Source organism: Ambystoma mexicanum, chromosome 2p, assembly GCF_040938575.1.
Source record: "Ambystoma mexicanum isolate Mex_15411 chromosome 2p, UKY_AmexF1_1, whole genome shotgun sequence".
Lineage (NCBI taxonomy): Eukaryota > Metazoa > Chordata > Amphibia > Caudata > Ambystomatidae > Ambystoma > Ambystoma mexicanum.
The window spans coordinates 876,478,235-876,550,323 of NC_090923.1; positions in this window are offsets into that span (position 1 = coordinate 876,478,235).

A 72,089-nucleotide genomic window follows, 5' to 3' on the forward strand; every position below is an offset into this window, starting at 1 on the left:
ACTAGCACCCAATGTTAAAAGAATGAAAGGAAGGTTGTTTATATTTGGTTGATGCCATTTGGGCAATTTGGAAGAAAATGTAGTAGTCACCACTGGGATCTCCAATGAAGACTCGCTGTTGAGTGGAGGAGTTGATTTCTTAATATTTTTTTAATATGTTTTATTGACATTTAAATATATTGAAACAGTAACAAACCCCACCCTGAACACCCTCCCCCACCTCCCCTGACCTGACCCCTCCATTCCCCCCAGATTGTTGCGATGCATATAGTTTGAAGTTGTCCGAGAGTCAACCGCAGGGCCAATGTCTATAGAACATCCAGAATTCAGATTCTTTGGGGACACCATTGTTCACAGAAGTCTTTGTGCAAAAAAGTCTAATATCAGATCCCAGTCATCCTTACATTTTACATAGTCACCGTGAATGGTGTAGGTAACCCCTTCTAGCTCTGTATAGTGCAAGAATTTTGCTACCCATTCTTGCTCTGTGGGGATCGTTGCCTGTTCCCATTTTTGCGCTATTAGAGATATGGCTGTCACGCTCAGAACCATGTAGGCCTTCTTCTGGGATTTGGTCATGAGTGTGTACAGACCATTGCCCAGCCCCAGTAGGGCCTCCTCACACTCTCTTCATATCTGAGAGCCAAAGATATCCTACATTGCCCCATTAACTGCCTCTCAAAAAGGTTTCAATATTGGACAGGTCCACCAGACGTGAGTCCATGTGCCTACCTCATTGCAGCCCCTCCAGCATGTCTGGGGCACAGAGGGGTAGATTTTATGCAGTTTCTCCGTGGTTAAATGCCACTGTACCAGCATCCTAATCCATATTTCCCAGATCTGTATCCCCCTCATTAGCTTGGGAATCCTCTGCCACACTTCCCGCCATTGTTCCTCAGAGATTGGGAGGGGTAGTATGTCCGCCCATTGATTCATGTAGGTGAATGACTTGACCTCTTCCCTGTCCATCACATCCCCTGCTCGCAGGCAGCAGCATCTTCCCACCGGGCGAATGCCCCTTTCTCCAACCCTGGGGTGAATTGTGGGTTGCGAAATAAAAGTGTAAATGGGGACGGGTAAAATTTCATGCCCGCTCTCTGAACCGCTGCATCCAACGTGTCGTCAACCAGAGCTGTTATCTGGCTTCCGTACATGTTCGGGGGTCTATCCGCTTTTGGGTACCACAGGACTTCATCAATGATCTACCAACCACTGCCGTATCCATCCTTCGCCAGATCCTGATCTTGTCTTTGCATTGTTATCTGAATATGAAGCAGAATAGAGGCTATAAGGCCTACTTAGATTTTGTAAATTCCAAACATGAAAGAACTTTGTATGCCAAGTTCCGAATAGGTACTTTAGCAATGACTGATCTTTGTAATAAGTGGGATCATTCTGTGTCAGCAACTAGTCCTCTGTGTGAATGCACATGTGAGTAATTAAATCACTTCTTGTTAATCCCAGCCACTAAAGGTCCTAGGAACCGCTATTTAAAGCCACTACCTGACAATATGATGGTCATTTGAATGCAATCCCGGGTGTGAAAACAAAGCAAAAGAGAAGATCGGTGACGCCATGAAAAGCACATCTGACGCACCTAGGGAAGAAGCAAGAGGTTGAAGATTATGGACATTCTATAGGCTCCAAAGAGGAGGTGTCAAATATGAGCAACATTTTGGGCTTGAGATGAAGATGCTCATGCTACAGAAATAATGAAGAAGATATCAAGTCATTTTACAATGGTACAGATGCAGTAACGCAAGTAGACAAAGTATTCTTAAGGCTGGCTACGTAGTGAATAGATTGCTGTGATGCGCCAACATACATGCATACGAATGTATGGACTATGGATGATTCCACAATGCACTTTAGCAGAGCTGGACCCCGTGAAAAGAAAGGTGGAAAGCAATTGAATTGCAAAGGTGGATTGAAGAAAGGCTTGGCTGGCCCAGCAATAGGAAGTCAAGGCCACAGTGAGAACTGAATGTTCGTGCAGTGGTTACAGAACGTGTGAAAAGGACAAAACTCTTGTCTTAGGTGAGGAGCGAGAACGTCACAGGTTCATCATTTAATAGTATTTTAAAATGCAGAAAGACTCTATAACACGATCTGCAGTCACGTGGATGGATGAAAATAGATACTGGGACGAGCTGTATCGAAACCAAGCGACAGAGTATGCCTATACTACCTCTTATTCTAAAGTGCAGTGAACATTTCCAAGGCCAAGATTAAAGCCTTTATTGACCGTCAGAAGGCAATAGTGATGCTAGATGACCGGCTAATTGGTGAGAAGCTATGGTTATGACCAGACCAGTCGACCAGCACCTGGATGCCAGCCTGCGTGCTGCTTGCATGTGTGGAATATTACAGAGTGGTATGAGGGTGCCAACCAATTATAGAGGGCCACGTAATAGAGAGCCATATAGTTTGTATAACCAATGGGACGTCATGTATTTGATAACGTTCATAGAAACTTAGGGCTTAGTTGCCCACCTGATGTTAGAGACCCAGTCATCCTCCCTGACAAGTATGCAACATATACCTAGATGTTTCCGTTAAGCCAATCACTTGCCTAAGTAGGTTTTGTAGTTTGCCACGAAGATTGACGTCAATGATGACAAGTTTTTAGTATGTAAGTTACGATTTTTAGGAAATGCATTGAGTGAGAAGATCTAGCAAGTGTGTTGATGTTTGTTGTAATTCAATGTTTTAGATAATTGATATTAAAACAGACGTAATTTGCCAATTTCCTGAGTCAGTTTGATTATTGATGTTTGAGTATATTTTGCATCTCCATCCAGCTCAAGGTACTATAACCTCGTCTTAAAGGGCTTGTGTTGGGTACACAAGTTCAAAGCACTGTCACTTTGTTCTGTTTCTAGTGATATACCTGTGGTATATTCAACAAATAAATATCTTGTGTGGGCATGGAGATTGAGAAGAAACAAACTACGTTGACTGTATTTGGAGATAAACTGTTGCATTATGATGCCCATTGCAGAGGTGTGCCCCCTGCGTAGGATTTCTGATTAGTATCTGCGGTGGCCATATGTTTCGGATATAGAGGGGCTTTTGTCTACTTAAATAGTGCTGCTTGAAGATTTTGGAATGCATTTATGACTGTAACAATGCAAGAAAATGCTATATAATTTTATGATTGCTTGCATTTTAATCTTTTAATATTTATATGTAGGATAGTATTTTATGTCATTGTGCTTTTTTATAACATTGCATGTCGAAAGAAAGCTTTTTATGAATTAATGTACTCTCCCTGAGCTTACCTGTGTTTCCCTGCTTTTTTGGCATTTGTCGATTTTCTTCTCTTTTCTTCTAGCCCGCTGACCGGCAGCGCATACCGTGAACAGCTTCGTTCCCACTTGGCCTCCTTCTGTGTTTGGCAGCTCCAGCTGCCTCTGACAGGGTAACGGCAAACTTCTCCCAGCTTAGCTTTGCTGCATGCCGTATCCGTTAGTCTTTGTGCTGCATTCTGCACTTCACTTGTCTCCGGTGTCTCAAACAGCGTCAGAACAAGTTGGATGCAGTTGCAGGCTCTGTTGCTCTCTCCTTCCGCTTGCTCAGCTGTGCGCATTTTACATATCCCGGTCTTACTTAGCATTTTCCAATTACTGGAATGTATTGATATTGATATTTTATTTCTAACGTGCTCACACACAGGTGTTAGTCTGCCGTGTCTGGTCATCCTCACTACTCCATCCCTCCTTCTTGTCTCAGCACCAGAAATGGGGGAAGAGGTGCACAATGTTGTTGGTTAGAAAAACCTGGGAATTTAGTATCTACACCACAGTAAGGCATACAGGAGTGTGGTATAGGTCATTGGGTGTTACTATTAGTTACCACTGAAAGGTTGTTTAAGTCTAGTATTCTCTGGAGTTTATCTTCCCCTACGTGGTCCTGCCACAGACAGTCACCCCCAGGGTCAGTGTCAGGTAGCTTCTGCCTTTCCCTGGCCACACAAAGGAAACTTCCCTCTCGAGAACCAGTGGCGATATTGCTAGATTTGTCACAGACCCCAGGTGTTCAGAAAACTATCAGAAAAAATGTTTATGTTAAACAGACCAATCAAAGCTCATTTGCTGTAGAGACGTCTGGACAACATATGGATCAGTGTGGAATTAAAAAGGCAATTATCTAAGGCAAAACAGATGCTATCATTAGCCAAGGTCCAAACCGTTACAAATAAACAAATTAATGTGAAACCATGAAGTGTTCAAAGATAGCCTACCAGCACTGTTGTTACCGGACCGGCAGACTCCGAGTCTGCGGGCTGCTGCCGTTCAGCCCGCCAGACATGACCTGGCAGGCAGAACGACAGCTACCCGCAGACTTTCACGGAAGTGCTTACGTCATCCCCATTCCCATTTGAGTCCTATGGGACTCAAATGGGAATGGGGATTAACAATTTTCCGGCGCCTGACTTCCAAGAACACTGGGGTCGTAATCCCCCAGTGTTTCTGTGAAGCCAAGCACCGGAAAAATTCACAAATCTAGCGGCAGCCTGCCGGTTTTACCGGCACAGCTACCGCCAGACTTGTAATGAGGCGATCTGATCTGTTTGCTTGCCATGTGTTGTTGCAATTAATAACAAACTATGAGTGGCACAGCTGGCCAAAGAGTGACATGGAGGTTAACTGAAGATAACAGATACTAAGAATAGTAAGCCCAAAGCTACTCCAGGGGGCAAATGGCTATTCAAAGTGAACTCTAATGCAACATCTATGTTTGTGTATCCTATGTCTCACGAGAAGCAAGAAATAGCGAATAGGTAGAGAAAATGAAACTGAATCTTAGTTTATTGCTTTGCTAATACATTTAAGGTGAGTTTAAATCTGCTTGCAATATTGAACTACCTAAAATGACATATCTCAGCCTCCAAATGTACTAAAGTAAAAATAAACATATGTGCTTGATTCTGACTACATGGTGCATCCATACATATGGAGATTACTGGCACATTAAGGGAAGTTCGAAAAGGCCAGATTGTGCTTTCATTTAGAAGACTTTTTACACAAGTGAGTGGCTAAAGCAAATATGTGCTGCAAATCCCTGATAACTTTAAGGCAGAACTTCAAAGGAAATGTAGTTGAAAGATTTTGAAAATTCAGACTGAGAGAAAGATACATAGATACATAAAAAGACAAGGAACAAAGCAAATAAGATGAATGATCCAGTTGTCAGACCAGTCAAAATATACATACATGACATATTCAAAGTGAATGTATTGAGATAATGCGATTCTGACTATTCCCGCAAAGATGATGAAATACAGTGAGAAAAATCAAGATTAGAAAGCTAATCAATAAGCAAGATGTTGTTATGTCTGTTGTTATTGTTATTGTTATTGTTATTTTGCATTTATATAGCGCCTTATATACCATTGGTATGGTCTGAAGGTGCTGGTAGGTTGAACGCCCTTGGGAACCGAAGTTCATATCAGTAGAGAGAGTAGAGAGAGTCAAAAGGTGCGTGTGAGCACCAGGTATGTGTACAGCTCGAGCAGTATCAGTGTAATAGCTGCTTTCTAGCGGTAGGTGTGGTGGTTGAGAGGTCAGGAGTATGTGTTCGTTCTGGCAGGATCAATCCAGATCGGATGTGGCTGCGTTAGGCCTGAGGAGAACGCCTCGCTGGGGGGTGTGTAGCCAGCAGTGATTATTTAGAATGATGTGGAGTGAGCAGCGAATGTTGATATGAGAACAGTTATACCGAATGGTGTCATAGTATCTCTGTGTTCTAGTTGAGTGGTGATGTAAGGAGAGAGTAAGCGTGTTGGTGAGATATGATGGGTTTCATGCCCTTTCAGAGACTTCTAATTCACAGGGAGGCTATTGGGGACACTTCTCAAATCAACTTTTACGGAGAGGCTATTGGGCACATTTCTAAATTTGACTTTTCACAGAGAGGCTATTGAGCACAATTCTGAATGCAACATTTCACAGCTATTGGGTGCACTTCTGAATTCAACTTTCTAAATGTACTTCTAAATTCAACTTTTCACAGAGAAGCTATTGGCTACACTTCTAAATGCAACTTTCTAAATGTACTTCTAAATTCTACTTTTCACAGAGAGGCTATTGGGCACTCTTCTAAATTCTACTTTTCACAGAGAGGCTATTGGGTACACTTCTGAATTCCACTTTTCACAGAGAGGCTATTGGGCACACTTCTAAATTCAACTTTCCACAGAGAAGCTATTGGGTACACTTCTAAATGCAACTTTCTAAATGTACTTCTAAATTCAACTTTTCACAGAGGGGCTATTGGCACACTTCTAAATTCTACTTTTCACCGAGAGGCTATTGGGTACACTTCTGAATTCAACTTTTCCCGGAGAGGCTATTGGGTACACTTCTATATTCTACTTTCCACAGAGAGGCTATTGGGCACACTTCTAAATTCAACTTTTCACAGAGAGGCTATTGAGCACAATTCTAAATGCAACATTTCACAGCTATTGGGTGCACTTCTGAATTCAACTTTCTAAATGTACTTCTAAATTCTACTTTTCACAGAGAGGCTATTGGGCACACTTCTAAATTCAACTTTCCATAGAGAAGCTATTGGGTACACTTCTAAATGCAACTTTCTAAATGTACTTCTAGATTCCACTTTTCACAGAGAGGCTATTGGGCACACTTCTAAATTCCACTTTTCACAGAGAGGCTATTGGACACACTTCTGAATTCCACTTTTCACAGAGAGGCTATTGGGCACACTTCTATATTCTACTTTTCACAGAGAGGCTATTGGGCACACTTCTAAATTCAACTTTCCATAGAGAAGCTATTGGGTACACTTCTAAATGCAACTTTCTAAATGTACTTCTAAATTCAACTTTTCACAGAGAGGCTATTGGGCACACTTCTAAATTCTACTTTTCAGAGAGGCTATTGGGCACACTTCTAAAATCAACTTTTCCCAGAGAGGCTATTGGGCACACTTCTATATTCTACTTTCCACAGAGAGGCTATTGGGCACACGTGTGAATTCCACTTTTCACAGAGAGGCTATTGGGCACTCTTCTAAATTCTACTTTTCACAGAGAGGCTATTGGGTACACTTGTGAATTCCACTTTTCACAGAGAGGCTATTGGGCATTCTTCTAAATTCTACTTTTCACAGAGAGGCTATTGGGTACACTTGTGAATTCCACTTTTCACAGAGAGGCTATTGGGCATTCTTCTAAATTCTACTTTTCACAGAGAGGCTATTGGGTACACTTGTGAATTCCACTTTTCACAGAGAGGCTATTGGGCACACTCCTAAATTCAACTTTTCACAGAGAGGCTATTGGGCACATTTCTAAATTCAACTTTCCACAGAGAAGCTATTGGGTACACTTCTAAATGCAACTTTCTAAATGTACTTCTAAATTCAACTTTCCACAGAGAAGCTATTGGGTACACTTCTAAATGCAACTTTCTAAATGTACTTCTAAATTCCACTTTTCACAGAGAGGCTATTGGGCATTCTTCTAAATTCTACTTTTCACAGAGAGGCTATTGGGCACATTTCTAAATTCAACTTTCCACAGAGAAGCTATTGGGTACACTTCTAAATGCAACTTTCTAAATGTACTTCTAAATTTTACTTTTCACAGAGATGCTATTGGGTACACTTGTGAATTCCACTTTTCACAGAGAGGCTATTGGGCATTCTTCTAAATTCTACTTTTCACACAGAGGCTATTGGGTACACTTGTGAATTCCACTTTTCACAGAGAGGCTATTGGGCATTCTTCTAAATTCTACTTTTCACAAAGAGGCTATTGGGCACACTTCTAAATTCAACGTTTCACAGAGAGGCTATTGGGCACATTTCTAAATTCAACTTTCCACAGAGAAGCTATTGGGTACACTTCTAAATGCAACTTTCTAAATGTACTTCTAAATTCTACTTTTCACAGAGAGGCTATTGGCCGCATTTCTAGATGCAACTTTTCATAGAGAGGCTATTAGAGATGCCATCTAAGTGCGGCATATGCTAACAATCACATTTCTGCTTAGATGTGGCGCAGGCTAATCAGTGTGGTTCATCAGTGTGGTTCTCTAGGGCAATGGTGCTGGTTCACATTAGACTGCAGGCCATTGAAAGGTAAGTGAGAGTGGCAGGAGCTTTCTGTAGTAGAGTAATTGCTCTACTCCCCACCCAAGCCAGCACTTACAGTTTTGTCGGTGTCTGGTGGCTTCCTTGGCTTCCTCTGCGGACACCTGCTGACACTTCCTGGAGCCGCCCTTAGGCGCTGGGGCTGCCGGGCAGAGGGCTGCCATGGGAGGACCAGTGATGAAGGGCTCACGGCCCAATCAGAGCGGGGATGGGCGGGTTGGGAGGCGGGAGGGGAGCGGGAAACAGGAAGAGGGTGCGGGGTGGGAGAGGGACGCTCGGAGGGCCTGGGGGCCCAGTTGGCTCCCAGAAATCGGCGGCATGCCCGGATGGGCTTCCTTACCTCGCGTCGGCTGCCTGCAGTGAATGCAGGGGCCGGTGCGAGGAGGGACGCTAGACCCTTTCAGCTGGGGCTCACGGCCCAATCAGAGCGGGGATGGGCGGGTTGGGAGGCGGGAGGGGAGCGGGAAACAGGAAGAGGGTGCGGGGTGGGAGAGGGACGCTCGGAGGGCCTGGGGGCCCAGTTGGCTCCCAGAAATCGGCGGCATGCCCGGATGGGCTTCCTTACCTCGCGTCGGCTGCCTGCAGTGAGGAATCTGAGGGAGTCCTCACTTCATTCCCCAATATATCCTCCTCCCAGATGGCCAGGGAAAGGCTGTCGCTATTGGATCCTGAAGCTGAGGGTGGATATGCAAGTGAGTATCACCTGAGTGGAGGAGACTTGGGGAGTTGCGATGAGGCACCCTTGGGTGAGACACGGTATCCCCCATTTCCCTTTTCCGATGAACCCAATATCCCCAAGGACCACATGGGTTATTACTAGTCTCTTCCCTATCTTTTCCATAAATCATCTCCCTGTGAACATCATTCAGGTACTGGGATGAGGAAGGGACACACCAGATCTAAACAACCTCTATCTAGTGATTCCTACACACACAAACACCACTTAGGTACTGAGATGAAGAGGCCACCATTAACACAGAAGACAGGCTAGAAGAAGAGACATGAGCAGTCTAGTTGTTGGACTCATTATCGTGGAGCAGGGATCTTTAAAAATGGCTCAGCTGAGACACTGGGAGCCACCTCTGCTTCTTCTCTCATACCAGTCTGTCTGGCAGGAATTCAGGAATGGTGTGCCGCCAATGATCTCTGCCTTAATACCAGTAAGAATGAGATTCTCCTCATTGGGACACCCGCTCCCTCCTTTCCTCTCTCTCTCTGGCCGCCCACTCTGGGACCTCTTCCTGCTCTTTCCTGTGAGGTCAAGAAGCTTGGTGTCATCTTTGACTCCACCCGCTTCTTCTCTCCTCACACCTCTGATGTCTCTAAGAAGTCAAACTATCAGCTGCACCTCCTCAGAGGTATTCTTCCTTTTCTCATTTTTGGATCTGTGTGATTTTACCGGGGGTAAATAACCTGCAACGGAAATGACTGCATGGGAAATGTACGCAATACAAAAATGTCTGTACATTTGCCATGCGGTCATCGATTATAAAACAACCCCAAATACATACAAACACACACCCCCACCCACACCCAAACACACCCCCAACCACTACTTACCTTTCATTCTGATGCGATGTGTCCCTGCGGCACTGGTTCCCTTTCACTTCCGTGATCGGGAACCGGCGCTGCAGGGTTCTTTTCTTTTTGGACAGCTGCAGGGGTTTCCCCCGCAACCCCGCTCACTATACTGTTTAGTATAGTGAGCGGGGTGTTGCAGGGGACACCCCCACAGCGCCCCGGCTTTTTTTCATGTTCTTTTTTTTGGTGGGTGTGCTGCGGGGGTGTCCCCTGCAACCCCCACTCAATATACTGTATAGTGTAGTGAGCAGGGTGTTGCAGGGGACTCCCCTGCAGCCCCTAGACTTTTTTTTTCGGTTGGGTGAGCTGCAGGGGTGTCCCCCGCAAACCCTGCTCACTGTACTGTATATATCTTTTTGTGAAGTGTGTTTAGGTCTTTTGGTGAGGGGGTCCCCAGCAAACCCCGCTCACTATTCTGCATAGTATAGTGAGCGGGGTTTACGGGTGACACCGCTGCATCCATCCGGAGCATTTTTTTTTATTCTTTTTTTTTCACCGACCTCACCAAAAGACCTAAACACACATCACAAAAAGTTCAAACTTTGCGTGGTGTGTGTTTTAGGTCTTTTGGCGAGGTCGGTAATTTTGGGTTAGGTAATTTTGGCCTATTCCTCACTTTTCCCCAGAAGCTCACTGTCTCCAGAGCTCTGGTGCTCCCTAGGCTGGACTATTGCAACAGCCTCTTTTTAAATCTTCCTGCCTCTACTCTTCGACCTTTACAACTTATCCAGAACAGGAATGTGAGACTTGTCCTTTGCCTCAAGCCCAGGGATCGTATCTCTTCAGCTCTGAAATCTCTTCACTGGCTCCCCAATGGCTGCAAAGATCAACTTCAAGACCCTCTGCATCCTCCACAAGGCTCTCTGTGGCCTGGGACTGCTCTACCTCCAACTTTCTCTTCCAGAACATCTTCCTTCTTGAGCTCTCGGCTCATCCACCTCCAACTCTCTGAGTGTCAGACGCTTCTCAAAGCAGAGAGTTGGGGGCAGATCTATCTCCTCGGCTGGGGCCTCCCTCTGGTATAGTCTCCCTGCCTCTCTCAAACTTGAGCAGAACCACCTTCGATTCCGGAAGCAACTCAAGACCTTCCTTTTCGCTTCCACGTTCTCTTTTCCTCTCTCCTGCTGATGAACCTGACTGCTCCGCGCACTACTCACCTGGTCACCCTCTGAACTCGGGCCTGGGCTCCTGCATGTCCGGTTGCCCTCGCACTGCCTCTGGGCTCCCCAGCTCTTAAGGGTCTGTATCTGCAACCCTACAGTCCCTTCTCTCTGGACTTATGAGCCACCCACTGGCTCCGCTTGTGAGTTAACTGCACTTTCCCTTCCCCTCCCCCTGGCACTTCTCCCCTTCCCTCTTCCCCGCACTTGCATGATCTGAATGACACAAGGCCTAGCAAGATAGTTATTTTGTCTTCCCTTTGTTTCCCCTCCTTGTCTTGTCGCGCCTAGAAACACTTGTGTACAGCATGTCATATCATATCATATAGGGAACGTGATCCGGTGCAACGAGCAAGAGGGGCTCGTTGGCAGTCTGAGGCATAGTGGAGAACTCAGTCGGCATGGAGCGAAGGCGCCAGGAGTGTTGGAGAGGCTCCCGAAATGCTCACAGGTGCAGGACCACTGACTGTTGTTGACTGAAGCTGTAAGCAGTGGGAAAGCAAGGAAGCCGTGGAAGATGCTGTATGCCAGCACAAGCTGAATGCGAGCGGAGATGATAATCTGGAAAACCAGAGAAAGTGGAAAGCAGACCGTGAGAAGGCCGGTGGGTCCACCTGGGTGAAAAGGGGGCCCCAGACATGGCGGGTGGGCAGCTTAATGCAAGCGCTGTTTATTTTTGAATAGTTGAATTGAATATAAGGAAACCAATGAGAAAAACGAATATGCACACGTAATGAGTGTGATGAGAAGCCGCAAAAGCAAATATCTCCAAGAGTCCAGAATAAGTGGGTTAAATAAGCAAGCATTGCCAAGAGCCAAGAATAATTGTGAAAAATAATTTTAATACTAATCAAGCCTGTACGCAAGAGTAACCTGGGAAAAGGGCGCCATGTGCTATAATCAAGAAGTCTGAAACTGAGAATAGGTTTCCTAGCACAAGAGTGTACTGGGAAACTAATGATGAATGGTGCAAAAGAATTATAACCATAGGTGAGTCTCCCAGCCGGAAAATGTACTGGGAAGCCTATGCTGGTTTGGCAAGTGAAAGCTATTACATACATGAATAATGATAAAACCAGTGATAATAAAGCTTCAAGGGCACTTGAAAGGACATTAAGTCACGCCTCACTGTGAAGCTGAAATTGTGGCAAGATGCATATGAAACAGAGCCAAGAAAGGTGTGTCGGTTGCGTGACCTGTAATGGGTCGACCGTGTGGTCTGACAACTGCGCTTAGACCGAATACACCCACCTAAGGAAAAGCCACTTTGTGACTGTTGTGATTAAGTAATTGAAGAAACTCTTTGTGAACTGAAATTGAAGAACTTAACTTTCGAAATAGGAACATTCAATATCTCAAGGAATTTGTTATTTTTGGAACATTGAATATCCCAAGGAATTGGTTTAATTTGAAACATTGGAAGACTTGAAAGCTTGGGGAAGGGAACCCCTCTTTAGATAACGTGAACAGTTTGAACATTGGGGAAGAGAAACCCCTTTTCCACCTAAGAGCTGGAAGAAGTCCTGAACTTTTATTTTGAACACTTCTCAGGGAGTGCTGCAGGAGTGATTTGGTGTCTAATTGACTGCTGCTCATTGAAATGCTGAGAAACGCACAGACTTTCTGCTGTGCCTACACTTTCTGGGATGAGCCTGTATATAACCCCCACACTCTCGCGGAGCGAAGCAGAGTGCTGCAGGAGTGTTTTGGTGTTTGGGTGTGAGGGGTAAGGTAATCACAGGCCTGCGGTCCCCCTCGCAGAGCATCTGTGAACAGCTTTTGTCCATCTGCAAAGTGAGCTGAGTGTTCGGCAACCGACCCTGCTTTGAGTGCTCCGTAACTGTGAAGTATCTCTGCTGGCTTAATGCGGTAAGTGCTCGATAAGCCAATAACTTTTCTTCTGAACGAGTCACCTGATAACTCATTGGCAGAGTTGAGGCTGCACACAGTAAACACAGTCTATACGGCCGAGACAGTGTGGCAGCTCACTTAAGAATCATCTGGGGGTGCTATCCTGGTAAGAGTTGGTATGAGTCGGTGGGCCCTGGGACTTTCTTCTTGCCCCGACATCCTTTGCTCTACTTGCTCTTTAGTCCCTTGTGTGAACCCTGACTGCACACATTTGTACTTTTCGCGATGCGGGCTACTGCTGTACTCCGTTGGCCTTTGTCAAGTCAATTTGCCCCGCGGCAGTGTGGCATTGATATTTTGGACCTATTACAATGTCATAGCCTGCGGCTATCGGTTCATGAATGGACATTTGCTTGATATGTGTTTTAATTCGGCCTGACAGTGTACGTTATAACACAATACTACTGCAGGAGTATGCGGGAGTGTGGCGTTGCTCTTTTAGCCCCTCTGCAATGCCATAGCCTTCGTTTCTCGCATGCACTGCTGGATTGTCCTTCTCGGTGGCACTGGGGTTTGAGCTGGAACTTTTGAAACGACCTGAGCAGGAGTGTGATGTTCTTATTATCTTAGCTACGCAATGCCATAGCCTGCCGATTTTCTTAAGGCTGCCTCTTATCTGGAATCGAAACAGCGTTGGAGTGTTGTAGGAGACGCTATTGCTCACCAGATTTTGATCCAGCTCTGCCAGTTCTCTTAATTTTTAAGAACTTTTAAAGAACTGTTGTTGAATTCTCAAATTAATCGTCTTTTTTTTACTCCAATGCATCAAATAGTGTGTTTTTATTCATGATTGATTGTTTACCATTTTATCCAAAGTGTGTGTTTGTATTTAATAAGGGGCGCTTATTTTATATAATTTACTCTTGTATCAGATATTGCGCTTCTTATCTATGATAGTTTGTTGTTTATTCTTATCATTGCATGTGTTTGTGTTGTTTAAATAATCTCTTAAATAGCTGCCGTCATTTTATGTTTTTATCAGCTTTTTACCATGGTTTTTAGGTGGAATCATATATCGTGTTTTTAAGGGTTATCGTCGGTTCATATTTTGTCTGTTCTTGTCTCTTGTGAATGCACCCTGAACTATTGGCAGCTTGTAGCACTTGTAGCACTTTTTTGCATAGTTTGCACATCTTGAATTTTTCCACACCCCATTCTTTATTGAGATTCCCTAATGTAGGGTAGTCAATAAGGATCGTGACTCTGTTGCATTTTAGGCGGTATTCTTTGTATTTTGCACAAAGCCTCGCCTTTGCCCTTCTTCTTTGATTGCCTAGATTGAAGGAATCAATTGGGATTGGCACATGTGAAAGAGGGCTAAGTGTTAGTCATCGCTGGTGTTAAAATGCAGAAGGGTTTTAGTAACCAAATAGTTACCCTTGATTCCTCTCCTCCCAATTTACTGGCGCTGCCGGGGAATGCCAGGCAGGATTTTAAAGGACAAAGTGTGAGAAAAACAAAATTGACCTCAGAGGGGCCTGGGAATACAATGGTTGGTACATTTGTCACTGGCACTCTCTTAGAACTCCCCTTGGAAACTATGAATGAGGGATTTAATCAGGAATCAATTGACCAGCCCGGTGGGAATTTGCGTGAGACCCACGCCTCTAGTGGGAACCGTAGTGATCTAATCGGCTTGAAAACTCCTAATCGGCCTTGCACTCAGAAAGTAACCTTGGCAAACCAAACATTCATTCAGTTCCTGATAGCAGGGAACAAATCAGATTCCTACTTTGGTAAAAAGGTAGGCACTAGCATGGAGAAAAAATCAATTGCTCCAACTATAGCCATGGCATTTATTGACCATTCATTAATGACCAATGGGAATTGCAGGGCTGATTTTAGGGATTTGCTGAATTAGAGATGGAAGGAACAGAGGAAGTCGGGTTGGGAGGGTAACCCTATGAGTGTGATTCAGCAGACCTATGATGCATCTTTGCGTAATTCACCAACTGCTTTGACCAATCTCATTGAAAAGAAATGATACGATGGTGGAAAACTCTATTCAATCCCCTTGGGCAGAGCCCTCAAATTCATTGGGGGATCACCCTTTGAGAGAGGTTGACGAACACATTTGCTTAACCCATCCAACGGTTTCAGATTTGATATGGTACTGAGTTTGTTTGTCAACCTGTACAATAATAGTTAGCATGAACACAAAGAACATAGTCTGTTATTGTTGCAGCTTGATGGCAAAGTTGAGAATGTTAGTAGAAGTAATCTCCCTACTCTCTCGATCCCTTGGCCTAACAGTGATGCTCCGTGCCAATTTTAAGGGAGGAAAGGTTATCTCCTCCGAAGAGGGCAGTTTCCTTGGAGCCTATTGTAATTAGTGATGACTCAATTAAGGTAACTGGTATTGACACTGCCGTCTGTAGATCGACACTGAGTAACTCAAAAGACAGCGAACCTTATTATAAGGCTGGTGGCTGCGGTATGAACGGTGCTGGTAAGGCACCGGCATTGTTCATACCGGGCCGCTGTATTATGAGTACTGCTCGCAGGTTCCTGACAGCCCGCCACGTCTTACCTGGCGGGCTGTGCATGCTGGCGAGCATAACTCGTAATGCCGCTAGAACCGTTATGGGGCAGAATGGGAATCGGGAGCCCGGCATTACCGCCTCCCACGAATGGGCAATTACCGGCCCACTCATCTCATAATGGGCCGGTTATTGCCCAATCGTGGGAGGTGGTGCTGGTAGCGATCATGGCAGTAGCTAACGCCATGCTCGTAATGAGGCCCAGTATCTTAAAACATAAGGTCCCTTTAGAATCGGAGGCAGAAGTTTTACCATTCTGTAAACCTCTGGAGGTGGCATCGTTTGCTGAAACTCTGAGGGAGAAGCAAAATAGGGGAAAGGTAATTGGGCTTGGGACACAAAACAATGCTCCATTTTGTTTTAAGGCCAAAAAGGTGTGGAATAGGAAGTTATTGAGGAAAAATAATTTGGTGCCTACTGGCAATCTTGCCCAAGTTGGGCCAATTCTGCATAATTCAAGACCTACCCAGGCCGGCAATAAACAAAAACAAAAACAATGTACTATTCAGACACCTCCAGTGGTCAACGAACTGGTTCGGAAAGGGTTGGGAAAGTTTAAATGTGTATTGTCCCCCCCTAAGTCTCTCTTACATGGGGTGAAACAAGTTCCAATTGACAACTCGATTGCAAAAGCTGTTTTACAAACTAGTGAAGTCTCTTCTAGACTGGCTGTGGTTAGAGGTACTAACTTGAATTTGAGTTTGTCATCAGATATTCGTACTAGGAATTTGAATAACCTCCTATCCATTACTAAGAAGTTTAATATAGTGCCCTCCAGAAATTGTACAACTCAAACTGAGCCCATATTAGCGGGTGATTTGAGTAAAAGGGATCCAGGGGTCTATTCTTACCATGCACCTCTTATGAGTGGCAATGAAGGACAGCTTGGGAAGCAAGATCAAGCAGATGTGAAGAGGGGAATGACATTTAATATCTTGGATTTGTCAAAGAAGAGTAGGATTGCGGAAGTACAGGGAGGTTTATTGTCAAATCTTGTCAGTATGAACTCTGATACCTTTGGGATTAATACTACTTCCATGACTAATACCTCCTCTAACGGCTATATGCCCGCCATTCAGTCAGAAGGTAGATCTCAATTGTGTGAAATGGATCTTAACTTGGATCAGCGGGTAAACATTTCGGACTTAGCGACTACACGATTAGTAACCATAGCTGATGGCGGACATAAACTCATCCAGGGTGCTCTCAATACTAACTGGGAGGAGTGGAGTCAGCATAAACAACAATGCTCTCGGAATCTACCTCAGAGTTTATATCCACGCTTGCACTCAGGGGTTGGATTGTTATTAAATAAATAATTTAGATGCAATCCACGGATCCAGGAGGATGAGCACATAGGGGCTCAGAACTTGAAAGCCTATAGTGTAATAAGACAAGCTAAAGAGGGTGAGGGAAAATGGAGAATGATGGGCACCAAGGAGAGGCTGATGAAAACGACTAGGGTTTGGCCCAAGGATCTGGATTGTGGGCAACTGATTAGGCAATTCAAATTGTGTCCGTCCTGTTCCTTGGGCCCTGAGATCCAGGTCTGTTTAAATAGGGGAAATGTCCTCACCATTTTTGCTGAAATTCCAACTCTTAGTCTAGTTTCATCCACCAACATAGTTCGGGTAGAATTTCCAAACCGGGTTAACACTAATCGCTGTCATCTTTACTTTGCATCAAACCTGGTTAAAGAACTAGTTCTATCAGAAGCGACTAATCTGAAAGAATTTGGCTTCGATCTACAACTCGAAAGAGTGGAGGAAGAGGAGGTTATTAATATGTTAGGGGTTGGGAGCCTCCAAGTCTCTTTTAATCCTGCAATCTAGGGCTTAAAATTGGCTCAATTGCTAGGTTCACAAGTGGAGGTGGAGGACTGTAATTGGGCCTTAGTCACATCCGCTTTGTGGAAAACAGCACGACCATAGCAGCATGAAAATTAGAAACGGTAACTGCGACCAGTTAGGTTTGAAAGTTGTTTCTTGAAACTCCAGAGGAAGCCAACATTTGTTTAGTAATATTGATGCAATACAAACCCTGAGATTGGGCAACATAATTTTGATTCAAGAGACATGGCTGTTGCAAACTCCGATTTTGGACGGCTATCATATGCTTACTCAATTGGCAAGGCCCAGAAATTGGAGTACGGTCTCGGGGGGGCCTGCTGACGGAAGTGGGCTCTACTCTGAGAATGAGGATGTCTGTGATTCCCAATCTCCCGTTTGGGGTGATGGCCATGAAATGTACTTCTTTCAATGGCTTAACTAATATGTTGATCATTAATATTTACTGACATCGTGGAGTGGCTAATCTGCAAGATTTTCTTTTGGTTATTTCTGATTGTATTACTACTTTGGCTAACTCTTAACCTGATGGAAGGATTCTTGTGGGGTTGATATTAATTCAAAATGTATAATTCCTGAAAAACTAGATGGCAATTGGGATGTGATTGGGGAGAGCTTACCTAATGAGCCTAAAATCCAAAATGGGCTGAGGTGGTGGTCAACCATGGAGGTGCTGGGTTTGAGCTTAATTAATACCATGTGTTATAATCAAGACAAACTTGTTTACGGTAATGATTCAGCCTTTATATATTGCAACAAAATGGAACGTAGAATCTCCTACCTGAACCTGGACGAATGGCTGAATCCTTTCTGATCTGGTGTTGGAGGTTAAGGGTGAAGTGTGGAGTATAAATCGGTTTCCCTGCAGATTATAGGAATCCCCCTGGAAACCCCTCCGGAGCCCAGTTTAAACACTTGGCCTCCGAATGGGATAACAGGGAAACCCTCACGGGGGACAAAACCCTGGGAAGAGCTGCTGGGGAGCGTTGTCTTAGCGAGACGGGCAGGAAGGGACTGGAGCTCCGTCTCGAATTCTTGATGTTTCTTTACTTGCTGTTTTGATGCTGAAGAGATATAGGAATAGAGACACGGGAATCAGTTTCAGGATGAAAAGAGAAAAAGGACACAGCCAGGAGAAATAATGTAACGAGAGGATTGAAATTACCACAAGAACCTCTAGACAGAAACATCTAGTATCAGGGAAAAGAAGAGTCTGTGTGTTCTCAATACTCTAGAGGAAACACAAGATTTAGAAGGGATATAGGTTGAAGGAGGATAAACAGAAAAAGAAGATATGTCCCTTACGTGACAGCATTCAACTGTCTGAGGCAAAGAAACGTCGGGCGATCGGGAACTGCCTTTTCGAGTGTAAAGGACTGCACTGTAATAATAAGCACAATACATAAACCGTGCAAAAATACAACGGATGGTAGCAAAGAAAAGGACTAGATGGGGAGTCTACCTGCCAAGGGAGCGTGAGACGAAACCGGGATAAGTCGCGAACCAAGGGGGCGTGGCTTGGAAGTTTCGGTTTCGAGAGCCTCGGACTGATTGTTTGCTGAAGGCTGCGATTAAACCGAAGAAAGAACAAAACGGAGGTAAGGATGGATAAGTGAATGTAAAGGAATGGGAACAAGGATAGATCGTAGAGCAGGATCGCTAAACTCACTAAGAGTTTGGGTACTCCTAAGAGAGTAGCAACGCGCTGGTCCTCAGGAACTCCCGGTTGATATACCGAAGAGGAAGTGACTTCCGGATCCTGCGTTGCTCGAAGAGGAGGAACAACTAGACCGTTGCTGGGTCTTCTGTCACACCCCGGCACGGCCATCTTGGAGAAAGTAAAAACGGGGTGATTCGTCTTCACGATCATCATAGTATGCCCCCTTTTAGGTCCAGACCCTCCCGGCTTGTCTGGGTGTCTGTGATGGAATTGCTTTAAGAGGCGAGGTGCATGTAGCGAGTTTTCAGGTTCCCACGTTCGATCTGAGGGAGAATATCCCTTCCAATCAACCAAGTACTGTAGATGACCTCGGTGAATGCGAGAGTCACAGATTCCTTTCTACCTCGAACTCAGGTCCTGATGAGACCAGAATTGGAGGAGGGCGAGTTGTTACAGTTGGATGAAATGAGCTTCGATTGTCTGGTTTCAGTTGAGACACATGAAAGACAGGGTGAATACGCGACCAAGTGTTAGGGAGAATAAGTCTGAAGGCCGCACTGCCAATGGGAGTAGCCACCCGGAATGGACCGAAATACCTAGGTGAGAGGTTGGATGGAACAAGATGTCTAGGAAGATACCGTGAGGATAACCACACCCAGTCTCCTGTTTTGATACTAGGTGCTGGGGTACGAGAGCGATCAGCAAACATCTTCATTTTCTCCTGGGTCTGCAACAAGGTGTCTTTTGCCATCTTGTGGCCTTGCCGGATTTGATCCATTAAATGATAGACGTCGGGAAATTTGTGTTCCAACCTTTTTAATGTAGGAAATGATGAAGGACTGAATCCATAGGAGCAGAAAAAAGGAGAGGTGTGAATGGCGGAGTGGTAGGAGTTGTTATAGGCGTATTCTGCCAATGTAAGTAGGTCTTTCCAATTATCCTGAGCCGCAGAAATGTAATTTCTAAGGTATCCTTCCAGAGTCTGATTGAGTCGTTCTGTCTGCCCATTGGACTGGGGGTGATAACCAGAACTGAGAGCTCGGGAAATCCCGAGATGCAGACATATGTGTTTCCAGTAGAGAGATGTATATTGAGTCCCACGATCAGATATGATTGTTTCTGGTAAGCCATGTAATGAAAAAATGTGATTGATAAAGACTCGCGCCATCAGGGCCGCCGAAGGAACCCCAGCAAGGGGAACAAAGTGAGCCATTTTTGTGAATTAATCTATCACCACCATAATAGTTGAACATCCTTTTGAAGGTGGAAGATCAACAATGAAATCTGTTGAGATTATCTGCCAAGGACGGGATGGTAGAGGCATCTTCACCAATAACCCTAACAGGGGTTTTCGGGGTGATTTATTTTGCAGGCAGACAGGACAGGACCAAATGTACTTCTTTATGTCCTCCCGTAGTGTGGGCCACCAGAACCAACGCGAAACCATTTCTAGTGTGGAAGTGATTCCACAATGTCCTGCCACCTTGGACTTGTGACACATATCCAACACCTCCTTCTGAACGGAGGTCGTAGGAATGAATGCTCGATGATCATAAAAATAACATCCATCTTCCTTGACCAATGCTGGTTGTGTAAATGGTGGTAGTCCAGATGTTCCTACTGATTTGGATTGAGACCTCAGTCGAGATAGGAAATCGGGAACGGTATGTAGACCTAAAGCCCTTCTGGGAAATATTGGTTCTGATCTAAAGGAATCATTGGGGAGTTGATCTTTGCGAGATAGAGCATCAGCGATAAGGTTATCTTTCCCAGGTATGAAAGTGAAAGTAATTCTGAATGGAGAGAAGAAATGAGCCCACCGGGCCTGGCGACTGTTACAAGTCTGGGCATACTGTAGAATACGAAGATTGTGATGGGCTGTTCGTACTTCAACTGGGTACTTAGCTCCAAGTAATAGATGACGCCACTCTTCAAAAGCCCATTTGATGGCTAACAATTCCTTCTCTAACACAGTATAGTTTAGTTCTGCAGGTGCCAATGTCTTAGATAAGTATGCCACGGGATGTTCTTGCTCGTAATCATCAGTTTGAAGAGGAACAGCTCCTAAAGCATATTGTGATGCATCAGTCTCTATGACAAATTTACGATTTTGATCAGGTGTTAGCAGGATAGGAGTAGATGTGACTAGGTCTTTGAGCCTCCTAAAGACTTGGTCAGTCTCCTCAGACCATGAAAAAGACATACCTTTTTTTAAAAGGTTATTCAAAGGTTGGGTCAGGCTAGAAAATCCTGGGATAAACCGCCGGTAGGAATTGGCAAAGCCAATAAACCGATGGATATCTTTCCCCGAGATAGGAACGGGCCAATTCTGTATAGCAGAAATCTTTTCAGGATCCATAGCTATACCCTTGGAAGATAGGACGTAATCTAGGTAGGTAACCTGAGGTTGGTGAAAAGAGCATTTTTCCAATTTACAAAAAAGGTGATTCTGATGAAGACGATGGAGAACCTCTTCCACATGGCTGACGTGATCCTGTAAGGAGTAGGAGAAGATCAAAATATCATCCAGGTATACTATTACGTTATGTAAGAGTAAATCAGCGAAGAGGTGGTCCATGAAACGCTGAAATATAGCTGGAGCGTTTGAGAGTCTGAAAGGCATTACCCGGTATTTGTAATGACCAAATGGCGTCCGGAATGCAGTCTTCCATTCGTCTCCTGCTTTTATTCTTATCAGATGATATGCTCCCTTGAGGTCCAATTTGGTGTATATATTAGCCCCCTTAACTGCCTCCAGAATATCTGGTATAAGGGGCATTGGATATTTATCCGGTATGGTGATCTTATTGATGCCCGGGAAATCTATGCAGGGGCGAAGTTCAGTTGAGTTTCGTTTGGATACAAAGAATAGGGAAGCGGCTGAAGGTAACATAGATTCGGTGATTAAACCATTCATAAGGTTTACCCTGAGATATTCACGCAACACATCCTTCTCCGTATTAGATAGAATATACATTCGGCCAAAAGGTAGTGGCTGGTCAGGTATCAGCTCGATTGCACAATCATGCCGCCTATGGGGTGGTAACAGGGAGTACTCTGAGGAGGAAAATACTTCTCGGTATTGGTGGTAAATGCTGGGAAGACCTGTGATTAGGTTGAGTGTTGTAACCCCCTGAGCTTTTGGAGAGGCAGAATCAGTATCTAACTGAACCTTCTGTTGACTCTTTATGCAATGGTTCAGACAAAATTCAGACCCCAAAAAGAAGGACCCTGCTGTCCAGTTGATGAAGGGGTTATGTTTCCTGAGCCATGGTAGACCCAAAATAATCGGGTGATGGGCTGCCCGGATGATGTCTAACACTATGATTTCTTGGTGGGCAGAGATAGACATCAGTATGGGACCGGTGTGGTCAGTGATGGGTCCTGAGGTCAAAGGACTCCCATCTACACTTTCCATGGGAATGGATTCTGTCTTGCAAGACCGTGGAATACCGTGAGAAGAAGCCCAGTGATTGTCAATGAAATTCCCGGCAGCGCCACTATCAATAAGAACCGGAATATCATGTAGGATTTGATCCCCAAAGGCTAGAGATACCTTGAGCACCACCATGGTATTATCCGAGGGATTAGTACACGTAGATGAGTGGATAATTTGTGAGTAACCTTGTTCTATTTTAGGATCCCGAACCGTGGTTCCCCTTACGGCCGGGCGCTGGCGTTTCCCGATCTCCTTGGTGGTGTAATTGGGCACTCCTGTACGGTGTGGGTATTGGAACCACAATACATGCATAAACCAAGGGATTTCCTTCGATTCCGTTCTTCGGGAGAAAGGGGTCCCCTGACCGTAGCACCCAGTTGCATAGGTTCCTCAGCTGGGGGAACTCGTGGAGAGGAAGGAAGGCTGGAACTAGAAGAAAAACGAGGTAATCGTACTTTCCTTTTTTTCACACATGCGTTCCTTCATCCGATAGTCAATTTGAAGGACCAAAGCGATGAACTCAGTCAGGGATGTAGGGCGTGGGACCCTGGATACTTCATCCTTTAATTCTTTTGACAACCCTCTCCTAAAGATCGTTACCTGAGCGTCATCAGACCAAGTAGTTTCGCTGGCCATCTGTTTAAACTTGGTTATGTAGGCCAGTATGTCTAAGTTCCCCTGCTTCAAGTCCAGTAAGTGTTCCTGGGAAGCCACTCGGATTTCTTGTCGGCCAAACATCGTACGTATACTATTAAAGAAGGCCGTATAGGAGTCTAATATGGGATTGTTGCTGGTGATTAGAGGTGTAACCCAGGCTAATGCTGGACCGGTCATTTGGGATACCATGTAACCCACACGGTCCCTATCAGTATGAAAAAAAGCATTTTTGAATGCAAATTGTACGGTACAGGAATCTAAGAATTCCTTTACCTTGTGTGGATTCCCATCGAAGGGGTCCTGGAGGGAGCTCAGAACAGTGAGGAATACGAGAGGCAGCAGCATGTTGTGCTACTTGTTGTGCCACTTGCTGAGCTACCTGTTGTGCAGTCTGTTGTGCTGCCTGTTGTTGATTTTGCCTCAGGGCAGCATTCTCCTGCTGGAGTTGCTGAACCTCAGTGGTTAAGGATTGAACTGCGGCAATTAACTGTTGGATCTGCTGTTGCTGTTGAGGATCCATTTTGAGGGATTCCTAGGCTCCTTGCTGCAATAGCTAAAGGCAGTAAGCTTCTGAACTTTTCGGGCATTGCTAACTGTTATAATCAAGACAAACTTGTTTTCGGTAATGATTCAGCCTTTATATATTGCAACAAAATGGAACGTAGAATCTCCTACCTGAACCTGGACGAATGGCTGAATCCTTTCTGATCTGGTATTGGAGGTTAAGGGTGAAGTGTGGAGTATAAATCGGTTTCCCTGCAGATTATAGGAATCCCCCTGGAAACCCCTCTGGAGCCCAGTTTAAACACTTGGCCGCCGGAGGGATAACAGGGAAACCCTCACGGGGGAAAAAACCCTGGGAAGAGCTGCTGGGGAGCGTTGTCTTAGCGAGACGGGCAGGAAGGGACTGGAGCTCCGTCTCGAATTCTTGATGTTTCTTTACTTGCTGTTTTGATGCTGAAGAGATATAGGAATAGAGACACGGGAATCAGTTTCAGGATGAAAAGAGAAAAAGGACACAGCCAGGAGAAATAATGTAACGAGAGGATCGAAATTACCATAAGAACCTCTAGACAGAAACGTCTAGTATCAGGGAAAAGAAGAGTCTGTGTGTTCTCAATACTTTAGAGGAAACACAAGATTTAGAAGGGATACAGGTTGAAGGAGGATAAACAGAAAAAGAAGATATGTCCCTTACGTGACAGCATTCAACTGTCTGAGGCAAAGAAACGTCGGGCGATCGGGAACTGCCTTTTCGAGTGTAAAGGACTGCACTGTAATAACAAGCACAATACATAAACCGTGCAAAAATACAACGGATGGTAGCAAAGAAAAGGACTAGATGGGGAGTCTACCTGCCAAGGGAGCGTGAGAGGAAACCGAGCTAAGTCGCGAACCAAGGGGGCCTGGCTTGGAAGTTTCGGTTTCGAGAGCCTCGGACTGATTGTTTGCTGAAGGCTGCGAGTAGACAGAAGAAAGAACAAAACGGAGGTAAGGATGGATAAGTGAATGTAAAAGAATGGGAACAAGGATAGATCGTAGAGCAGGATCGCTAAACTCACTAAGCGTTTGGGTACTCCTAAGAGAGTAGCAACGCGCTGGTCCTCAGGAACTCCCGGTTGATATACCGAAGAGGAAGTGACTTCCGGATCCTGCGTTGCTCGAAGAGGAGGAACAACTAGACCGTTGCTGGGTCTTCTGTCACACCCTGGCGCGGCCATCTTGGAGAAAGTAAAAACGGGGTGATTCGTCTTCACGATCATCACACCATGTCAGTAGGGAACGGTAATGATACGTCTACTTGGAGATGAGGAGAACTCTTCTCAACCCTGGATTATACATTTGTGGATGCGGTTTTAAGTAGCTGCTATGTGAGTATCGTAGTTCAACACAATAATTGGAGTGACCATGCAATTCTTACTGCCGAATATAACTCGCGGATAGAAAAGCAGTCATGTCCACTTTGGAGAATGTTGAAGTAACTTGTTCTGGGAATATAATTCAGTGGTCTGAACAGAATATTACAATTTTGAATGAAGAGCTGGATGGTGTTATTAGAGGTACTCCCCTAGAATGGAAGTTGAGGTTATTTAATTCTCAGTGCTTCGATGATTTTATGGGAGAATTGATTCATCGTGTTAAAAAGAATTGCACATTTTCCAGCAGGGTAAGGGGGAAAACAACGCATGTTTATAACTCCACCGTGGTAGAAGAAAAGAGGAAGCTGCATCAAGATATTAGGGCTTTGAAAGTGGTTAGTAAGGGGAATATTAATTTTGGTCCCGATTTGCAGTTATTAAAACAAAAATATGAACATTTCTGTAAATCCATAAAAGTTACTATGTTGCAGTTGGATGCGGAATGCATGCTTTGCACTTTTTTATTTTTTATTTTTATTTTAACTCGCACAGGTACATAGCATTTACAATCATACCGAAATTATAAATTTTATGTAGCATTATTGCAACTTCAAGGTCCATTGTACATTGTTATAACACAATTGTATCTTCTTCCTCATCAGCACTGTTTGCAAGATATTGTTTGTATCTGTCCCAAATATCTCTGGGGTGATTTGCAGCATGCATTAATTCAATATATATTTCCTCGTTGTCGTTCGCCCAAAGCATATCTCTATCCCAGTCGCTTTTGGTAGGTGGGTCACTGCTTTTCCACCTCATAAGTATAGACCTTTTCGCTAATAGTAGGCCAATATTTTGCAGTTTACGCCACATGGGGTTCATCTTCCCCGTGGCTCCCAGAAGACACACCGTTGGTGTCCTTTCAATGGGATGGTCTGCCATTACATCCAGTGCATCACATATAGCTGTCCAGTATTCAGTTAAGTGTATACACAACCAGAACATGTGTAAAGTGTCCTCCTCTTCACTCCTGCATCTGGGGCATTTGCCGTCCGCTGTTGCGTATATACGTTTCAATTTAGCTGGCGTGTAGTGGACCCTGTGTATACTTTTATAGTGCATCAGCTTATAACGTGCATTACAGGATATGTGTTTGGTTAGCCTGCAAATTTGTATCCACTGCTTATCAGTCATTGGATACCCCAGATCTAACTCCCACATCCCTTTGGCTCTGTGGGCTGTTGGCATTCAGGTTGTCATAATGAGCTTGTAGAGTGTTGAAGCAGACGTTTTAACCGTTGCTGCAGTGAACATATAGCTCATACTTAGGTGTATCTCTGGTTATGCTGGGAATGCTTTCCACACCTTCGCAATGGCAGATCTCGTACGTAGGTAGTACCTTTTCTATCTTGGCTTACTTCCCATCTTCCCCTTAATTATTTCCCATGTAATAAATTCCTTGTCAGGGAAGTGGTTTCCGATTTTATTGATACCCTTGGCTCCCCAGTGTGTGGTGATCACTGAATCTAATGTAGGTGATATGTAGTGGGCCCCCCCATAATGGCATATTCGGATTGCACAATGTTTCTGTTCCTTGTGTTTCAGCAATCTTGGCCCAAGCTGTGCACGTCACCAATGCCGGGTCTGTGGTGTTGTAACGTTTGGGGTGTGTCGCCGCAACTTTACGTAGGAGTTCAATCGGTTCTTGGGCCTGCATGGTATTTGCTGTGTGCTGCGGGTTGAGATAAGCGGTCGCCCATTGTGACGCATAGTGTGCTTGCGCTGCCAGATAATAGATTTTGAAATCTGGTGGTGTTATTCCCCCCTGGGAGTATTGGTCAGAGAGTACCCGCCAGCTCACTCTTGACTGTCCGTTCCACACCAGTGAATTGCAAGCGCTCTTAATCTTAGAAAAGAATGCTCTTCCCAGCCATACCGGAACAGTACTGAACAAATAAAACAGTTTTGGGAGGATAATCATTTTGATGAGAGCTAGCTTGCCCATCATCAATATTGATAGGGATCTCCATCTTTCCATTTTAACACAGAGGGCATCTGCTAACATTTCGTAGTTCAGTGCGCAGGATAGTTGCGCTGTTCTGGCTACATACACACCTAGGTATTTCATATGAATGGGGCTCTAGATCAGTCCATGGAGCTCGGATGGTTGGCAGTTGCGTCAGTAAGGGGGAATATTTCTGATTTAGTGGTGTTCAATTTAAGGCTGGAGTATTCTCCAAATGTTTTAACTGCCTCCAGAACCCTATCTAAGTTGCGCTCAGGGTTCTTCAGATATAACAGAATATCATCAGCATATAGTGTGATGATCTCCACCCTACACATGAACTGCAGCCTGAGTTTGCTGTATCTGGCCCTCAATAGGTCTGCTTGTGGTTCTATTACTAATGCGAACAAAAGGGGGGACAATGGGCACCCCTGACGTGTGCCTCCCAGCAGTTCGAGCACTGCAGAGTGGTTGCCATTGATGCTTATTCAAGCGTGAGGGTGAGTGTACAACACCTTGACCCACTTTATAAAATGATCTCCAAACCCATAATTGTGCAGAACAGAAATGGCCAGTAGACTGTATCAAAAGCCTTTTGCTTGTCTAATGCAAGTGCAACCCCTGTAACTGTTTCGGTGTTGATGCCAGTATGTTATAACAGCGTCAAATGTTTGTTGCTGTAGACCTACCAGGTATGAATACCAGGTATGAATACTGCTTGGTCTTCATGGACCATTTGTGGCATGAATGGTGTTAATTGCGTGGCAAGGATCTTGACAAAGATCTTGGCATCAGTATTTATCAAGGAAAGCGGTTGATAAAAGCCACATTCTTCAGGGGGTTTCCCCGGCTTTAGAAGTAGTGTGATGATAGCTTCCCTGGTTATCTCTGGGAGCTCACCTTTTTCTAGGGCTTCTAGCCAGACAGCGTGTAGCCTGGGGACAAGGACCCAGCAAATTCATTGTAGAACTCTGCTCCCAGGCCATCAGAGCCTGGGGCTTTGCCATTGGGCAGGGCTTTAATGGTGTCTGCTCTCTCAGTTGGAGTGATTGGGGCTTCCAGGGCGTCATTGGCTGTAGGAGATAGGAGTGTCGTTGTTATGCTGGCGAGGTACTGGTCTATATCGGGTTCAGTGACTGTGCTTTGGGGGAGTACAGGAGCCTGTAAAAATCGTACAATGTTTTCCCTATATCTGCCTGTTCTGTTACCATTTCACCATCGGGTCGTGTTATGCAAGGAATGCACGTGGGCCCGCGTTCGCTCCTCACCATGCTGGCTAAGAGCCGGCCTGGGTGCTCCTGTTCTCCGCATCACCTTGCAGCTGTGGGTCTGTCAAAGTAGCGGACCTCGCAGTCCGCGCTGTCCTGTATTCTTCTGCCTGGGTTTTAATGGCCAATCCTAACTGAGGGGATGGGTGCCTAGCATATTGCTCTTGTAAGCTAACTATTTCCCCTTCGCGCCTTTTCACTTCTCTGTGGATTTCTTTTAATACTCCAAATTCTGTAGACATTGCGACACCTCTTGTACACAACTTGAAGGCCTGCCATAACACTGCCTGGCTTGTCAGAGTGCCCTCGTTATGTTCGAAGTATTCTTCAATGTGTTGAGTTAGTGCAGTTTTATATACCTGGCCTGCCAATTCTGCGGATTTGAATCTCCATGGTGGCCTATGTAGTGTCATCTCCAGGATTTGCATCGTTATTTGGATAGGGGTTTGATCAGCCAGCGTTCTAGGATGTATCCGTGCTTCGGTCACCCGGCCTAGCATTCTGTGGGATAGCAGCCAGACATCTATTCTGGAGTGCATATCATGCACCGAGGAGTAAAACGTGTATCCCCGTTTTGTGCCATTTAGGGAGCGCCACGTTTCCCGTAGACCCAGGTCAGTCATATGAGTGAGTATCTTACGAGCGGCGTTAGTGAGTGTTCTTGGTTGATCTGACATGTGGTCTAGGTGTGTGTCGAGAATGGTATTAATGTCGCCTCCACAAATCAGAAGGGCTGTGGGGTATTTAGCCACTTTCCCAAATAGCATTGAATAAAACCTGGGGTCGTCTACATTAGGACCGTATATATTCATGAGCAGTACCTGAGCTTGCCATGTCCCAGGACATAGCCGCCTTCTGGGTCACTCTCTGTGTTATGGCATGTGAAGGGAATAGATCTGTGTATCAAAGTCAACACTCCCCGAGCCCTGCTTGAGTATGACGTGTAGTGTCGCTGGGTACTTATATATCAGGGGAGGAAGCCCGGTAAAGCACTGACTTAAACAGGTTAGCAGTGTTTACTTTGTCTATATCCGGGTGGATAGTTGTCAATGTATATAGAGAGACAAAGCTAGTATGCAGATGCTAGAGATTTAAAAACCTTTAGGAGTCATGACGGGGAAGGACCAGGCGCAGTTAAAAAGATAGAAACCAATTTTAATAGTCAGTTATAAAGAATAAAACACATAATTAAATTTGTGGTCCACAGTTTAGTACTTAACATCCAATATAAAACAGGGTACGTAACACACTAGAATAGCAAGTTAAAACAAATTCACAGAAAAAAACATACACAATTGGTACTGGTAAATCAAATAACAGTGTACCAAGTTCACATAGAATTAAATCTATCTTCGATTTAGGTCTCTGTTTTTAGTCCAGAGAATTGTCTCGACATGTTTCTGTTCTCAAAACAAGGGTGTAGAACATTCATCAGGGGAAATTCAATACCACTGGCAGCCATTAGATTTGAGTTGGGGATTGTCTCGATGAGGGCACGGGTGCAGTGGCAAATACTTGCCTTAGTTTCAAAATTAATCGAACTTGTTCCTCACTCCCTGTACAAGTTATTAGGAAAACAACTATCTTCTACAAAGAATAATTGTAACTCCCTTTGATAGTTGGAAGAGAAGTCCCTAGCAATTCTAGATAATTTGGCGATGGACAGAGCTTCTTTGTTGGCTAACCCTGAGAGAGTAAAGAAAGCCCTGTATGATTACGATTGGGTTTGCACAACTGATTCTTTTAATTCATATCCGTCTTTGCACAATTTGGTATTTGACCATAGAAGGTGGGGGCCCCATCAATGATTCTCGCACAGTTTCCTAATAATCATTACAGAATGATTCTTCTGAGATTAAGATGGAATCTTCTATTAAATAAAGAGACCTTGTTGAGAAGAAGAAGAATATCTCAGTTGGAAACCAATTGCAGATTCTGTCATTTGGGCCCGATTGAGACTGCGTGACATTTGGTCTTGGAATGTGAATCTCTAAATGCAAAGTAGGATGAAATATTTCCCCAACACATCTGATCGGATCCATAATGGGAGCTCACTGCATTGTGACTATATTTCGAATATATGTCTGAACATTAACCCTATTTAAGAGGAGGGTCTTGCTGTGGCTGGTTTAATCAAAACTATGAATTTGATTAATCGAATTTGATGAATTAATGAATTTATGTGTTTTTGATCAAGTGTGATGGCAGCATTTTCGATGTAATTTTATGAGAATAATCTCTTGCTTTTTTTTATTTGTTTTTTTTCAGATTGTTTTTATTCTATTTGACATATTACTGTATTAATGGATGTATCTTATGAATTTTTGGAAAGGTTTTCTGTAAACCAAATACAAATAAATAAAATAAAATAAAAAAAAAACACTTCTCATTTGATGCTGACATCCCTATATGTTGTAGACATTTATATGTGAGGGCAAGCACAGGCAGACATTTGCTTTGGATTCCTGACACAGTCTATCATTAGTTTCAGTTAGGTTAGCAAATCCCAACTTAGCTGAGGGACAGTTGGGCCTTCTTCCAACTTCATTTTAAATATAATAAAAGTTTGTATCCCAAACTTCATTCAGTTGTCTCAGTCTACTTCCTGATGCCTTCACACCGTCCACTGCTTCTTTAACCACTTAAATGCAGAGGAAGTGGATTCCCACATCCTAGCGTCACCTGCTTACATTGCATGGTCAGACTGTGGCACAAACTCCTGCTGATGCTATGTGGTTAAATCATTTGGAGTGCAAATGTAAGGGTGAGTGAGGTTGTTGAAGCTGTGTGCTAGAGTATATATCTTCTTGAGTTTTAGCTTTGTTTCACTGGTAAGGTTCATTCCCTCTGGAATGTCAACCTTTGTTTTCTAAAGTTCTCTTTGCTCTTCTGGGATTTTTGGACTTTAGTGTGATGGTGAATAACTATTGTATACTCTGAAACAGTGTTTATGTGCCTTATTGAATTTATTTTTGCATGCATGTTCAATACACATTTATGCACAGTGCAGAGTGTGTTTTAGGGGAGGCATGCTATCACAAGTATGACACTGACACAAAAGATACAATTTGTAAAACCTTTATTAACAACGTGGGGTTTGGAAAAACTCCTACTTTTCGCTATAACTAGGATGGGAGTATCTCGAAGTTCCCACCTGCCCCTCTCTGTCAGGATCAGACCTCTTTAAACAAAAAAAATAGTTCAACGTTGGTCCCTTTATGCCGGTCTCAGACCTTTCACACTTCAACGTTGGTCCCCCTCTGACGGACTCAGACCTTTCACAGTACAATGTTGGTCCTCCTCTGTCGGGCTGATACATTTCACAGTTCAACGTTGGTCCCTCTCTGCCGCACTCAAACCTTTCACAGTTCAACAACACTTGCCAGTGCTCCCCAAGCCTTTTACACTTCGGGTCTCCCTCAGTCGGGCTCAGACCGCTTTTTCGGATGTCGAAGACTTTCGAATGTGTGGGATTCCTTTATGGACCACCGGAGGACCACTTCGACTTATAATTTAATGTTCAGCTTTTCCTCTCCCTTTCTCCCAGGGTTTCACTTTCACTTTTACAATTCATTCATTTTTATCTCCTCAGACAATGCATCTTTCACAGAGACTTTCGAGTGGGCTACTCCTTTTCACCGGACCACTCTCTTACTCAGTATCGCTGATTCCACAGCTGTCTTTATCTTAATGTTCATTAACAGGTCTGCCTTTCCTTGCATCTCATCCACACGCATGCAGCCTTCACTTGCGATATATTGTTGCAAACCTCAATCTTTCTTAGCACACACTGGTCTCTCAGGGTGCTTGCCAACTCACCAGCTCTGTGTGGTTCTCTCTTGCTTTTTCGTTTTCAATTCACGAGTCAAGGTTAGTATCACAGGTTGGCCTCGCCTCCCCAACTCTGCCGTGCACCTGGGAGGGTTGTTGGCATCATTGAAACAGAATGCAGTCTTCAATATTGGGATGTGGCTTTCTCCATATGTCTTTCACTGCCTTGTGGAGGTAACAACCTCCTGTAGGGAACTCTGAGTGTTTTTGACCCATTGCTCTCGTCCCTTGGTCCGTCGCTCTGCTTTAGTAGGTTCGCCTTCGCCCCGGAGGTTCTGCTCGTACTCGTGTTCCACCTTGCTCAAAGTGTGTCTCTAGGTTCCGCCTTGTATCCGTGTGAGGAAGGCTAATTGGTATCAGGTGTATGCACTTGAAGTCAAGTGCCTGACTTTTTATTTGTTTTAATTTTTTATTTGTTCATGATTCCATTATATAATAACAGAACCTTTACAAACACATAATCACATATAAGCGTTACAATATGTACATACCAAAAAGGGAATAAGAACATCGTACAGTAAAATGTAGTAAAAGCTTTTAAAAAAAAGTTAATTATAGAAGTGGACTCTGATAAATTGTACCAATTGTCAGTGTATAAATGAACACAACCAGCAAATAGAATGGGTTTGACAATATGGTACATGATTTCTTGCATGATTACTTACATTAGTAACAACCGGTTAGACGAAGGTTCACAACATGTCCTATGAAAAGATACCCAAGATAAATCGTGACATGGCAGTTCGGAAAAAAAAATGAAAGGCTAATTTGATAATATCTTTAAGCAGTATTGCAGATGTTAGCATAAGTGATTAGTTCCTTTTCTATCAATTTGCAAAACCTTATTAGGACATAAGTCAAAAGTTTGTACGTACCTTGCATCATTCTAGCCCATAGGAATGTTAGACAGTCAATGTAATGAATATTCACAAATTCCATAAGTAAGACAGATCGTGATTGGGTAAAGTGCGGGCAGTATAAGATTAGATGCTTGAGTGTTTCATTGGGTTCGGTACATGAGGGGAATATACATTGATTTCTATCCATTTGTAGGCTGTTCTTATCCCAGTTTGAAATCCTTTCTTTGGTGTAAAACAGATTAAATTTGAACCATAGGTAGATTTTTCTCATGAAATTGCAAGGAAACAGAGTTATATGCTCATATCTAGGTAAACGCTTTTTAGTAAATAGATAGTATTCCTTATACAGCTTGCATTTACCTATTTGTTCGATCGTTGAACACCAATCGAGTTCAAATAATTTTTGTTTGGCATGAGCAGGTCTAATATAGACATCATCCATGGTGATATGGGCCTCGTTCAAGATGGCCTGTATTTTGGCCTGCTATTGGGCTAGGGGAATCGTAGGTTTTTTTTCCATCGTTTTCCTCATGTCAATGAATAATGAGTTTGTCCGAAGATAAATAATTTTTGCATAATTCGTAAGAAGTCGCCATTTCCAACGAATGGATAATGCTATAAGACCTAGCTCATGTCTTAGGACCGCATTGGGCAAAGAAATTGGAAGACACATAGCCCTTTTCAGGGCTGTACCTTGCAATTGATCCAAAGTCGGACCCATTTCATTCAAGCAGATATCCAGCGCATTGTCATGATGCCTACCCCTAATGAGCCAGACCGGGCCCAGCAAACCCAGAGGCAGACATCATGTTCCCGAGGTGAGTCCCAGAGGCCCCAGGTAGGGGCCCTTTGGACTCAGTCCTGGCGCCTATGGCGCCAGGCTCATGTTGAACAACAGTCCAGGCGCCATAGGCGCCAGGCTCATAAAGAATGACTTTGTGTTAAGAAGTGCTTGGTGTGAATTTACCTGATGCAGACCGTGCTGCAACATCCAGGCCACCTAGAGGCCTGAATGGGACTATTTTACCTATGGGACTACTTTACCACACGGGTGTGGCCGGAGGAAGAATACATACCTTAGAGGAAGAATACATACCTGGAACTACTTTGAAGGCTATTTAAGCCACGCCCAAGCAGCAACTCACGCTTCGCGTTGTTCTGCACCTAGCAGCTGGACCCTCACCGTGTCTGCTCCTGCATCCGGACTCCAGCCACGCCTGACAGCATCCTGGAACACCTGTAAAGGGAGAAGAGAGGAGAACAGGAGAAAGAAGAGACATTACCTGCTTAATCCGCATTCCAGAGTCATCTCGCCGACGATCCTAAAGGGAAGACATTCATTTTTAAAAGCACATCGCATAGCTCGCTGCAGCGCAGCATTCCACTCACCTTTACTAGGCGCCTTCTTGCCCATCAGCGACCATCTGGATCTTCCGCCGAAATTCAGCGCCTAAAGGAGAAAAAGACAAGAACAAAGGTGAGCTAGGGAAGAGAATAAGAAAGGCTTAATTTCCACCATAAGACTTACCTGTTGGGTCAATCTCTCTTCTCACTTCGGGTCGGCGCCGTATCTTCGGCATTTCCGAACCCCGGCCCCTAAGGGGAAAAAGACACAAGCATTAGTGCATTAATGCAAGAACACTAGAGGAACCACTCATCAAAAACTCACCAGAATTTTCCTTCGACGGTTCCATTCCCTAACTCGGAATCTTCATTCAGCACCTGAAATAGAGAAAACAGACAATGGTTATTTAAAGCTTGAACTTGCAACAGAATTCTTACGATACCTTACCGGAAAAGTCAAGCGAACTTGAACTCTCACCAATCCGAGATCCAGTGAAGTAACTGGATAACAACGCGCCCCTGCATCAGAAGCAGGATGGAGAGCTCGTCCTTTCAGACCCTAAGGTGAGACTTCATGGGGAATCGCAGAAGGGTTTCGTGGAGGGTGAGAAGGGGAGAGGGAGGCCTACACATTATCCCGCAGATTGTTAATACTCCCTTTTCACACACAGAAGGATATTTCTACGAGCCAGACAAGCCAGATTTGGGGGTCCGGTCCATTCCATCTTCCGAGTCCTGCGCATCACCCTAGAAGAGGCCACAGCAATCCAAACCAGGCCAGCGCCTCCGTGGGAGTCAGGTGAGCGTTACACGCATACAAAATAACACTTTCAATTTTTGACGTTAGAAACTCAATGACAGGAGTTAAAGAAAACTTACAATATTTCGCATTGATTAGGTTTAGCTGTGATGTTAGCGATCTGATCTTATTTTTTAATATGGCTGTCCACATTTTGATGGAATTCTTCTCTGAAAGGTGATAACCTAGATAGATCGTGTCAGTGATGGAGGGGGTGGTAGTGCCCAAGATCTTCCATTGGAACTTGCCAGATTTTCTCCGAATTCCAAATTTCAAAACTGCAGTTTTAGCTGGATTGGGCGTTAAATTATGTGCAGTCGCAAACTGTTCGAATAGTCCTAATTTCAGTTGCAAACCTGCAGGAGTGGGATCGTACAAAATAATGTCATCCGCAAAGGCGATCCATTTTAGGTTCAGAAGGACAATTTTTACAGAGAACAAGTTTTTGTTTACCCAGTCTTTATCAAGGTCTGCCATATATAAATTGAAGAAAGTAGCAGCTAGATTGCACACTTGTTTCAACCCCAATTCAGTACTGATCGATTTTGTTGTTCGGCCTTCAGATGTAATTTTAATTTTATAGGAGGTGTTGGTGTGTAGTGCTATAAACCAATAAATTAGCACCCGCGGAATTCCCATTTGGGTGAGTTTGATCCATAATAAATTCCGTACCACATTGTCGAAGGCCGAAGGCATATCGATGAGAGCAATATAAACTGGATTTGCAGATTTTGTTTGCTCCTGCAATAATGAGTGCTATTATCATCGCATTGAGCGAAGTGCTCATCCCTTTCCTAAATTCTGTTTGGTATTTAGAGTATAGTGCATTAATTTCAATGTTTTTTTCCAAATCATAAAGCAAAAGAGTTGCGAAAAGTTTTGCCTCAGTATCGATAAGGACAAGATGCCGATAATTCTGGGGCAGGGAATGGTCACCTTTCTTATATATAGGTATAATATTAGCCGATAACCAGGAAACAGGCACAGCGCCCAGATTGAGAATGGCCTGAAATTTAACTTTTAGAATCTCGGCCCATTAATCGGGATCTGTTTTATACAGGCAGGGTGGAAAGACATCTGGACCGGCTGATTTAGAATAGTTAAGTTTGGAGATGGCCCATTTCAGATCTGTAGTTGTCCAAATCAGATTCAGCAGGTCCTGGTATGATAGATAGTTGGGAGATAAATTCCGGAATTTGAGAGGAATCTGAAATTTTTGTGTAATATAAATAGTCCAGGCATATTATACAATAGAGTTAGGCATTGATGACAGTACTTGATTCTGGTAGCTCTTAATTGTTCGCTAAATAGTCTGCATATCATGTTCCGATATAGCCCTAATGAGTTTACAATTAGTCTCATTATATCTTAGAATTCTTGTATGTTTTAAGTTCTGTTTGTAAGTGATCAAGATTCAGTTCCGCTGCATTAGATACGTTTCGTGAGGTAGGTCGAGTTTTTTCAGGTGTCTAAGAGCCTTGTTTTTTTCACGTTTCCGTGCCTTGAACAGTGGGTCAAAAGAGTGTGAGTGAGTTGCGATAGGCATATTTTTGCTGAAATGTATTAGAGCTGCATGAATGAGGTCAGAATATATTTTCTGGATTTCATTGGTGGAGGTTCCCTTATTGATATTGCAGGTGGCGATGGCCTGCGTTACATGTTGGACGAAACGCTTGCATAAGCCTTGACTCCATCTGAGAGAAATTAGTGGACGGTCGATTTCTGCTAGGACTATGGAGTGGTCGACTGTCAATAAAGGACAATTAAGTTTCAGCATGCCCAATAATTGAGCATGGTCGCCGTAGATAATCCGCTTGATTGTTAACAGGGATGAAGTTAGGAGCAAGTTATGAGTAGCAAATATGAAATCGATAGTGGAAGACTTTGGAGCTCTTGACCAAGTAGTCCAAGTAGAGTTTTGATTGGGTGCAATAATATCTAAGTCCCAGTCCCTTAGGAAATTCCTCCATGTCACACCTCTTCGCTTGGATATTAAATTAGTTTTAGAGCCCCTTAGCTCCTCATTTGTCCTGCAGTCGCAATTGAAGTCTCCTCCTAGAATTATTTCAACATGTTGGTATTCATGGGTAATGAATTCTAAGCAGTTCTCGACTGAATCGAACATCGCTTCAATTGAAATAAGTGCAGGGTTCCAATAAATCGTAATTACGATAAGTTGATGATATTGGTCTATATTTGTGTTGAGTAATATCGCTATCAAGTTGTTTGTTTTCCAGATATTTTTTTTTTCTTAACTTTATTTATTCGTCTTGACAACACAAATGAGAGAACAACACCAGGTTTAGAAATAAGCATGGCATGATAACAGCTTGTAAATTACACAAGGAGAATTACAGTACAGTGCAAGATCTTATAAAACTCGAGAGGGGCAGTCGACAAAGGGAGTAGCGTGCCCAGGGCTGAACAGGGGACAAATCACAGGGGGGATCTCAGAGGGGATTGGGAGAGAGGAGAAAACTCCGGATCTGAATTGGAGGTGAAGGCAGACATGTATTCGCGAAACCGCCACCAAATGTCCCTTGGTCTCGAATGGGGATGTTGAAGTGCCCCCCTGGCCTCCTCGGTGTCATGTGCCCAGGTGACTGCCCTTAGCCACTGCCCATAGGTGGGAGCGTTGGGCCGAAGCCAGCCTAGTAGTATGCAGCGAACCACCAGCATCATGCAGAGCCCTGCCAATTTCCTTGAGTCACGTTTCAATCTGGGGAAATCATGGAAGAGGCAGCGCATAAGAGAAGGGTCAATGGTATAATCTAGTATGTCTGATATTGTGGAACATATGTCGCGCCAGTATTGTGTCAGGTGAGGGCAGTGCCAAAGCATATGAATGTAGTTGGCTTGATCGGAGCCACATCTGGGGCAAGCATTTGAGAGGTCATGAAACATACAATGCAGTTTAGTAGGTGTGTGGTGATATCTATGCAGCACCTTAAACTGCAGTAGTTTGAACCTAGAATTGTAGGACACTTCCTGGGTGGCGCACACATACGGGACCAGCGTTCATCTGTAACCTCAACTCCTAGATCCTCCTCCCATTCAAGCCTTAGTTTGGTAAAAGAGGGGGCGGCTCAGACCTGTAGCAGGCTATAGAGCCTTGATACCTTCCCTCTGAAGATGTCGGCGGAACAGAGTTCAGCAATTATGGGATCGTCTGGTGGTATTGTGGGAAATTCAGGGTATCTGGCTTTAAGGTTCCTACGGAAGGAAGAGTATTGAAGCCATGCTGATGGTTTACGCTTGAGGGAGAGGGGGATGTCCGACCACTCCAGGAAGTTGCCCTGTTCGTAGACATCAAGAAGCGTCAAGAAGCCTGCAGCGGTCCAACGAGACACCATGGGTTGAGAGATGTATGGAACATCAGGGAAGAAATTCCAGAGCGGGAGGTCACCGTGGAATGGGTGAGGCGTAGCGACCATTGTCCATACTCTAGTGAGTGCCAGTGATGTGCTAACGACAGGGTCTGCTGAGTCGAGAGCGGGCGGGACAGGCTTAAGGATGAGGGAACCTATCATGTGGTCGCTGACTTTCAGTTTTTCAAGTCAGACATGAGGGGGGGGGATCAATGGTTTTAAACCAATGGGAAGCGAATTGGGATTGGGCTACCACCCAGTACCTGAGAAAGTCGGGGGCGCCGAATCCACCCAATTCCTTGGGGGCTGTGAGTGTAGTTAGTTTGTGGCGTACTGCACCAGAGTGCCAGAGAAATGTATTAGTTATGCCGCGTAGTGTCTTGAAGAACTCCTCGCCTGGCCATAGTGGGAGGTTGGTGAATCGGTATAAGAGCTTAGGCAGCACTACCATTTTCAGTATTCCGATTCTACCAGCTAGAGAGACAGGGAGTCTAGTCCAGCTCTTGGTTTTGATGGTCAGGTTAGTTAGGTAATTCTGATAGTTGTCGGTGCGTTGCTTCTCAGTATGTCGGGACACCAATACCCCCATGTACATAAAGTTGGATTGGGACCAAGAGAAACCCTTTAGGTCAGAGGGTGGTTGTGTATTGTCAGTGAGCGGGAATAGGTCCGACTTGGAGCAGTTAACTTTCAGCCCGGATATGTGTCCGAATCGGGCCACGTCTTTAAGGATTGGATCAAGGTTGGTCTCTGGGGAGCGGATGTAAAGAAGGGCATCGTCGGCATATAAGGAGACAATATCAGCCAGTCCCGCCGTGCGCAGGCCCCTGTGGGAATGTGACTGACGCATCATGTCTGCAAACGGTTCCAATGCTATCGCAAATATCAGCGGGGAAAAGGGGCATCCCTGTCGTGTCCCTCTGACTATCTGGAAGAGGGTAGAACATCTGTCCTCAGTGCAGACCCTGGCGACTGGGTTGGTGTAGAGGAGTCTGACCTAGGCCATAAAGTTGGGGCCAAATTTACATTTTACCAGCACACGCCACAGGTACTCCCAAGACACTGAGTCAAAAGCTTTCTGCATGTCCAGTGTGGCTGCCACTGCCTGCGTATTTGGATTAATTCTGCTAATCACATTGAAAAGTCTTCTAAGGTTAAGGAATGTGGACCTACCTAGGACAAAACCTGCCTGGTCGGGGTGAATGATGTGGGGCATTAGTGGAGCCAGCTGATTAGCAAGGAGTTTAGCGTATATTTTAACGTCACAGTTTATTAACGAGAGGGGGCGATATGAGCCGCATTGGGTTGGGGGCTTACCAGATTTGAGGAGGACTGTTATCATGGCCTCTTCCCAGAGAGCAAGTCATTGCGGAGCCAGAATAGATTTGTAACGCTTATAGAAGTCCATGGGGAGGCCGTCTGGGCCCGGGGCCTTCCCTGCCTTAAGTGAGTCAATGGCTTCTGTTAGTTCTTCGGCAGTGAAGGGCCTTTCTAGTGAGGCAAAGGCATCCTTGGATAGAACTGTGAGAGGAAGTTCCTCCAAATAGGAGTCGATTTCCGAGATATGGGGGCCGTTGGCCTTCGAATATAGGGAGGTATAGAATGCCCGAAATTCTGTGTTGATGTCCTGCGGACAGGTAGCAAGTGTTCCGTCGGCCCTTTCTATTGACGGAATGTTGGAGGCTCCGGATTAACCTGGCCAGTACGCGGCCTGGCCTCTCACCTTCCCCATAACGTCTCACTGCACAGGGGCTGTCTAGGAATTTAACCTCCCGCTCTGCCAGGTCACGGAATCTGTCAAGCTCAGAGCCTAGCAGTGCCAGTGTATTGGGGGAGTGGTCTTGGGCATATTGGGATTCAAGGTTGGCTAGGGACGATTCGCTGGCTGCGATATCCTCCCGGATGTTTTTCAGGATGCCGCTCCCTTTAGACATGGCGATACCCCTGGTATAAGCTTTGAATGATTCCCAAAGGACGGTTTGAGAGGATACTGAGCTTGTGTTGACCTCAAGAAACTCCTCAATGGAAGCTTCAAGTTCGGAAGCGAAGGCCTGGTCTAGGAGGGCATGAGGCCTCATTTTCCATTGTCTCGTCCTCTCAAAGTCACGTCCCCAGTTCAGTGAGATGACCACCGGGGAGTGATCCGATAGTGTCCTAGGGAGGATAGCTAGATGGGAGAGGCACCTGATTAATATGTCTGATAAGAGCCATCTGTCTATCCCAGAGTGTGAGTCATGGACTGAGGAGTAAAAGGAATACATGCGAGAATCAGGGTACATTAAGCGCCAGGCGTCTACAACTGCTACTCTGGGGAAAATAGTAAGGATCGTGTAGGCTGCACTTGAGAGCTGGCGAGGTCTGGAACCTGACCTATCTAGGTCAAGGTCAGGGATCGTGTTAAAGTCGCCGCCCCATATGATCGGGATCTGGGGGTAACTTTCTAGGATTGAGGCCAGGTGTAGGTAGAAGTCAGGATCATCAATGTTGGGGCCGTATATATTCAGGATGGCTACCTCTTGATTTTGCAGTTTACCAATACTAAGTGTATATCTCCCAAGGGGATCTATTTGCCAGTAGGAGCAATAGAATTTAAGGCCCTTGTGTATTAGGGTGAGGGTACCACGACTCTGAGTGGAGTAATTTGTGTAATATCTCTGGGGACCCCATTGCTTAGCGAACTTCTCGCATTGTTCAGCGCGAGCATGGGTTTCTTGTAAACACAGGACTTGGACACCATGGCGCTCAGCATAAAGTATATCTGTCGCATCTTTTTGTAGTTGCCTAGCCCCCTGACGTTCCAGCTCATGAAAGTTAAGCTATTAGCCGACATTGGCATGTATGAGTTGTACAGGTGTTAATCTATGGGTTTGGGTTGGTCTATGCCATCTAGGCCTAGAGCTATGTGTTACCTTGGCTATTATTCTGTGTTGTCTTAATATTTCAGATGTGGACTCTCTGGCGGTTGCCAAGACTTTTTGAAAATAACTTCCCTTCTCTCCAACCCCCGCCCACATCCCTCCCCCAACTTGAGGAATGAAACCCCGAACCAACCACAATAACAACAAACATCTCGGCATCAGCGCCTGGGGGCCTGTTAGCTGGCCTAGCGGTGGCACGGCAGACCGGAGAGAGATTAAGGAGATTACCAGTACCGCTGGATTAACTAGTGTGTTTAGCGTCGTTTACGCATGCAGCGGATAGTGGTATAGCGCAAAGGGCTCAACGTAACTTATCACTGTACCCCGTAAGGGTTCGTTATGACCCTGTAGAATTGTGGATGCTATCATGTCCCCAGTGTGATATCAGGGCACAGGAATATCAATTGTGTGCATACCTTACAGCTAGGAAAACATTGAGGTATCGGCGATGGCCAAACACAATACGATCATGTAACTTAGGAGGATTGGAGAACATAGGATCAGCTGAACAGAGGGCATCAAACCAACAACAAAAGTTATTCTTATTAGCAAGGTTGAGTGCGGCCCATCAATGGCATAGGCCGACCAAGAAGTATTCATAACAAATCAGTCCTTTATTGTGGTGACGAGGGCTCACCCAGGGAAGTGCTTGCCAAGGAACTTGGAGGCCTCCTCGGGAATCGTGAAGAAAAAGGTTTTGTTGGAATGTTCAATCCTCAATTTTGCAGGGAACAGCATGGAGTATCTAACCCCCAAGTCCCGGAGCCTCTTTTTCACAGCTCCGAAAGTCTGGCGCTCCCTTTGCACAGCCACAGAATAGTCCGGGTAGAGGTGGACTCTGGCTGCTCCAAGCAGAAGTTCTCCCTTGATCCTGGCCGCACGCAGGAGGGCGTCCCGGTCCCAGAAGTTTAGGACCCTGGCTATGATGGGCCTCGGGGGAGCCCCTGGTTTGGGTTTTGAGGTCAAGGCACGGTGCGCCCTCTCTATAGCGAACTGTCAGGAGAGCTTGGGGGAATCTAGGAGTGTCATGAGATGCGTTCCACGTAGTCTTCCATGGGCTCCATTAAGTTCTCCTCGGGTATTCCGACAATACGTAGGTTGTTTCGTCTCGAGCGAGATTCGAGATCGTCATTTTTTTCTCTACCGCCGACACCCTGCTGGTAAGTGTATAGACCGCAGCGCGGAGAGAGCTCAGGTCATCTTCAGCCGCCCCCACCCTGGTCTCCACCTCTGCGACTCGTCCATCTGTTTTTTCGATATGAGCTTTTATGGAGGAGATGGTCCCATTCATGTCGTCCAGTTAGTTGTGCAGTGTGGTGAAACCGTCGCAGATATATTCTAGCATTTTTTGCGAGTCGTCTGAGGTAGAAGGGGCCGAGGCGGTTGGTGCCTCAGAGACGTCGGGGGGCGGTTTAGATGGCGTTTTAGCAAACATGTTTAGCGAGCTTTGTTTCCTCCCGGCGCCAGCTCCCTTGGTCATGGTGAGGATCGAGTTAGGGGTCCGGGAGCCAAGCCAAAGGGGGTATGGCCGTTCAGAGGGAACGGAGTATTCCAGTGGCAGCTGAAGGCCAGGGGTATCAGAAGCGAGAAGTAGTGTGGATCGTCGGGTTGCCGGACCAGGAACCCTCCAGGACTAGGTTATGTTTCAAGGCTTTCTTTCAGTTTGTATGCGTGTGCCACAGCCGCAGTGCCCAGGCCCCACACCACTCCGGGGCGGCACAGGCCGAAGCACCACCAATGGGCCAGACCCTAGAGCCCGGCAGCAGCAATAGGGTATCCCTTAGGGTGGGGTAGATAAGAGTGTGGCTGCCGATGGTGTGTGTCACCAGGGTCCAGAACTGTGCAGAGCAGGTGGAAGGGATCAGGTTTAGGCCCCGTCTGCGGTCAATGTGTGCATAGCGATCAAAAGGCTCTGCGCCGCTGAAGGTTCCCCCGGCAAGCTCAGCTGGGCCGGGTCACAGGCTATATGGCCCCCCAGCCCCTGCACCAGCCACCCCGGCAGACCCCAACACCATAAGAGGGGGGCCCCAGTTGTAATGGTCCGTTGGTTGTTGTACTCAGGGGTGGGCAGTTCTCAGCACCAGCAGCGGGGAATGCAAAGACGCCACAGGGTCGGGGAGTCTTCACAGAGCTTCAGCCCCTCGGAGGGATAGTTGATAAATGTTGGCAGGGGGGCTCCCGCGGTGGTCCCCCAGAGTGTTGCAGCATCGACAGTGCCTGTACAGTGGGGGCAGGAGGAGACCCACCGGGGCCCGGCCGCAGTAGTGTCGAGGGACATGCTTGTGTGTCAAACAGTGCGGGCCGAAAGTCAGATGATCCCCGCGGGCAGAAGGGGAGGAGGATCAGCGTCGGGCCACAGGCGCAGGAGAGACCAGCCTCCCCGCAGCACCCCTCCAGCCCCCTTACCTTGTTATGTGCACCACCGGTGCTCCTCTGGGGGGGGTGCGGGTGGTCGGAGTTCTGCAGTGGAGGGGCCACGGCAGCTCAGTCTGTGTACGGTGTCCACCCCCGGGCTGGGGGGAGTCAGGAGGCACAGAACTCAGCCCCTGGGCCAACGCAGAGCAAGGGGACTCCGGGGCACCGCAGCCAGGCGGTCTGGGCGCACTGACCAGGCTCAGGAGATCGCCGGGCGAACTTGGCTGGAAGCCCCTCCCCTCAAAGGCTGTCCGCGCCGGGGGGCGGAGTGGAGGAGCAAAGCCGCTCTCACTGGAAGCACGGTGGTGGGGTGGGATAAGCGCCCGCAGCCCCGATGCCTCGGCGGCCACAGCAGCAGTCACAGGGGGGCTCAAGGTCCGATACCCGTAGTGGGTAGGGAGCATGGATTCACGTCACGGCTCCAGAAGTTAGGGATGTATCAGATGTATCTGCAAGTATATATTGCAAAGTAAGTTCTCTCTTGGTCCGGAGCCCATAACTCACATGGCCATCTTGCTCTGGCGCAACAGCGCCCCCCTTTCCAGATAGTTTTTGAGCTGAACATTAGGGCGTTATCCACTGCTATCAAGACGCCTCCAGACGGACGGCCAAAAGAGGATTGCATGGCTGGGGTAGAGTGGATAGTATAGTCAGACAACGTAAGATAATTGGTTTTCATTGTTTCTTGTATCATCAATATAGAAAGGCGATTGTGCAAATCTAATATTGAGTGCCATTTCATAAGATTGAGATGGCCGCCTGAGTTCCAAGACTGGAAGGTGAGATAAGTTTTTGTGGGCGGCTACGATGTTATGGCAGAGTCTTTTGGTTTTAAGATCAAATTGAGCATGGGAGCAAGCCAAGGTAGGGTTTGAGAAATGCCCACTCTGTTCAGTAGTTTGTTGATGATTCCATTTTCATCGTCGTTAAGGTGCACAAGCAAAGTGGGTCGTGTTGATAAGATGGCATCTTGCGGGCAATTGTACTGAATGAAATTCCTTGCTTCCTGTTCATCTTGAATAGAACATAAGGAAAGACCTTTCTCTTTAATTACCTCCCTGTTGAACCATTAGTATTTCAAGGCAGCTTCAGAGGTCAAATAACACACAGCACGATAATTATTTTCTGTAGATAATGATAGTCTGAGAATATCTTCTGATTTGAACATTTGTAATTGCGGAATTCGAGAAAAAAGCGTTAAGAGAAATGCTCGATTAATATGTTTTTTTCCGAGATCTTCGCAATTTCCTTCGAATCCTAGTAGGTGATGCTTTTCCCCATTGGTTTCTTGTTTCCTGTCTGTAGCATGATCTGAAGATTTTGGTTGGGAATCCAAGATATTAGTAGTAGGGAGCGCCATCTTTTCAGAGCAAATCGTATCTGGATTAGTTGATTTATTGACCAAGACAGCTTTCGTGGGTCCTTCGTGAAGTTCTTTTCTCAGGATCTCTAAGATGTCATGGTAGTTTAGCACTGCAGTGCTCTGTGTTTCAGGAATAGTTTTGCACAGAGCAGGACCATGTACTGATATACGATTGTGGTCAACAGGGGGTGCATTGGCATTGGACATCTCCTGAGTACTTAATGGCGCAAAAGTTGATTCGACGAGAGGCAATGCTGTTAAAATACATTCCTTTCCGTTAGCTACTATCGTAGGACGGGGTGTACTAGAGGGATCTATTTTTTAGGAGTAGTTGGCAAGAGGTTTAGTTCATTTAAGCGGACTTCTCTGCATGTTTTTTTCATTGATGCAGCAAATGATTCCAGGAGCGGGGTGTCATCAAGTCGGGTGGTGCGGCTTCTACCACATATTGGAAAATAGTTGGCTAAGTTCGTTTTCGCTCCAATCAATTGTGACGGAGGCTGCTTGTTGGTAGACTTTAAAACCAGTGACTGGGATTTGGCAGTCGCATTGGCTTTTTTTTCCCAGCCTTAAGTGCTGTTGTCTTCTCAGTCAACACTGACTGGTCGATTTCCTGTAGCTCAATATCCAATTCAGCTGGAACGATGCATTTAGCAGATTTTGGCTTATCCATCGGGTTAGGAGTTAATTTCATTTCGCTTGCATTTTGAGGAATGTTAAGGATGGGGTTCGTTGACAGGATTAGGGCTTCTTGGCTTTCTTTTGAGAGTTGTTGAAGGTCAATGTGGTCTTAGTCAGATGTTATTTCGATGTTAGTAGCCGTAGATGGTTTGGCTAACTAATTTTGACGATTAGGACCTTTTGACAATGCATCCTTATGTCTTTTGGCATACCTTTTAGCAACTTTTTGATGTAGTTTTTTTGCTCTCCGAGTCATGAAACCAGTCTTTTCTTCAGTTGCCGGTGGGTCGTTAGCTTCCTGCTTCATTTGTTCAAGTACTTTGAACAGTTCAGTCGGGCTATCAGGACAGTTATTAGACTGACTGGCTTTTGGAGCATATAGCGCTAGGATCGTATTCATTTTTTCAATTGTTGTTTTTAGCTCATTTAGCTCATTTTGGCAAGTGCACATGGGAGGGTTCAATGATAACACTGGAGGAGGTGGAGGAGGCATAGAAGCAGGTTCGAGGCAACATTGCGTGTTTTTATTTCTTGAGATTGGCTGAGACATAGGTTTGAGGTTTAAGCTCAGCTCTTCTTTGAGATTTTTTAATGTTTCAGCTGCCATAATGAATCCTTCAATACGGTCCATTTTTGATGACATATGTAAGAGCATTGCTTTAGTCTCCTTTAGTTCTAGATGGGTCAGATCATGACCTTTGTCCAGGAGATCTAAGATTCGATTAATCACCGGGAAGGTGTTTGGAGAGTATTGCATCGCATCTTCCTTTCGATTTACATCAGCGAGTGGTTGTGATTGGGGAGTTTTGGCATGCATCCCCTCAAATTCGGGATAGTAGGTGACTAGAGACGGAGGGAGCTCTTTGTTAATATCGTCAACAATTTCGATACTCATATCGAAATGCGCTTCTTCACAGGGGTGAATACTACAGGAGTCAAAGTACCAATGGAGCGACACACTGCTTGATCAAGGGCTTCCATTTGCACCATAGTTATTTCAGATTGCTTTTTGTCACTTCCGGGGGCCAAGGGTGATTCGGAACAACTTCTGAAGTCATCAATGGCTTTGCGTACTTCGGGGCTAATATAACAAATTGGTGCAGTAGGCTCAAAGGGTGTAGAAGCTGGAGTATAAGGCGAAGTAAGACAGCTGCCTTGAGCATGAATTTGTGCAGCGTAAAAAGCATTACGGGGCGTGGGCGTGTCTTCTTTGGGTCAGGATGAAACATGAGCTTCTGATGGAACCGGCTAATTGTATGAAATTTTCCCATGGCATATCAAAGAGACAATGCTTGTAGAAGAAAACATGAGAGGGGTAGTCAAATTGCCCTTTGCGCTTCTCAAACCACTAGCCATCTTTGCGATTTTCGTGAAGGTGGTTATTACAACCTAGTTAGTGCTATTTGGGTAGTGACAGGAATTACGCAAACGCGTATCCTAGCAAATGCATCAAGTGGTTGTGAGAGCATGCAAAAGACAACCTTTTATTAGAAATAGAAACACGGCAATAGCATAAACACCAGTAAGTATTATTTTCCCCCCTTTTACCTGGGTGTGAGTTATTTGGGGCCACTAGCTACGAGCTACCAGCTAACAGCGAACAGCGTACTTTAAAGTACTTTGAGGTGCGCGCGCAGGTGCGCTGCACCCGGGTATTTGTAGTTACTGGGAGGGACTGTTGAGTGGCGGGTTCAATAACACCACACCAATCACGGACTCTCTAGGAATCAAAGAGAGAGGGAGACAGTGTTAGCATGGAAACGCACGTTACCATTAAAATGTGCCAATTCAAGCTAATCATTGTATTAACACAGCGTGATAGCGTGATAACGTTTAATGTTTAGAACAGCTTGAACGGAGCCAAAAGCAATCACCTAGGTCAGGCAAGTTCTGTGTCACAGAAAAGTACGTCCTCCTCCAGAAAGCAGTCCTCTGCAGCATGTAATGTCCGTGGAACTTTAAACAATAGTCTTCCCAGCAAACAAACGATTTTCAAACGATTTTCGCAACCTCTGCCACAGCGAACAGCGTACTTTAAAGTACTTCGAGGTGCGCGCGCAGGTGCGCTGCACCCTGGGTATTTGTAGTTACTGGGAGGGACTGTTGAGGGGCGTGTTCAATAACACCACACCAATCACTGACTCTCTAGGTCAGGCAACTTCTGTGTCACAGAAAAGTACGTCCTCCTCCAGAAAGCAGTCCTCTGCAGCATGTAATGTCCGTGGAACTTTAAACAATAGTCTTCCCAGCAAACAAACGATTTTCAAACGATTTTCACAACGTGTGCCACAGCGAACAGCGTACTTTAAAGTACTTCGAAGTGCCTGACTTTTCCTGACCTGAATAGCGGGACAAGTCCAGTAAGTTGTATAAGAGTTAGTATTGTTACTCTCACTCGCCCTCATCCTCGGCCTAGTGTTTGTGCAGAAAGGGGGGGAGTTGGGACATTGGATCCTAAAAAATAGGATCCAGATGCGATGGCCGTGTCCTGGCCACATGGATGACAAGTCCCCGAGAACTATTGGGCGAGACACCGTTTGGTTTCTCACAGTGTGCACCCATCCACATTAAGGGCCTGATTCATGGAAATCTGTGTTGAAATCCTGCAAGGGCCTCGCGCCGTGAAGGGTGCTGCGTGAGCCTGCGTGCAGAAATAAAAATGCACGCCCCTTGTATTCATGGAATACACTGTGTGAAGTAACTGTATTTGCAAGTCGCGCCCGGAACCCCCCTAACACGTGCCCAGGCAAAGCATAAACAGCCAGAACAGCTACCTTTGCGTGCTCCCCCAGGTGCAAATAAACGCACCATTCAAACAGTGTGTGGGTTCCCCCGCAAGCTGGGCTGCAACTCGGGCACCCTGCGCAGGATCCCCCGGAGCTGTTGCTGGCACCCTGACAACATGTGTATGAAAAATCGTTACTCAGTAAAAACTCAGAAAATCTGTGTGCAAACCCCGTAAACTGTACCTGCAGCTTGCTACACTGCGTACGCGCACCCCTAAGTTAGATCGGAACCCCAGTTGTGTACACACAGCCCTATTTCCAACATGCAAACCCATCTCCAGGCTGCGATTCCTATGTGCAAGTGTACTAACGCCTGCCTGTGGGTCGCGTAGAGATACAGGGATTTGCATGGCCATTACTATGCCAAGAGGCTGCCCGGGTGTTTGCATGAATATATGTTGTTTGGCGCAATTTTGGGTGTGCGAGGGATTGCCTGTAGGCCTCTGAACGCCCACTCTTTCCCATGTTCTTCCCCATTTTCTGTTTTCCGCCCCTTCCCAGCCCTCTGTAAGCCATGTCCACACTTTGCATGGTGTATCACGCAAGGCGCTCAGCGGCTCGCAGCGATGTACAGAGCCAGCATGAACTCCAGGAAAAGTCCTGAGCAGTTGATTCCCTGAATTGACGAACAGGGATTTGCATGCAGAATGGCAAGCAAACCCCGATTTTACACACAAATAATTCCATGAATTGGCCCCTAAGTGTTTTATGTGTATGTGTTGCATAATTATGAATAAATGCATGCACTTTCATATTTTGTATTTCACATTTTGTGTTTCTATTGTTTTGGAATTTGGCCATTTGCACACTTTGCATGTTAGCTCAAAACACTTCTGTGGATTGTCATGTTTTACTTTATCAGGTTTCTTTATACATTTCACCATAAGTGTGCACATTATTTGTCCAGGCAGAGAAATGGGCAGCATGGAGTAACCTGAATGTAATGGGCCTCATTACGGGTTTGTATTTGTATTTGTATTTGTTTATCTATAAAGCGCCTTACGCCATAGCGCTGGGTGGAGGTAAGAAATCATAATTACCGGCATGCCAGTGCTACCATGTCCATGTAGCATTGCTACCGGAATCTAGGGTAGATTCCGAGTCAGCGTGCACCCGCATTCCGGCATGCCGGTAACGGCAGCACCAGCATGCCGGTAAGGGCCACAAACCCCCCGAAAGCAGCATCATCAAATGTGCAGACACCGCCATCGCTGATACCGCTAAGACCGGCACCGCTGACACAGGTACCGCTAATACCGGAACTGGAAGTAACATCATCGCGCGGAACAGGATTTGCACCGGCGGACATCTTGAAAAACACAATCCATTGCAATCCTCCACATACAGGACCGGGATCTGAGAACTCTGTACCCTGCCAACATGTGGAAGGCCACCCAAAAAGGTACACCTCGCCTGTACATGCCCCGGTTTAGTGACGGCAAACTAAACATGCTTGCTGACAGCCTTGTTGAGCATGCCAATGTGGTTTTTGCTCTGACCTGCAGCGTGCGGCGCAAATCAGGAAGAAGAACATCCAGGAGGAGGTGGCCCAGACGGTCTCTGCAGCGGGGACAACCCCATGCAGTGTGAAAGACTGCCACAAAAGATTGGACGATCTGCAGCTGCGTGTGCGTATCATCTTGTCCGCCAACCGCAGCCAGGGCTAGACAACAGGTGATGGATCCTCCTCACCCATCAAGTTGGCACAGTGGGAGGAGACGTGTAGCTCTGTGATCGACATGGAGGCTATAGAGGGAGTGGGGTATGCATGCATAGACGGGAGTCCCATCATCGGCTGATAACGGTGAGTGACCCTTTGTGCAATACAAAAGCCACCACCCACACACCTGATGTCCCAAGTACAATGGTGTATCCCAGATGGCAAGTATATGAGAGCAAATACATGGCCGTTCACCCCTACCTTAGGTTATCCCTTGCACAAATGCCACATCTCAGAGATGTGACATTTGTGTAAGGGCTGACCTAAGGTGGGATTGATCGGCCATATACTTAACATCTGGGAGATATATTTATATATGTGTATATATACATACACACACACACACACACACACACACACACACACACACACACACACACACACACACACACACACACACACACACACACACACACACACACACACACACACACACACACACACACACACACACACACACACACACACACACACACACACACACACACACACACACAGATGCCAGCCTCACCACTGTCCCATTTCAATGCATAGTTCACACATCTCCACTACCGATTACACACTGGAGACACAACCAAACAGCACATGCCAAACGGCCCCTGAGCCATGGCTACAGTATGCAAGCCATGACACACCTGTATGCCACCCAACAGACACCATGGACACCAGAAGGATGCCAGAAGGATGCCAAAACAAGAACCCACCCCCCCAACTCCTGCAAGTACCATGGCTGCTCCTCCAATATGCACACAGCAATGCACATGACTGGAATTTAACCAACTTCGATGTATGCAGGATGTAAGTTCACCCATCACTGATGCCCTGCCTCTCCATCCCCCACAGGCACGGATTCAGACAGCGATCACACTGCATCTCAGAATAAACACCTGCACGCATGGGCAGAAGGCACAATGGCGCCACCAGCCTTCGACGTCTAAGGCCGGGCCAAGCAAAATCAGCACTCCAAAACCACAGACCAGTGGCCAACAGGGCGCACAGGCCAGAGACCAGGATGAGCAGCCCGCTGCGACAGTTAGTCAGGAGCCCAGACCAGAGAAATCAGTGCCATCAAGGCACACATGCAAAAAGACACACCAGCCAAAAAGGTAAGACCAAAGGAAACACTGGCCCCCCAGCAGACACCTCATGTTGACGAGGATGCATGCACAGCGGCCAGTGATGTTGAGGGGCCGCACTCAACAGCGACAAGTGACATGGGTGAGGCGGCAGCACCCGCACAGCTCAGCGTGGAGGAGGACGAGGGGCTGGATGATGCAGACACAGCAGGACCATGCATGTCGAAGGACGTGCAGCACACACCAAGCATGCAGGACACCCCACAGTACTCTCTTGGACAGGGATCTGATGGACACAGTACTGGGGAGGAGATTTACAAACAAGTGCTCAGCCCTGTGAGGAGTAACACACCACCTCCTGTGCAACCATCAGGTGGGACATCCATACGGGACATTGAGGGACAGCTGAGTCGCATTGGGGGGGCAGCAGCAGGCCATGCACGACATGCTAAAGCAATAGTTGGCCGAAGGGGATGCCACATGCTGGGCAAATCGGGAGAACACCTTACCAGCATCGTGGTAACCCTTCTTACCGGCATCTGGATGCCGGTAAGTGCTTGTCCATGCAACTCGTAATGTGCCCTACTTTGCGGAATGCCGTTGTTACTGGCACGGCTGCCGCGTGGCCGCGCCCATTCCGGGTTGGTGCTACCCAGTCACAACGGGTCTCTGGTGATGCCGGTAGCACCGGCATCGCGGGTTGTAATACACCGGTCCGGTAAACGATGCCAGTATTCCCTTACCGCTATCGTTATTACCGGACCGCAAACCTTGTATTGAGGCCCATTGATATCATAAATATTAATGAGCTTCATTACGAGTTTTGTGGTAATTCCTTATTAAATATGCCTAATTCCAATCAAACTCGATTACCATTACTGACAAGTGGTGGTAAGGTGAAGTATTTCCCCATTTTTGGAGTCCCTCGGACTCCATGGGGATTTTGGAAGAACTACTGCTGGCCATGGTAATTCCACCGATTTTGTCAAAAGGTGGAAGATTTGCCTCCAGCTTTTTGCTGGATGTAAATGTTCAACCTTACCAACAAAATCATAGTACAGCGGTGCAGTAATGCACTGATAAAGTGGCAGTAACCAATTGCCGCCACTTTTACCTGCACTGCCGTACTCGTAATGAGGCCCATGTCTCTGTAGAGCATTGTTGTACTTTCCCTGGACACTGTGGAAACAAGCTAATAAGGAATCCTTCAAGGATGTTCTTGTTGGAGAAAGGGCACTGATGAAGAAGCAGAACATGATGATGAGCTCTTCCCACTTCACAAGAACCCAGAATCATGAAGATGGATTAATAAATGAGAGAATAATTGCATGGATAAATGGATGATACGATATCTCGGGAGGATAGCTCAGGGGCAACGTGCTCACCTTGGAAGCACGACGACACAGAGCAACACGGGTTCGATCCCGAGTCCGCGCTTAGAAACCTAAGGGTATTAAGAGCAGTTCTATGTAACCCATCATTTCATATCATGAATGCATGCATGTGGCTGGATGGAGTTGTGTATGGCTGTTTGGTTATTGCATATGCATCACCTGTAGTGTCTTTGCACTGTATATTGAAACTCAGTACACATGATCAAGGGATACTAGCGTTCAATTTGGACATAGTGGAGAAACGTTTGAAGTCTTTTGTATAAAGCAAGGTGGCGCTCCTATAGCGAATTGCAGAGGCAGAGCACAGCATCGGCCTCTGAATTGATGCTCTAACTCCTAGTATCTTCCTCTGCACTTCGTGGAAAAAACAAAACAATGTGGATGATCAGAGTATACATGTTGGATGAAAAAGAGGGTGATCTAGGGCAGTTAACTGAAGAATGGGGAGGGGGATCTTGTAATAACCCCAGTGCAAAATGCACAGATGACTTGTTACCAAATGGGCAGCAAATGGACGGATCACAGTGCTGGGGAAATATGTTCCCTTTTACCAAGGATGTGAACTAGAAGTGTTGCAGCATGCTGTAGATTTACTTAGCCTATATGAAACATTGCAAGTGCCATGGTGGCATGTACTTTATAATGAAAGGTTGATAGAATTATTATTCTCTTGATTCACATAGGGAGAAACCAAAACATTGATGGGTGGAAGGTTTTGAATAAATGTGAACCACTGCCACTGCTCTGGGCAACCTTCCACACCACTGTCTATTATCCTTTCTGCACCATTGCAAAAGGGATCCAGCCATAGGCAAATCAGTCCGGTTCTGCCACCAATGGCAGCAGCGCTGCCCGAATTGCTAGGCCAGGTCCACTCTGCACAGAAAAACAAGCAACCCCGACATTTTTCAGCCTTTTTGGGTCTCTTCGGTGTGGGGCAGCCTGGTTCCCTATGGCGCAGCGAGCAAGAGACCCACGTCTGGGCATAGTCTCTCTCACATAGGGAGACAATCTAAAACAAGAAAAAAGATGAGTGGAAGGTTTTGAAATAATCTGAACCACTGGTATTGCTCTGGGCAACCTTCCACACCACTATATTTTAGCCTGTCTGCACCATTGCAAAATGGGTCCCCCCACATGCACTCAGTTAGGTACTGCCACAAATCCGAATTGCTAGGTCAGGTCCCCTCTGCACATAGGGACAAAGGGTATTTTGGCTAAATATGCAATTGGTTGTGCCAGCGAAGAATCTCCAACAATATACAGACCCAGATTTTTCACAACTGGGACTGGATAGGGAATATCTCTTTGTGCACTCAGCCTGACCTCACCTGGAAAACATGTCATTGGAGGCCACCACAGGGGAGTTCTGTTAGAACAAGCGCTAAGTATTGACAGAGTTGTTGTAAAACGGGGCAGCAAATGAGTGCACCATAAGTACAAGGTAGATATTAAAAAGTGAGCTTGACTGCGCCAAAGTCTCTAAATTTCACCTTAGACAAAGATGATATGAAAGGAGGCATGGAGCCACCATGTTTAGAGTGGGACGAAATGGGATGCATGCATTGCAGAGCATGGTGATGAATGACAACCTGACAGGGCCAGTGCTATCACTAGGCAAGGTTAGGCGCTTGCCTATATGTGGAAATGTTAAGAGCGGCAAAATGCTGCTTTAACACCTCTACAATAATTGTATACTAACTGCCTTGCCTGTGATAACACCGGCCCTGAATGTCTGCAGGATGAGGCTGGCTGCAGCTGCAGCAGCAGACCAGGCGACGCTGCCACGCTGCGAAGGTTGGGGTCGGGACAGGGTCACGACTCATGAGTGGCAATGGGCATGGCAAGCTTGTTCAAAGCTCCCACACATACTGGGAGTAGCATGGAGTTTTATTTATTTTGAAGGCGACCTTAGTGAGATTGGATGTCTGTTATATGCGCCTTCTGGGTTTGGATTGTGCACTCTGCAGAATGATTACAAACTTTGCTGGTAGTACTGGCAGGAAAAGGAATCGGTTTTTTATCAACACTGGACCACTGAAATACAAGAAAAGGAAAACAAAACATTGATATTCTTTTTTAAAAAAATGTTTAAAGCATTCATTAGAGAGAAAAACACATATAGGTGTGGGGGGAACATAATTAAATCTCTAACCAATCCTCCAGGGATATTAAAAGGGCTTTCTGTCAATTTCTAACATCATATCACACAAAACAGAATATCAGCCATCATGTTGAACAACGATTGCTCCAGACAACCTTAAGAGCAAGAACCAGTATGATTCTGTTACCTATTATGACCCTGACTGGAAAAACACCCTGACCCTGCACGATGAAACTTTCCCTAGGAAGCGTATGGTGGTCCACCTATCTAAAAGAGGACAGAGTAAAGAGAGGAAGACTAGATCACCTGTAGTATTAATGGCAGACAAGAACTACCTGGTGTATGTGGAAGAGTTGGTGGAGGGAATCCTCTCCAACCTTTCAATCCTGGGTTTAAATATCCCAGGCCCTGGTGAATGCAGCACTGATGACTGGAATGAAATCGAAGCTATAAAAAAGAAATTGGTTCGAGCAGAACTGCATGGCGCTCTGATGGTTGAATACCTGAGGGCCCCTGCAGCTCCCAGTGGTCTCATAATCCATATAGAACCCAGAATTTTCTTTCAGTTTTGCAAAGATTGGTCATGCATAGCGAACAAGTGTACTCGCGATTGGCTTGTTTTAATAATCAATACAGCCAAAACAATCTCAGAAAAACTTATGCGAGAACTCAAAGAGAAATTAATGAAGATAAAGGATCAGGTAGATTATGAGCTATATAAAACAAAACTAGCACTTCTTGATGTAACCATAAAAGAATTCAAAGAATTGAATTTGAACAAAAAGATCCATAAACTCAAAAAAGATGTAGCCGCCTTTGAACATAGCAAAATATACCCCTACGCTGTAGAGGATTACTTCAGCCCAGAGGCAAGGCAAGCGAGACGAGATGCTTACCATCTTAGCATCCAAATGGGACAGAGAGCTTCGGGTAGAGCCCAATGCGGGTCTTCACAAAACTTGAGCGGAGGATCGGATGATGGGACAAAATCGAAAGGACCTTTCCGCCCGAGACAACAAGCACGGTTTCATACCCAGGTGCAATATATGGGGAACTCGGGCCAAAACCACCAACAACTACAACAACAACATTTTTTAGGCCGAGGCGGACAAAACCAAGGGCGTCCGCGATGGCAAACCTTCTCACCCAGAGTCACACGGAGCAGGGGCCAATTACCAAACCAAACTTTCATTGATCATGAATTTTCCTAAACACCAACTGAGCAAAGATGAGACACAGGTTCAAGAAAAGGGGTTATCATATGTACCCACTGCTAGATATGATACCTTTAAAACACGTATAGAGCTAACACAGCACATGAGAAAAATCAGGCTAAAACAGTTCTTTGTTGATAAACCCAATGAGACACATGATAACGTAAATGTCACACAAGATACGGGGACTGGACTACGACCCCAATCCCGGTTTATACCACCTTCACATAGTCACACTGTAGAATCTACCACCTTTGAACAAGCAATTCTCAAAAAACTGGAAGAAATAGAGACGAGGCTACCTTTTACTCATGACAACTGCACTAAGAAACAACTTGAGGCCCTCACTGCATTATCGAAGAATGACAAAATTGTCATAAAACCGGCTGACAAAGGCGGAGCAATTGTGATCCTAGATACTACTGACTATGATAAAATGCTGAACACCCTTCTCACTGATGTTAACGCGTACAGACCATTAATAGCGGATCCAACAGCTTCCATTTGAGCACTTATCGCACCAGTGGTTGACGAGGCGGAATCGGAGGGTTTAATCTCTGCACATGAAGCTAGTTTCTTGATGCCTGACCACCCAAGGCTGCCAGCGTTTTTTACGCCTTACCTAAAGTTCATAAGGGACTTACTCCAATTCCGGGGAGACCAATAGTATCGGGTATACAATCCATCTTAGAACCTTTGTCTGAATTTGTTGATGTTTATTTGAGGGATGATATTCCTAAAATGGCATCCTATGTTAAGGATTCAACTGCCATGCTGGTCTTGGTTGATAGTCTCACCGTTAATGATGCAACACAGTGGCTAGTGACACTTGATGTGGAGGCACTCTATACAAGTATACCCCAACAGGAAACTATAGAAGTGGTGCGCAGACATCTAGCCAAGAAAGACTTACCACGCAGAAAAGCAAATTTCATTACTGAACTAGCAGAGATCACCTTAACAAAAAACTTCTTTGTATGCAATGACACGTTTTACCAACAGATCTCGGGGACCGCAATGGGTGCTATCTTCACACCAAGCCTTGCAAACCTCTATGTAGAATATTTTGAGAAGGAACATATATATTCCCATACTAATCCATTTTTTGAGAATATTAACATTTGGAAGTGCTACATAGACGATATCTTCATTATTTTTGAAGGTACTCAAGATGATCTAGATAGATTCCATCTTTGGATAAACTCATGTAACCAACATTTGAAATTCACGATGGAATCAGACAAGAAAGAAACACACTTCCTAGATCTCCATCTTATCTTTCAAGCTGGACAGCTGACCTCCAGGGTGTATAAAAAAGCCACTGACCGCAATGCCCTTTTGGCATATACCAGCTACCATCCACGGGCATTGCAGGACAATTTACCTTTTGGGCAGTTTTTGAGATATCGCCGTACCTGTACCAATATAGGAGATTTCCAAATACAATCAGCAGCTCTGAAAAAACAACTTCAGGCAAGAGGCTACCGAGAAAAGTGGTCAATGATACACGGAAGAGGGCAAGAAATATCAGGCGAGAAACTATGCTTGAACATCATGGGAAGAAGGAGAATACTGACAAAATCACAGCGGTTCTTAGCTACTCTCCTATGTTTAACCTCCTAAAAAATGAAATCACAAAATTGTGGCCAATCCTCAACACGGGAAATCTAAATCTTCCGCTCCCCCTGTTTGCTATCAAAAGGAGAAGAAACATCAGGGACATGTTGGTCCATACGTTGAAAGAACCTAATACAGATGATGCAAATACTCTATGGGACCTCCCAGCAGCAATTGGACACTCACCGTGCGGCACATGCAGTGTATGCAGTCAACCACAAGAAGTAAGAGCATCGACATTGGGTGGAAGACCCCCTTGGAACGACGACAGCTCAGCAATTGTAACAGCAAGGGAGTAATATACATGATCACATGCCCATGCGCACTAAGATATATCGATATGACGATAAGACCAGTCAAGAAACGCCTCATCGAACACAAGTCGTGTATTCACACCAAGAAGATCATAGCCCCTATGGTAGCACATTTTGTAGAAAAAAAACACACAGCTGAACAATTCAGGTGGACTATTCTTGAAAAGGTGAAATTACCAACCAGGGGTGCGTTTTCCATAACTTGCTCCTTAAACGAGAACAACTTTGGATTTTCCGCCTTGACATGGTCAGGCACAGTCTAAACGAAGAAATCCAATGGAACGAACTGGCCTTGATCAAGTGAATAAAAGAGCTCTTCACCTGTTACAACCACCAGCGTAACTGTGATTTGATGCCAAAGGTATCAACACTCACACTCATAGGGACTCCCGGGCTGCACCATCTTCTGCCTTCGGGCTGTAGACCTTTTGCCCCTTTTTGTGGTGTTCTTATTAATATTATATATTTGTTGGAGAGATCACTTAGTTATGTTAGATTTAATTTCACACACTCGTATCATCTACTCTCTAGGATTTTCACATTTCTAACAAGCAGTGTGAGATACAGAGTTGTTACCTTGATTTTAAGTACTATCATCTCCTACTACACCTTGAGGGTATTTTTGCCCATATATTGGTGTCTAATACAATAATGCCCACTGACAGTATTTTTAGATACAGGTCGTTCGAGTAGTTTTGAACCTTCCAGTATGGCCACAGTACATTGACCGACAGGAATTCAGTCCTCTGTTTCTATGTCGATTCACGAGACAAGTAGAATGTAGTGCCTTTTCTGTGTTGTTTTTACGGAGCATAAACAAGGAACTCACCATGCATGGCCGTTCCGGACGCACTCATGCGCGAGATTCCTCACTGAGCCTCGCTGCCTTGAGCGCTGCACAGATGCCACATTAGGTAAGAAAATCGTTTCCTCCCATGTTACGGAAATACGGTTTAACGATAACGTAATGTGATCGCGCGTACTTTGGTAGACGCCATGCTGGCGTGTTGGGGACACTCCCTTACAAGTAGAAGTGCACTCTACGATCTACAGTGCCATTTTACTGATACATCCCAGAAAGTGGAGCACCCACTTATAGGCTTTACATTTCTGTTAAGTCCTTGTATGCCCAATTCAGGTCGTTGTGTATCTGCTCCATGGCAATGCAATTTAATTTACTATGGCGTTTTTCGAATGAGCATGCGTCCATGCAAGTTGACATACATCTGTGCCCTGACGTTCGAAAGACGAGCAGGACACTAAGATGCATTGAAATAACACGGTCGAGCCCTGTAAGATATTTGTGTGTCTTTTTTACAACTGAGTCCCTTTTTTACAACTGAGCTTCGCAAGATGTACGGACCGCAGCCAAGCAGTACACATATATATATATATACATTACATGGCCACGGTAGTGGCCATGTAGTTATGGTTAAGTTGCTGTTTCCATAGGAAGAGCACTTTTTGGGCGGTTTATAACTTTGCTCTCCCTGGACGGATCCTCACCAAACTTTGCAAAAAAAGTAGTTGGGTCACTCTGAATTTTTTTGCAAAGTTTGGTGAGTATTCGTCCAGGGGGGGGGAAAAGTTATAGGGGGGGTCCCAAAACTTTTTTTTCCCCATAGACTGAATGGGAAAAAACTTTGTGCACGGCTACAGCCTGAACCGCTGGACGGATTTACACCAAATTTGTGGCAGGAGCGGCGACCTGGTCCCAAAAGCGTGCTTTTGTAAATTTGGTGTAAATCCGTCCAGTAGTTTTTTTAAAAATGACCAAAATGTAAGGCAAAAAAATTAGTGATATCTGCGTTCGCTTCGTGGACGGACTTCCCTGTTCGCTCCGCGGACAGCACCCGATTGGCCCATGGCCTTGCGTCATGACAGCGGACATGCGACGTGTTCGCTGATTGGACGGCGAGGGGCGTGGAGCGCGTCAGATTTTCTGTGGTGCCCGCCATCTTGTATTCGCAGTCGACCGCGTACAGCGCAGTGAAACGTGGATAAAAAATTGTATTTAGTGCCGTGTGTTGGTGTGTAAGAGTGTTTGGGGAGGGAGGGGGAGTACGAGATAGGTTCAATGTTTTTTTTTTATGTGCTAGACCTTTTTGTTGCGTTCGATTTGTCCGCGGAGAACACGGCTGTTCTGGCATTTTGTAAATAAACTAAATGGTGGGGTGTTTAGAGGACAGAGTATGTGTCATTTTTGTTCGCAAGGAAGGTAAAAATGAGCTATGAACACTCGCGGTGTACTTAATTGTTCGTAAATACTCAAACTGGGGGTGTCCTCAGGACTCTGTCCGTATTGTAATCTGTCTAGAACGAACAAGTTCAACTTGAGCGGTCTTTAATGCTACGCTATTGTAATTATATTTGGTATAAAGTAATCTAAAGGGTTACTTACAGTACAATTGCAATTTCCATTGGCTACGAGTGGTGCAGTCCTAAAATACGACTCTGCGTGTGCCAACGATCTTTCGCATAGTGATATAATATATAAAAGTGGTTTTGTTTCAGAAATGTCATCTTTATCTTCTCTTACGTTTTAGCAACACTCCTTCAAGAGAAGTCTTTCATCACAATTTCTGTCTGTCAAGGTCAAAACACAATACAACCTTATAGTCCGCTTCGTGAGCCTCTCCGGGGCCCGAGAAAAAAATGGAAGCAGCTGACCTTCACTGTGAACGAGCATAAATTCTTACTTTGCAACATTCTTTGTAAAGCCATCTATAGAAGTTGTGGAAGCAGCTGACCTTCACTGTGAACGAGCATAAATTCTTACTTTGCAACATTCTGTGTAAAGCCATCTGTAGAAGTTGGTTTTTGCACACCATGTTTGTATATTGTTTGCGTGATATTAAAAAAACTTTGTTAAATGGACATTATGGTTAAGTTGCGCTACTAAAAACCTATGAAATTCAGTGAAAAAACTTTGTTAAAGGGACGTTATGGCTCAAAGTAAAACCGAAAACCCCCTGAAATTCGCCAGTTATGGTAACATAAGCAACCATAACTCGCGCCACCGTGCACTGCTAACACTAACACCCAGGACATCAAAGATGACATCACAAATGTCATTGATGACATCACTGATGACATCACATGGCTGGCTCTCCCTTTTTATCCTTTACTGACATATCGAAGCCACATAGTTTTCTTCAGTAACAGTCAGGAAGTAAAAATTGAAAAGGTACTATATTTGTAGACTTAGGGTCCAGTCACACCATATGAAACATATACATAGCGGAAGATACAGGTTTGAAAGAGAGCAATCCTTTCTTTGCATGAAGATAATCATTATGGTTATCAGCACTTTCTCATAGTTTTATTTTTATTACTCTACCTTCCCTCTATATGCTCATATTTGTATACATTATACTCACTCTCCATAGAGTGAATGGGAAAAAAATTTTGCTCGCGCCTACAGCCCAAACCGCTGGACGGATTTCCACCAAATTTGGATCAGGAGCAGCGGCTTGGTCCCGAAAGCGTGCTTTTCCAAATTTGGTGAAAATCCGTCCAGTAGTTTTTTTTTAAAATGACCAAAAAGTAGGTAAAAAAAAATTAGTGATATCTGTGTTCGGTTTGCGGATACACTTCCCTGTTCGCTCCGCGGAAAGTGTTCTGATTGGCCAATCGTCTTGTGTGATGTTCGCTGATTGGACGGCGTGGAGCGTGAAGTGCGTCAGATTTTTCGGTAGTGCCCGCCATCTTGGATTCGCGGACGTCCCCGGACAGCGCGGTGAAACTTTGTTCAAAATGTGTATTTTGTAGAGTGTGTTGGTGTGTAGGAGTGTTTGGGGAGGGTGGGAATGTATGAGATAGGATGAAAGTTGTGTTTTTTATGTGTTAGACGTTCTTTTTGTGTTCCATTTGTTTGCGGCCATCACGGGTGTTCTGGAATGTTCTAAATAAACTGACTAGGGGGTGTTCTAAGGAGTCAATATGTGTCTGTTTTGTTCGCAAGCAAAGTGAAACTGTTCTAAGAACACTCGCGGTGTCCGGGGAGTGTTCATAGGTGGTGTCCTGAGGACGCTGTCCGTATTGTTCTCTGTCAAGTTGAATGTGTTCTAAGAACACGCGCGGTGTCCTGAAATGTTCACAAATAAACAAAATGGGGGTGTTCTGAAGACGTTTTTGAGAACACTCCCGGTGTCCTGAAATGTTTGTAGGGGTTGTTCTGAGGACGCTGTCCGTATTGTTCTCTGTCAAGTTGAATGTGTTCTAAGAACACTCGCGGTGTCCTGAAATGTTCGCAAATAAACAAAATGGGGGTGTTCTGAAGACGCTTCTAAGAACACTCGCGGTGTCCGGGGAGTGTTCGTAGGCGGTGTCCTGAGGACGCTGTCCGTATTGTTTTCTGTCAAGTTGAATGTGTCCTAAGAACACTCGCGGTGTCCTGAAATGTTCGCAAATAAACAAAATGGGGGTGTTCTGAAGACGCTTCTAAGAACACTCGCGGTGTCCGGGGAGTGTTCGTAGGGGGTGTCCTGAGGACGCTGTCCGTATTGTTCTCTGTCAATTTGAATGTGTCCTAAGAACACTCGCGGTGTACTGAAATGTTCGCAAATAAACAAGATGGTGGTGTTCTGAAGAGGCTTCTAAGAACACTCGCGGTGTCCGGGGAGTGTTCGTAGGGGGTGTCCTGAGGACACTGTCCGTATTGTTCTCTGTCAAGTTGAATGTGTCCTAAGAACACTCGCGGTGTCCTGAAATGTTTGCAAATAAGCAAAATGGGGGTGTTCTGAAGACGCTTCTAAGAACACTCGCGGTGTCCGCGGAGTGTTCGTAGGGGGTGTCCTGAGGACGCTGTCCGTATTGTTCTTTGTCAAGATAAATGTGTCCTAAGAACACTCGCAGTGTCCTGAAATGTTCGCAAATAAACAAGATGGTGGTGTTCTAAAGACGCTTCTAAGAACACTCCCGGTGTCCTGGAATGTTCGTAGGGGGTGTCCTTAGGACGCTGTCCGTATTGTTCATTGTTAAGTTGAAAGTGTTCTAAGAACTATCGCGTTGTTCTGAAATGTTCGTAGGGGGTGTCCGTATTGTTCGCTGGCAAGTTCAAAGTGTTCTAAGAACACTCACATTGTTCGCGGACATTAAAAGTTTCCCATAGATCATAGTTGAAATGTTTGACTCTATGGATGTGATATGCTGCGGTGGTTGTTGCCAGGGCACAGAGTCTTGGGTGCATGGCCATTTGGCCATGCACCCAAGACTCTGTGCCCTGGCAACAACCACCGCAGCATATCACATTCATATTTGCTTATAACTTTGGGTGAAAAACAAATGTATAAGGAACAAAGGTATTAAATACTATGGATGTGATATGCTGCTATGGTTGTCCTTATTATTGTATACTTACTGTTTGGTCTAGTAACGGGAGTCCATGTTTTTCTTCTTCATTTCTGTGATAAAAGAAAATAGCATGTTAGTATTAATATTTTGTAATGACTTATTACATTGTATAAGCAATATACTTTTATTTTTTTTCCACCCTCATATTTAGTAGAGTACAAATCAGAATACTGTGCAATTTGCTCAGTTTCTGTATTTGTTGCTAAAATCATTGGGTCTGTGGGAGAAAAAAAATCCATGTTGGATTAAAAAAAACCCTTTTTCTGTTATGCTACAGTTTATTTGTTTGTTTGTTTTCAGTGTTCACTTGTTGTTTCTGGCTAATGCTTTATACTTTGCTTTGTTGTATTTTTTTTGGAGCAGTAACAGATTCTTCATTTGTTTTGATATTATAAAATTTTGGAGCAGTTAGATACCAATTGGCGTATTCTAACTGTCTATTTTTTTAATATATTTTAGTGGTTTTGATTTATCTATTTGGATATTGTTAAATTTTGGGACAGTTAGATACCAATTGGCGTATTGTAACTGTGTATTTTTTGGCCTAATTTAGTGGTATTCATTTATCTGATTAGTTGTTGTAGAATCTTTGAGCAGTTAGATAGCTTTTGGAGTATTCTAACAGTTTATATTTTTGTAACACAAATTTACTTAAAGGTTTAAATACAGTTTATTTATCAAATTTTGGTTTTAAGAACATCAACTAAGCGTTTGTAAGATTTGCTGGTAATCTCTGCTTTAGAGTAATGGTACTATCATTACATTCAAACCATCCACATTTCTTTTTTATATATGCAGTGTAGTGCCCTGAATTGGTTGTGGCTCCTGCGTGGTAGATTATACCTATTGTTGTGAAGGTGTTCTTACCAAGTGATATTTGACCATGTGTGAATCCAGTCAGCTTGCAGTTGTTTTTGGTACCATCTGCATTGTAACGTAGAAGCATTAGTTTTACGTATTTACTATGTGTTTGTATTACTAATGTGGAGCGATTATCTGAATTGCAGGTAGAGCATAATCTACCATGGTTTGTATTTTGTACAAGTTGCTGAAATGGAATGGATTCACAATTTGGTATTGATATATATATGAAGCTTTCATTGGGGATTTCTTCTTGTGTCACATTGTTGCAGAGAGTGCATGTATGTTTCCACATGTATGAAATCTGAAAGATTTCATTTATAGGTATGTTTTTGTTTTCCAGTACTTGTAGTAAGTACATTAGAAATTCTTGTGGATCTTCCTGTGAGTTTATAGTGAATTTCACCATTCCAGCACAGTAGTCCAACTGTCGTCTTATTCCAAAAACACTATATGTGTTGTCAGGATTGTTTGCTGCATTTCTGTGAAGTACTAACATTTGCAAACACAATGGGTCTGTACTGTGTGAGTAAATGTTGTCAACAATTGGTGGTAATTGAAATAGAATATTCATTGCTACATTTGAATAGCAACTTACACCAACTATATTTGAGGATTTAAATGGTCCAGGTAGTTCTGTATCTAACTGCTTTTTTTGGAGTTTGTCTTCCTTCTTTAAAGAAGTACCTGGTTTACTTTCTCTAATTGATTCTTTTTTGTTTGTGGTACTTGATGAAGTATTAGTTTCTTTTACTCTCTTTGGAGGATTTGCAGTGACGTCCTGTTGCATTTCTGTTTGATTTAGTTTTCTTTTACAACATTTTAGTTTTTGTGGAACAGAATATGTGTTTAGATGGGGAGTGTATAGTGAGCGAAGTCTATTATATTCTAAAATGCAAGGAATATCAGCGTTTACTTTACTTGCATCAAAGTTGATTAGAAATAGACCGTCAAGTGTACGTAAGCGTGATAGTGCTACGTAGCTCATGCCTTCTTTAAAGACTGTGTTACCAATATCTATCATTGCTTTGTCTAGGGTAAGACCTTGTGATTTATGAATCGTGACTGCGTATGCAAGAGTTAGAGAAAATTGTTCTCTGCGTACATACATATCTTTGAAGAGAAGGAATCTAGCTGTTGAGCGTCCTATCCGTTTTACTTCTGAAAGTTTGTCAAAGAGTATATTGACAAACTGAATTTTGTTGTCACGTGGGTATGTTTGAAAGCCAACAACTGTACCCAGTGCTCCATTAACTAGTCCTTGGTCCACGTCAAGGTTACATTTAAGCATTACTCTGCAATTTAAGGATAATTTTAACATCTTTTCTAAGCCTGCTGTGTTTGAGATTGATTTTTCTAAATTATTTAGTCTTGTTGTGGCTTGGTCACACATGGGTAGTGTCATACCATGTACATCTAGTTTGTCTGTGGCGCTAATTTCCATTATTGGTTGCATTTCTTTACTTAGCATGATTTAATTGAATTTGAAACAGCTTGCAAGAGTTGGCATTAAGGCCATACAATTGACATTTTTGTGGGCTAATTGTTCCATAACATCTGTAGCACATGTATTATCGCCATAAAGTGCATTAATGTGCCAGGTTTTCAATGTTGCTTCTGATTCTTTAGAAAGTATACCAACTCTCAAACTTTTTAAAATGTTGGCATAAGTTAGATCTGCAGATTGGCGCATGTTTTCTGTTAATTCTCTGTATTGGAAATGTTGCCAAAGGTTGACATTTCCAATGCTGCCAACAGTTTTACGGCAGAGTTTGTGCCCTAATGTTTTAAAAATAGGTTCACCTTTTACTGGTGTTAATTGAAGCAGATCTCCAAAAACAATAATGTGTTTTCATGCAAAGAGCTCTTCATAGTCTGTTTTGAGTACTTCTTGTAATCTGAGGTGAATCAAAGCTAACATCAGGTTGGAGACCATACTCACTTCATCTATTAGTAGCATTTTCATTTGTTTCAATACTCTGCGTAATTCCATTGCAGCTTCTGCAGAAAGTTTGTAATAGTCTAATTTGTTCTGGTGTTCTACTGGTAATAGTAGTAATCGGTGTAATGTAACACCACCTATGTTGTAGGCAGCTAAACCTGTGGGGGCAGTGACAACAGCTGACAGTTTGTTGTTTGTCAATTGTTGTAGGAACTTACTAATGATTTTGATTAGGAATGTTTTGCCAGAACCAGCTTCACCACTGACGTACAGTAGTATAGGTTTATAATTATGGCAGGAACATTCTTTATTTTCATGTTTTACACCATGTGCAATTTGTTTTGTTATTTTTGAAAAATGCTACTTTGCTCGTTGTTTAGTTTTGATTGTAGTATAGTTAAGTTTTCCTTATCTTCACACTGACACATGGTGTTTTCTACTTCTATCATAGCTAATTCTGCCTCATTTGTTATTAGTGGTTCTCCCAGTGGTTCTTGGCTTCCTGTTACAGAAGGTTGACTACTGTCAGGAGTATCCTTATCTAGTTGGGCTTGGAGTTCTTCTTCATGTTGTTGTTCATTGTGCAACATTGTTTTGTACTGTGTAAAGTTTACATCAGTTATAGTGCTTTCATTTGCTTTGAAAGCATCCTCATATGAGTCATAGTTATCTAGTAATTGTTCTTCTTTTCTCCATGGTTTGAAGAGTTGTAGCAGGGACATGTAATATACTTCTTTATGTTGAGGAGTCTTCAATGACAATTTGATATGATTAATTAAATTTGGTTTAGTGAGTTTAACTAAGCTGCCTTCACAGTCTGTCACTCTATATTTACCTTTTTTTTCATCAGGTTTCATATTATTTTTGTATGCGTAGTTTTGGGCTATTTGGTATAGACACATGTTTTCCAAAGTATTACTTCTGTTTGGGTAGTATGTGTCCAATAAATTGTTTTTTAAAATGTCTTGGCTGTTGGGATCATGTTTGGCTATTGTTTCTATATCTTCATATGATTTTAGAACTCTTTTTCTAGATTTAGCTGGACCATGACTTAGCCATACTATATTTTCAGATTTACCATACAATGAAGTACCAGTTAAACGATCAGCTGCTTCATAAGATCCACATTCTCTATGGGTGAGCATTTTTATGCCCAAGCTGTATAATTTCTGAGATACTGTTTTATCTGATGACAGGTCATTCCAGAGGTCTTGGAGCTCTGTCTTTTCTGCTTTAGTTAAGTATGCTGTGACATATCGTGCAACTGCAGTCGAATTGTCTGCAATGTACTGCACATCTATGTTTGCATTCCATAAGTGGGCAATGATTGCATTATAATCATTGATATATTTTTCTTCTTTTCTTTTGATGTAATATGTATTTTTAGGTGACTTTCCTTTAACACTATGTCTAACTGAAGACATGAGGTTGTTTACTTGACCTGTATTTGTAACTGGTCTAGGGAAACCAAATCGGCATTTGGTGTAGTATTTGCCTTTGTTTTTGTATTTGCAACGACAATATTTTCCACATTTGTGTCTTTGAAATTGTAAAATTTGTGCACGAAGATCACTATTTGTGGCTTCTGATGGAATTTCACAAGTGACATATTTTTCAATAAACTGTAAAACAGTGGCATCACTGTCTTGACCAAATTTAGGAGCATCTTTAATCCATAAAAGCATGTGGATATGTGGTGCTCCTCTGGCTTGGTATTCTTTTCTCCAAAAGAAGTGTTGCACTTCTCCAAGGGGAGGAACAGTTTTATTACAAATAAAATGTAGCATAGCAATGAAGCGATGGTGAAAATATCTTGAAACATTAACAGGATCCAAAGAACAAAGTTCTCCAGGTGTTAGAATATCTATGTTTGTTTTGTTTTTATTTGATATGCGTAGGAAATCATGTAAATCTTCCCATGCATATTCTGCACAACTTAATGTAACAAACCAAGTGGGTGGGCCAAGGTTTCTGATCATACAACGTACATCTCCATGACTTCGAAACCAGTACTCTTTAGTACCACGCATATTTGCTAATAGATTTGTAATATTTGATAGTAAAACCTCATCCTTTTGTTGCACTTTCTCTAATAATTGTGTAGCTGTCATATTTTGAAAGTGTGATCCTGATTTTAATATGTGTGCAACTCCGTAACATAAAGTTGCTAGTTCACTTTCAAAGAGTAGGTGGAATATGTATTCCACATTTTGTCTAAATCTGGGATCTTCAGAATACATCCGTAATGAGCGGTATTCTGAAGCTGATATTTGAATAGGTCTATCATCATACCTTCCTCCTTTGCCAGTAGGAAAGAGTAGAGGAAAAGCACGTGCTTCTATACTTTTTTCCCATATACTGATTGGCGATCCTTTTGTTTGACGCATTTGGTAAGTTTCCAGTACATCTTGTACGGTGTCATTACAGTGCAAAGGATGAATTGTATAATGGTCTAAAGTATTTGATATTGTAGCAGGATCTAGTAGCTCAAATTGACCAGCTTCTTGTGTTTCTTGAATTATTTCAGTTGTATCTTTCAAGTTTTCTTCAATATTAATTTCTTTGTAATATTCATTATTCTCTTTAAGATATTGGAAGGCTTGTCTAACTTTATATAAATCTACCAGCTGTTGCCATATTTTTTTGTCTTTTGTAGGTACTCCATTTACTAATATAATTAAAGATTGCTGCATTGGACGTTGCACTCCTAGAGTATGCACATTTTCTTTTAGATTTAATGGTAAATAAACTACTTTTCCACAAATGCCTTTTACCAATTCAGAGGGAGGTAATTTTGCTGTTTTTGGTTGAAGGCGTATTATTGCTTGAAATGGGTGTACTGTTTGAATTATGATGCTCTCATATAAATTAAGTTGTTGTAGAGGTTTTGGTACTGGGTATAATTCCAAATTATTTGTGATAGAACGTGAAGGAGTTTGGTTGTTGTCAGGTTTTGTAGTGCAATAACTGCAAAGTATTAAGGGCTCAGTTATTTCATATTTGTTTTCTGGTAGAAGGTAGAGAGCTAATTCAAACCATTTAGAATCTTCATTGTCTTCTATTTTGTATGATAGGCCCACAGTTTTTGTGCTACTTTTATAAAAAATTCTATGGCAACATACACATACATGGTTTGGTACTTCAGCTGATGTACTTTTAAATTTTAGTATTTATTTTTTGTATGTGTTTAGCAAAAGGTTGCCATGTGTAGAATTGTTGCTTAATTGGTTTAAAGCTATTTCATTCTGTAAATGGCTTTCACTTCCAAAATATTTTTTCTGGATATAGTGAATTTCTTCAAGTAGGTCTTTTGCTATACCATGTAGAAGGATGTTATTTAACTTTGCTAGTGCTAAAGCAGGACTTTTAGCATAGTACAGTTTATAGACTAGATTTCTTATAGTTGAATGATGTGTTGATATGCTTTTGATATCATGGAAAGTGGTTTTACAAGTAGGTCCTGTAATGCAGGCCAATGAATGTCCTGGTAGTCCTGTGTACTTGCGCACTGGACAGGTATCTATATTTTGCAGTAATTTAATTTTGATTTTGTCTTTGCTTTTTACATATTTATTGAGGAATTGGTGTAAAGATTTGAAACATTGTTTGGTAATGTTACACATTGACGTGCATGGCCATTTGTACACTAGACATTCTGATTCAGTTGAATGGAGGGGTAATTCTAGGTTTTCAGGGCATATTTTTGTAAGGAGTACTTCTTGTTCCATTATGGTATTATTCACTTTTTCATAACCTCGACCACTGCTATTTATGGCAATTGTATTTGTTTGCTTTTGTTTGTACGCTTCTTCATTGAAATGTGGTTCTGTGCTCGTAGTGTGATTCCATTCACCTCCGCAGATACTTAAGAAGTTCTTTCTGTTGACATTTCGCTTATTGAGAAGTCTTTTTTGTAATTTAGTTATTAGTTTTGTTAGTGGTTTCATTTTGTTTAACAGTAAAATAAATACATTTCTTTTGAAAAGAATTGCACTGTCCATCAATGCTTCTAAGATTAGTTTCCTTTGATAGGTTTTAAGCTTTGAACCTGATTTCTCTCCTGTTTTTATAAGATTTTGAAGGTCTTTGTGACGGTATATTTTGGCTAAAATACTTTTCTTGGTATGCTTACTTTGCACTATATTAAAATTTGAAGAAGTAGATTTATCTGTACTGATAGCTGATTTTCTGTTAATTGTTTTTTGATTTGTTTTACATTTTGATAGAGGAAGCGAAGTTGTTGTACTTGAAACTTCTTGTGTTTCACTAAATGATTGTATTAGCTGTTTTGTTTCAACTTTTTTTACAAATTCTGCTAGAGATGGATGCTTATGTTGGACACCTTTATTTTCATTTGCTCTAATTTTGCATTGCTTTCTACGGAGATGTCTTTTGGTAGGCATTCTTTAGGGTCTGTTGAAAAAAATAAAGACGATATGGGTTGGGGTGTTCTGGAATGTATGTGTGCTGTGTGCATGAGTGTTTGAGTAAGATGATAAAGATGTATGTAATGGTGTGTGATTGTGCATTGGGAACTAAAACTAGTAGGGATAGGTATTCTTGAATTTATGTGTTACTAAACTGGGGTTCAGATGACAAAAAAAAAATAAGCTAGTGGTGTGGAAAAGTACAAATAGTAAATCTAATGTATACAATTAAAACAGTTGTTTGTTCTATAATATGAAAATTGTAGTGGTTCAGTTGGCTAATTTGTGTGTCCAAAAATAGAAATTTGTGGGCCATTCTGGTTGTAAATCACTGTTTAAGACATGGACATTTTTGGACAAAATGGTACAAAATCTCTATTTTAAGAAACCAAAATAGCTCGTATTAATATTATAGTATATTTGATTAATAATATAAATATTATGGTAATATTTTACTTATTTTTTTTTTTTAAATTAACAGGTAACTTCTTAGTTTTTCTTTCTTCTTCGAATTCGGCTGCTTCTTTTCAGGAAACTGGTCTTCAATGCAACTGTAAAAGCTTCAAATTAGTAACTTTGTTTGTATATAGCACTGTTTTTAATTTAGATATTGATTTTTTTAATTGAAATCCTCAGTGCCTTCTGTAAAACCATTAAACTAATTTATTTACATAAGATACATTGCATCAGTTCAGTACATATGATATGTTCTTAATGAACAAATTGTATTGAATGACTAACTGTAGCAAAAATAAAATATCTTTACTATGTCTTGTGAAATTTATAATATATTAGTGAATACCACTATTTCTGTAAGTAAACTGTTCTAGGTAATAGCGCCTCAATGTCATGTCTAATTTAAAGTAATTAAGTAAATAAATAAATAATAACAAAAAATATGAAATTGTAAGTATTTTTATAAAGGTTTAAACATAGATTGTGTTTGCATGCAATTTTGTTTGAATATATGTAGTCTATATATTTCATTTAAAAAATGTTAGTTTAACATGATTTGAGTGTGTGTGTATAAAGAAAGTAAAAAGTATAAAGGTATATAAGTGATAGTTGATTTTAGGAAATTGAAAAAAGTACAGTAAATTCATTTTACAGATTTTACAAGGTAAAAGTCTGTTTGAAAATGTGTTCATCTACCATAGCTCTCAACTCACATGCTTTTGGCGGGTGTCACACGCCTTGTAAAGGGCAGACTCACCCGCCAAGCCTCCTGCATGCCCATTCATTCCAATGGGCGTCTCACCCGCCAAAAACAAAATCGGGTGATTTCACCCGCCTGTAAAACAAAAATGGTTGAGAGCTATGTCATCTACTATACAGAAAATATGCATACCTGAAGTTTGTGTTCATGCATATGGATATGCATGGAGCTGCAAGTAGAAATCTTGAAGACTTGTACAGTATTTCTGGTAGATGCTGCTTACCAATGATATGACACTTGTACTCAAAGAGATTCAGAGTACATTTGTAGTGCTGATCTATGATGATGCAGTTAGATGTAGAGGTCTTGAATGTGATTGGTGCATGGTCATGTGATTTTTGAGGTACATCCAATGAGGGAATGGCAGAGAGAGTGTAGTGGAAATGGTAGAAGGGCTGTTCATGTTACGATATGTCCGCGGACATGGCGGTAGTTC